Source organism: Notothenia rossii (assembly GCF_949606895.1).
Source record: "Notothenia rossii genome assembly, chromosome: 8".
In the NCBI taxonomy this organism is placed as follows: domain Eukaryota; kingdom Metazoa; phylum Chordata; class Actinopteri; order Perciformes; family Nototheniidae; genus Notothenia; species Notothenia rossii.
In genome coordinates, this window is record NC_136906.1 from 77,073,486 (window position 1) to 77,136,727 (window position 63,242).

Below are 63,242 nucleotides of genomic sequence, written 5' to 3' on the forward strand. Positions count from 1 at the left end.
TGTTTTTAGCAACAGTTAGCTCGTTAGCCGCCGCCGCCGCCGCTCGGCTTTCACTCGGCTTCAAACGTGTTTTTCCTTAAACCAAGGTGGACATTTGTTTTTTTTTTAATCCTGGTTGTGTGACACTTAGCTACAGCCGTGCACTGACATGTTTGTGCTGCTTGTATCCTCTGGTTCTCTATGTGCAGAAAATACCAGAATGTGACCAATGCATTCTGCAGGATTTGTGAAGTTGAAAGCTAAAAAACAAACTAGGAAATTTGACGCATGAGATGTTCGCTTTAATTATCATGAAATCCACATTACTGATGATCACTCATCAAAAATCTTCATTATGTAATCATCGTGTGAAGGCATGGTTAACCTTAGAATATCATCACAGTAGTTCTATTGAGGTGTGAGCCGGATATCATAGCTAAAAAATGAAGTTTGATAATATATATTACAAAAATAAAGGGGTTAAGGCGTGGCAAGATTAGATCAAGTTTTGGATATTGTAATATGGCAAAATTCATGGGTTTTCCTTGCAAATTGAATGTAATTGATTTATTTAAAACAAGGGACAGTGTACATTAATCAACATATTCAAAACATTTAAAAGTACTCAAATTAGCCAAAAGGCTAGTTTTCAACGAACACATTCTGAATTTAAAACATGGTTCCATTTAAAAAAATATTTCGCCTTTTCCCATCTACTCAATAAATCCACTTTCTGATGGTCATTGGTTAAATAATTGTAAAAGCACCCATAGTTAACCCGTCATATTGTCTTTATTGAGATATTTGCTCAAAAATATCATGATATCCAAGCGAAACGTAGAATACATTTCCTTTGTTTTCCTGAAAATCTGAAGAAATCCTCTCCTGTGATTGGTCCAAACTGGTATTTGTGCACCTCTCTCTGCAGTCCTTTAACTCCCACTCATTCCTGGTGCAGGTGTTACAAAGCTAATCTCTTCTCTGTGTGAACAGCATCAAGTTAGTATTGTAAGACTTTATTATTATTAACTCACCAAGTTGTGTTCATTTCTGGGGGTTACAGTAGGTGATGCTTCCTCTGGATAATTTGTGAGGAAAATGACCAAGGTTCCACTTTCTCCCTTGTACAAATTAATATAAATATATATTATACCTTTTACTCATTTCCGTCCGTTTGTTTATATATTACACTCATGTAAAGTTTGTTTTCAAAAGAGGCATCGGAGCAGCTATTACAAGACAATATGAGTGACAATGTTCATCTGGGAGAATCTTATGCATGTTATATTTTCTCTTTCTCTCTCTGTCTCTTTTATTCCCCCCCGACCCCTCTGTTCAGGTGTGTAACGTGAATATAAAGACATCTACCTTTTTCTTTTTGAATGTTGTAGACAATCAGTCTCAGGCCGGGTCCAGTCCTGCGGGCAGTGAGAGTCCTGCGGGCGGACACACAAACAAAAACACTTTTTATTATTTGCATCGGCTGGAAGTCTAATCAAATTGGGAGGTTTTGTTTATCCATATGTTCGTAGCTGCTCAAGTTTACACACACACTTCTCTACTACACTCAAAACACAAACACCTCGTGCATTTGATCCCTCTGCTTTTTCTTTTTTTTTTCCAAGGTGAGGATGCCAACCTTGAGGAAATGATGCTTTGACTAACAAATCTATAACATCCATGAATGTGGGAATGCAACACATTGCAATAAAAGCACCATTTGAAATGCAGCTGTTTGGAAATCTGTCTTTTGAAAAGGTATCTTTGACGGTCAGTGAGGGTGTTTATTTTGGACTGATGCAAAAAACAACCTAATTTTCCAAACATTTAAGAGGCTTTATTTAGTTTTTACGGGTTTTTCCCTTTCCTGTAGTGTGTTATATAGGTTTTAGTGCATGTCAATGGTCTGCAAAGGCTACAATCTATAGTTTCTCTCCCACACACTCCCCCCTGAAAAGCAGTATAAAATGTCCACTTTAAGTTCTGCAAATAAATGTGAAGTAAAATCAAATTACCTTAGTAAATTATGTTAGCAAGTAAAAAGTACAATATCGGCCTCCAAAATGTTTCGAATTATAAAGTAGCATAAAATGGAAATATTCCTTTATTCATTGGTACAGTAATAATAATAATAATAATACATGGGACTTTTATAGCGCTTTTCATGAAACTCAAAGACGCTTTGACAGTACTTGCATAAATATACTTAGTTTATATTCCAACACTGGAATGGGATTGGACATGAGTGTAAAGAATTCAGTAGCCTTTTTACCAGATGCTGAAGCACCCCCCAGGATAGCCATAGCACCCCCAAGAAATGTAGGTATTTTTTTTAATGTAAAATTCATAATTTGAAAAAGGTCTGATTCGAAAATAATATGCTAAAGTACAGGTTGTGTGTGTGTGTGTGTGTGTGTGTGTGTGGGGGGGGGGGGGGGGGTCACGCACGAGCGAGCCATTTTGTGTGCGTCCACGCGCGAGAGATAGCGCGCGCACCTGTACCGGATATAAGATATACAATAGAAGTGCAAGTGTTACATAGTGTAAAAATCTTACCCAGCCCTCAGAAACCTCGCTGTAATCAAAGCGCTCAGACTTCATAGAAAATAACAGAACTCTTACCTTACAGATTAAAAAGGAATCACTGATCGGGCGTTTCAATGTGCTAACTCTCTAAAACCAACAGAGAAAATGTCTTGTTGCTATGGAGATATGTTCCTGGTGTTGCCTTTTTCCTTAATTAATAATTAACTTGTATTAATTAATACAAATACCCATAAAAATACAGAATTTTATGAAGATCTTGTTTTACTACTGTGTCAACATCCATGGTGTTAACACGTTCTCACTCCCAACCCGTCACATGTTGACGGTCGGTCAGGGCCTCTCCCCGTCACTCTATTACGGACAGGGTACCCCTTGAGAGTCAGTTTTCAACGGGCAGGGCTCCCTGAACGTTGGTAACAGACGTGTTGGGATCGCGGTGAAATGCTCTCCGCAGATCCATTCTCACAGCGTTCATCAACCTTTTTCTAACTCAATATCAAGCCACACTTATTGTTTTTACTTCTTTATTTGAATCGAATAATGTAGGACTTTTGTTGCTGTCAGTTATGGGGAGAGTAGGGGCTCAGAAAACTGAAATCTATATTGTTTCATAGTTTTTTCCTTCTAATTTTGTATTCTTTTCTAAACCACACACTGTTATTTACTCAACAATAACTGTTAGAAATTAAAATCAATGTTTTATGGCATAATTTAGTTAGAACATAACGTCAGTTTAAATGCTGTTTTATTCTGAAAAACCAGAGGTTCTCGCGCACAATGTCTGTTAAGCTTTTATTCTGAAAATCCTTCATCTCCGGATAGCATTTAGCATTTGGCTAATATTCCTTTCCCTATAGAGGTGAATTTCGAAGTGAAATGACATGGAGTGATGCACACCGAAACCTACTGATTTTAACACTACAACTATAGACGTCGAGATATTATTATTGCTGAATATTAAAATGAAGGTACAGTTTATTTTCATAAGTTTTGTTTACAGACGTGAGTAGCATATGACAACATCCAGGACTACCGTAAATGATAACTGTCGTAAAGTATTTCCAGTGTTTTTAAAGTATTGAATTACAGCGTTAACATGTATTACATAAAGTTATGAAAGAGATAAGGAGGAGAAAAGGCATGTGGAAGTAAGCAATGAATGTAAAATGTCGAAATCCTCTGTTTAACGCATCCTACGCTCTTCATCTTCATCTTCATCGCATCTCCACGTCCATGATCCTACGTCACCACAGCCCCCAGAGAGGAGGAGCGAACAGCCAGCAATCGGGAAAGGCGAATGTGTGGAGAGACTCTTCTGCCCGGCCGACACTATGAGAGGGAGCTTTTCTCTCCTTCTCACTGAACAATATGCTGCTTGTAACATTACCGCGCCTTTTTTAATTAAAGTACCCATTTGAACCTTCTCAGAGACTCCATTAGTCTCCCTTTTTAAATCTTCTCTCCTGGACGCGAGAATAACGAACAAAGCTAAAATAACACATAATTATCCTTATGTTTCTTTATTTGGTTGATGAATAAACACAAGTTGGAGTCCGTCAGGACCGAGGGTCGGAGCAGCTCAGTTGCTTTAGAGAATTTTACACCCGGAAGTAAGTATTCTCTCCGCTTCGCTTGACAAACCCTGTGATAGTCCTCAAGCTCTGTGATTGGATGTTTGAGTGTGTGCCGAGGGTTACGCCGAGCGTCGAACAACACTTTGAAATGGGATGGAACCACGGCAGACTGTCCAAAACTGGATTTGAACGGGTCCACCCCGCCAAATTTAGCAAATATGGCAGTAGCCGTCCGTCGATCGTCTTAAGATAAGATATACTTTATTGATCCCAAGTTGGAAACATTTGCGTTACAGCAGCATGTGTAACAGTTGTAAATATGCAGTGGTGTTTATTTGTAAATCATTTAGTATAATCACACAAATTCTGTGTTTTATATTTAATAATTCTGTGTTCTTTATTTATTGAATGTTCAATACCTGACAAGGTCGGAGATGAAAAACTTGGGTCGCAGGTTCCTCAACAGTGCATTACAAGACATCTATCAATATTTGTGTATACCTCCACCATTAAACTGTCGTATTCTGCACATTTCTTATACTATCTACCAGAGGTGGGAGTAAGTCCTACATGTGCAAGTCATGAGCAAGTCTCAAGTCTTGACCTACAAGTATCAAGCAAGTCCCAAGTCACTGTGGTGAGAGTCAAGTCAAGTCAAGTCAAGTCAAGTCATACTAAATTCTGATGAATAAATCCAGTTTCCGCATTTAAATCAGTTAAAAGACAGTGGTTATGAAAATGGATTCCACCCACACTATGATCTTCATTACATACACAGTTAATCATTTGAAATCTAATTTAGACCGATGACAATCATATTAGATTCATATTAACCCCAGAACTGCAGACAATATAGCTAGGACTCAAAAAGTCTGTTCAAAAAGGCAGAATTCCAGATAAGAAAATCATACATGGCATTTGCCATTACACATATTTAATTTAAATTTCTGTTAAAACTAGAACCGCCAACAGCGTCAGCACCTACAGAGATATCATTTTCAAATGATTTAATTTGTTCCTCTTCATAATTTCCTGATAAACTAAGCAGGACGATTTAAAACTCACTTAATTGGGTTAATTTAGAAATGGCTTCAGTTTATCATCATAACAGATCCAAAAGTTCAGATTCATTTTACAATAAATCAAAGAAACTGCAAAATGTTGCAAAACTGGAACATGACGCAAACAAGGACCCCGGTGAGGGCGGTGGTTAGAGGGATCTTTAGGGTGGGGGCTGCCGTTGAGAAAGGGTGAGGAAACTCTGGAGAGGGGGAGGCAGAGGCGTCCACATGTGGAAGGGCGTTCAGGAGGTTAGCGCTCGGAGAAACGTCCACAAACAGAGCTATGTTTGCTGGGTCTTCAGGGAGGAGAGGGAGGGGTCTGTGGAGGTCTGAGGGTCCTCTGGTAGGAGAGGAGGGAAGGAGGTGAGGAAGGGAGTGAGGAAGGAGGTGAGGTTTCCTGCATCACGTTATAGGATGGGGTGTCTCTGTGATGGGGTCCTGGGAAGGGGACACAGCGGGGGACGTCTCCTCGGAGGAACTCACCTCGATGGACTCTAAGGAATCTGAGGTTTCTTCTTCTCCATTGAGACACATCTGTTGGAGGGTAAAAAGAAAAGATTTAAAAGAAGATTTCAACCAAAAATCATCATTTTGGTGTCAATTAAAGAGGACGTGTAGTTTTCAGGTTCATATTTAGTTCGAATGCACAGAATAAGGAGTTTTTCCTATATAAAAGCCCCCCCCCCCACACACACACCCCCCCCCCACACACACACACACACACACACACACGCACACACACACACACACGCACACACACACACACACACACACACACACACACACACACCCCCCCCCCACGCACACACACACACACACACACACACACACACGCACACACACACACACACACGCACACACACACACACACACACACCCCCCACGCACACACACACACACACGCACACACACACACACCCTCCCCCCCCCCCACACACACACACACACACACACCACCACACACACACAAACACACACACACACACACACACACACACACACACACACACACTACTAGTACTTACAGTAAAAAACGACTGACTGTACATTCAACTATTAAATCAATCAGCTATTTCAGGACATTGAGGCTATACATTTACACTGGAGGAAACACGTATTTAACCCCCTTCAGATTTTGTAAGTTTACCAACTTATTTTACAACTAAAAGCTCTTTTCAAATGAGGAGCAGGTTGTAACCGAGGCTCTGTGTAGGTCAGAGTCTGAGCGCTGCTCTTCCTCCTGGAATGAATCAGAGTTTGATAAGCCCTCCCTCTTCTTCCTGCTCTCAGACAGAGCCAGCTAAACTCTGTACTTCCTGGTTCCTCCCCTTCAGATCCACACTGAGGAGGAGGGGTGTAACCAACATGTGGATAAAGCACAAGAGCTGATAGGCCACATTCACCGCCCACACACACATGCTGTTCAGATAACCTGTCACATAGTTTCAGCTCTCAGGAAGTGAAACTCACACACTCGCTGCTACTGAGAGGTGAAATGGCGCAGAAAGGAGTTCAGCTGGACCGGGAAATGTTATCTTGTTCCATCTGTCTGGATCTACTGAAGGATCCGGTAACCACTACCTGTGGACACAGCTACTGCATGAAGTGTATTAAAGGCTTCTGGGACGGAGAGGATGAGAAGGAGATCCACAGCTGCCCTCAGTGCAGGCAGAGCTTCACACCGAGGCCTGTCCTGCTGAAGAACACCATGTTAGCAGCTTTAGTGGAGGAGCTGAAGAAGACTGGACCCCCACCTGCTCCTGCTGATCTCTGCTATGCTGGAGCTGGAGATGTGGCCTGTGATTTCTGTACTGGGAGGAAACTGAGAGCCTGTAAGTCCTGCCTCGTGTGTCTGGCCTCTTACTGTGACCAACACCTCCAGCCTCATTATGAATCACCTGTCTTTAAGAAACACAAGCTGGTGGAGCCCTCCAAGAAGCTCCAGGAGAACATCTGCTCTCGTCACGACGAGGTGATGAAGCTGTTCTGCCGCACTGATCAGCAGAGTATCTGTTATATCTGCACTATGGACGAACACAAAGGACACGACACGGTGTCTGCTGCAGCAGAGAGAACTGAGAGGCAGAGAGAGCTGGAGGGGAGTCGACTAAACATCCAGCAGAGAATCCAGGACGGAGAGAAGGAGGTGAAGCTGCTTCAGCAGGAGGTGGAGGCCGTCAATGGCTCTGCTGAGAAAGCAGTGGAGGACAGTGAGAAGATGTTCACTGAGCTGATCCGTCTCATGGAGAAAAGAAGCTCTGATGTGAAGCAGCAGCTCAGATCCCAGCAGGAGAGAGAAGTGAGTGGAGTCAGAGAGCTCCAGGAGAAGCTGGAGCAGGAGATCTCTGAGCTGAAGAGGAGAGACGCTGAGCTGAAGCTGCTGTCTCACACAGAGGATCACAACCACTTTCTGCTCAGCTACCCCTCCTCACTGCCAGCCCTCAGTGAAGCTACACACTCCTCCAGCATCAACATCCGTCCTCTGAGATACTTTGAGGACGTGACGGAGGCCCTGTTAGCAGTCAGAGACAAACTACAGGACGTCCTGAGAGAGGAATGGACAAACGTCTCACCGACTGAAGTGGAAGTTTTACTGCCAGCAGCAGATTCCACCACCAGAGCTGGGTTCTTAACATATTCACAGGAGATCACTCTGGATCCAAACACAGCATACACACAGCTGGTATTATCTGAGGGGAGCAGAAAAGCAACACTTATGAAACAACATCAGTCTTATTCTAGTCATCCAGACAGATTCACTGGATGTTCTCAGGTCCTGAGTAGAGAGAGTCTGACTGGACGTTGTTACTGGGAGGTGGAGTGGAGAGGGGGAGGAGTTTCTGTAGCAGTCACATACAAGAATATCATCAGAGCAGCAGAGCTGGAAAGTGTATTTGGATTCAATGACAAATCTTGGTCCTTAGTTTGTAACCAAAACAGATATACATTTCGTTACAACAGTATCCTCACTCCCGTCTCAGGTCCTCTGTCCTCCAGAGTAGGAGTGTACCTGGATCACAGAGCAGGTGTTCTGTCCTTCTACAGCGTCTCTGAAACCATGACTCTCCTCCACAGAGTGCAGACCACATTCACTCAGCCGCTACATGCTGGAGTTTATCTTGATTATGATGATGGAAACACAGCTGAGTTCTGTAAACTCAAATAGCCTGAAGTCATTGGAGGAACTCTTCTACTTCTTAAACTCACCGTGTGTCCATCAGAGCTGAGTGTTCATGTCTTCACTGCAGAGATCAGCTGTCAATCAAACATGATGGGCGGGGCTTCAACATCTTCTCACGAGTTGTTCTGTAGATGTTGGACTTTCTTCCGGCTCCTTCCTGTGTCTGTGTAGCCATGGAGGCTGCTCAGGAGGATCCTTGTTCACCTGAACTGATTTGTAAACTTTGCTCTAAATATGTGTTGGATATTTCTTTTGATTCTTGTTGTTGTTTCCCTTGTAATGCACAAGTCTTCAGAGAGAAAGCAGCAGAGCTTCTTTTATTGTACACATTTTATTCTGGTTCTAAAACAACAGAGACATTTATAATCACATGTATTATTTTGACAGATTAAATGTTATTGTTGCCCAAATTAAATAACACATGAGTTCCCAGATGGTTATTTCACTTATTTCATTTAAAATGATATTACTTACTGTCATGATCATAATCAATAAGGACATCATTTATTATTCTCCTGTAAATAGCTGAGAGTCTTTGCTTGGGAAATACATTGTTATTGTTTTGCAGACTAATTGTTTTTGTTGTTGTTGTTGTTGTTGTTGTTATCCAAATAGAAATTGGGTACTCTGATGTTTTATAGAACATAACTTATCATGATAATAATCAATAAGGAAATCATGTCTGATTCTGTTTGAAATAGCTGAGATGAAACACATTCATGGTGTGGAGAAAGTGAAACTGGTCATGAAATCATTGAACAGACTTTACTGATGGGATGTGTGATCAAATGAAATGTTTGGATCATTAATAAAGGTTTGTCTTTCAAAAACAAAAAAAGGATGTTCTTCTTGTGTTATGTCCAAGGTGCCATACGAAGCTGATGGAGAACATGTGGAAGTGATCTGAGACTAAATGAAGTTCAAGTTCAACCAGGAAGACCGTCTTTACTCATTCATTTACTATTTCCATGTAACTACTCTCTCTCCTCTCAATAATTGATCGGGGGCGTCACTCCCCAGCTTAACCAATCACTTCGCTCTATTCTCACAAGCCTATCATAGCGCTCCGCTAACAATCCTTTTAAATCTACTCTCCCCCCTCTGACAGCTGTCATTTCAGGTGACTCGACGCAACCCTCCTCCACCCCTTTTGACCTCCTGACCCTCTGAATCCAGGGTCAAGCTAAGCCCCTCCCCTTCAGACCGACCCCAACTATCCATTCACCACCACCAGGGTCAAGCTAAGCCACTCCCCTTCAGACCAACCTCAACTATCCATTCACCACCACCAGGGTCAAGCTAAGCCCCTCCCCTTCAGACTGACCCCAACCATCCATTCACCACCACAAGGGTCAAGCTAAGCCCCTCCCCTTCAGACCCAACCCAACTATCCATTCACCACCACCAGTGTCTAGAACCCGGGGGGTTTCATCGGATCGGTTCTCCCCTCCCGAATGAAACTCCTGCACAACGGGGCCTAATCGCCAAAACTCCATTTCATTCATTTGTGTATTCCTGGCAATAAATATGTATTCTTTCATCAAAACCGTCTCTCCTGATTGGATAACTGAGTTTCCTCCTGAAACAAAGCACAGTGTTCATCATCACTCAGTCTGTCCCCTCCCTCATGCTAGTGGAGCCGCGCCACACTAATTGCGCTCCAACAGTATGGAAGGAATTGCCCCTCCAGGTTAGACTTGCTCCAACTCTGCCTGTTTTTAAATCTCGTTTAAAAACCCACTTCTTCTCCCTGGCTTTTACAGACCAGGTGACACTTGTGCTTTTAAATGTGGGTTTTTATCTTGCCAGTGTTTTGTATTGTTTGTACGTCGTGTAGGAGAGTTTCTCAGTCTGTGGCTTCTGATCTGGTTTCATTGTCCTGTCTGTTTTTTATGTATTTATGCTATGTTTTTATACAGTTGTTGAGGTACAGCACTTTGTTCAACTCTGTTGTTTGCTATTGTAGTGCCGAAAGAAGGGAGTCGGAGGCGGTGCATCGAAGGAACAAAGTTGGATTTATTGAGCAGCAGAAAAGCACATGTTGTCGGCTTGAAGTCCGGGCAGAGAAGGGAAGAAGAGAAATGAGGGCACACAGTGGGCACACAGTAGGTACAGTCAACATATGTGTCCGTGCGGAACAATACCCCCAACCTGTAGTTCCATGAGTGAATTATGTAAATCAGTGATCACTACACTATAGAAATAAAGTGGATTGGATAATGATCAACGACAATTATAGGGAAATAGAAAATAAAACTGATGATATAACAAAAAAACTTTATTAATCTGTGTTTGACGACCAATTGACAAACATGAGGATGTTAGAAAGTGGTAACATTTTGAAAATGAAACTAATAAAAGTCATAATAAACAACATTTAAGTGAAAATACAGTGAATTAAAAATTATGATTAAATAAATGAGTAAATCTTAATAATAGAAATAGGTAGAATAAAGGAAGTAAAGTAAAAATATCGATAAAATTATCACCAATTATCAAATTGAAAACAATGAGCACCTTTCAGAGCTCCTCTGATACACTTCAAAGGGTTTGACAAGCAATTGATACAAATGTGAAAATAAAATAGATTAAAACAATAAAAAAAGTCATTCAAAAATACAATGAAATGGAAAATAAAGATGATAGAGTTATAAAGTATAATAACCGGACCGCTACGATGTATTTCATTTAAAATCAGATTACGTTCAGACCCTCACAGATCCTCTGTCAGAAAGCAGCACGGCCAAAACACTTCACTTAGTCTCTTTGGATCACTTGCTGTCTCCTCTGGGTTCTGGTTCTGGTTCGGGGGTGTAGAACTGGAACGTGACGCAAACAAGGACCCCGGTGAGGGCGGTGGTTAGAGGGATCTTTAGGGTGGGGGCTGCCGTGGAGAAAGGGTGAGGAAACTCTGGAGAGGGGGAGGCAGAGGCGTCCACATGTGGAAGGGCGTTCAGGAGGTCAGCGCTCGGAGAAACGTCCACAAACAGAGCTATGTTTGCTGGGTCTTCAGGGAGGAGGTCTGAGGGTCCTTTGATAGGAGAGGAGGGAAGGAGATGAGGAGGTGAGGAAGGGAGTGAGGAAGGAGGTGAGGTTTCCTGCATCACGTTATAGCAGGGTTGGGGAACCTCCGGCCCCCGGGCCGTATACGGCCCGAGAGACCATTTGCTACGGCCCTCGAGGTAATTTATAAACACACGCAAAAAAGAAAAAAATTAAAGAAATCTAGACTGCAAAAAAATTAAACAAGCGAGTGCCTGTTTTTCCTGGCCAAGGTCAGGGTCCTTGAACACAACACGAGCCTAACCTGTCATCACGTGGTATGTCTCGTCTGACAGGGGTGCAGTTCTTCTGACGGAGAGCACCAGAGCGTCGTACCCATAAGGAGCCGGACACATGCCGCAGTATTTTCGTGGCTGTGTCTTTAGTTGTAAGCCCAGTGGCGATCTGTCCATCTGTCACAATGATCATACAGTCAATAACTTTGTTGTTATTAGCATCTGGTTAGCTAGCTATGCTAACGAATAGAAGAAGCTTTTTCTACAACCAGTGAGGTAAAGGCACATCTTTATATGATCATTATAGTTATAAAAAAACAAGATAATAAAGTAAACAGGTATAAAATACTATATGACAGTAAAAACATTTTTTTATTAATAAACAAGAATACAGTTTGAAAGGGAAGTGATTTGTAAAATATCCATAAAGAAAAATAAATCTGCTTCCAGTTCTGTTTCATATTGATGTTGAGAGATCTATCCATAGATCTCCTAATGTTGCTCTCAAAGTGCACCAGATTGATGCTTTTAACTTCAACATTTAAAAAAAAATCTCGGGGGAGCATGGTCCACGGACCCCACTGTAGGAGGTGAGGACCCCCCTAGAGGAGGTTAGGTCCCCCCCACTTAAATCAGTCCACATGGATAGGAAACTAAATACTTTTGCACACATCTTGTGTCCAATATGCTTTCTGTTTTGGTGGTCATGCCACAACCGTGCACGTGAATGCATGCACGAGTCAAGGTAGAAATCTGGATTAAGAGGTTGCTTTTTCTTTGCACGGCATGAAAGAAAGGCGAAATGAATGGGCTGTGATTTTAGTATTTTTAAGCAGAGGTCAATAATTTGTAAGGCCTTCGGAGGATGTTGAAAAAATTGAAATGGCCCTTGAGAGGAAAAAGGTTCCCCACCCCTGCGTTATAGGATGGGGTGTCTCTGTGATGGGGTCCTGGGAAGGGGACACAGCGGGGGACGTCTCCTCGGAGGAACTCACCTCGATGGACTCTAAGGAATCTGAGGTTTCTTCTTCTCCATTGAGACACATCTGTTGGAGGGTAAAAAGAAAAGATTTAAAAGAAGATTTCAACCACAAATCATCATTTTGGTGTCAATTAAAGAGGACGTGTAGTTTTCAGGTTCATATTTAGTGCGAATGCACAGGATAAGGAGTTTTTCCTATCTAAAAGCCCCCCCCCCCCCCACACACACACACAAACACACACACACCCCACACACACACACACACACACACACACACACACACACACACACACACACACACACACACACACACACACACACACACACACACACATACCCCACACACACACACACACCCACACACACCCACACACACACACACACACACACACACACACACACACACACACACACACACACACACACACACACACACACACACACACACACACACCCACACACACACACACACACACACACACACACACACACACACACACACACACACACACATACCCCACACACACACACACACACACACACACACCCCCCACACACACACACCCCCCCCCCCCCCCCACACACACACACACACACACACACACACACACACACATACCCCACACACACACACACACACACACACACACACACACACACATACCCCACACACACACACACACACACACACACACACACACACACACACACACACACACACACCCCCACACACACACACACACACACACACACACACACACACACACACACACACACACACATACCCCACACACACACACACACACACACACACACGCACACACACACACCCCCCCCCCACACACACACACACACACACACACACACACACACACACACACACACACATACCCCACACACACACACACACACACACACACACACACACACACACACACACACACACACACACACACACACACACACACACACACACACACACACACATACTATACTACTACTAGTACTTACAGTAAAAAAACGACTGACTGTACATTCAACTATTAAATCAATCAGCTATTTCAGGACATTGAAGCTATACATTTACACTGGAGGAAACACGTATTTAACCCCCTTCAGATTTTGTAAGTTTACCAACTTATTTTACAACTAAAAGCTCTTTTCAAATGAGGAGGAGGTTGATAAGCCCTCCCTCTTCTTCCTGCTCTCAGACAGAGCCAGCTCCACTCTGTACTTCCTGGTTCCTCCCCTTCAGATCCACACTGAGGAGGAGGGGTGTAACCATGGGTGTAACCAACACGTGGGTAAAGCACAAGAGCTGATAAGCCACATTCACCGCCCACACACATGCTGTTCAGATAACCTGTCACATAGTTTCAGCTCTCAGGAAGTGAAACTCACACACTCGCTGCTACTGAGAGGTGAAATGGCGCAGAAAGGAGTTCAGCTGGACCGGGAAATGTTATCTTGTTCCATCTGTCTGGATCTACTGAAGGATCCGGTGACCACTACCTGTGGACACAGCTACTGCATGAAGTGTATTAAAGGCTTCTGGGACGGAGAGGATGAGAAGGAGATCCACAGCTGCCCTCAGTGCAGGCAGAGCTTCACACCGAGGCCTGTCCTGCTGAAGAACACCATGTTAGCAGCTTTAGTGGAGGAGCTGAAGAAGACTGGACCCCCACCTGCTCCTGCTGATCTCTGCTATGCTGGAGCTGGAGATGTGGCCTGTGATTTCTGCACTGGGAGGAAACTGAGAGCCTGTAAGTCCTGCCTCGTGTGTCTGGCCTCTTACTGTGACCAACACCTCCAGCCTCATTATGAATCACCTGTCTTTAAGAAACACAAGCTGGTGGAGCCCTCCAAGAAGCTCCAGGAGAACATCTGCTCTCGTCACGACGAGGTGATGAAGCTGTTCTGCCGCACTGATCAGCAGAGTATCTGTTCTCTCTGCTCTGTGGACGAACACAAAGGCCACGACACGGTGTCTGCTGCAGCAGAGAGGACTGAGAGGCAGAGAGAGCTGGAGGGGAGTCGACTAAACATCCAGCAGAGAATCCAGGACGGAGAGAAGGAGGTGAAGCTGCTTCAGCAGGAGGTGGAGGCCGTCAATGGCTCTGCTGAGAAAGCAGTGGAGGACAGTGAGAAGATGTTCACTGAGCTGATCCGTCTCATGGAGAAAAGAAGCTCTGATGTGAAGCAGCAGCTCAGATCCCAGCAGGAGAGAGAAGTGAGTGGAGTCAGAGAGCTCCAGGAGAAGCTGGAGCAGGAGATCTCTGAGCTGAAGAGGAGAGACGCTGAGCTGAAGCTGCTGTCTCACACAGAGGATCACAACCACTTTCTGCTCAGCTACCCCTCCTCACTGCCAGCCCTCAGTGAAGCTACACACTCCTCCAGCATCAACATCCGTCCTCTGAGCTACTTTGAGGAGGTGACGGCGGCCCTGTCAGCAGTCAGAGACAAACTACAGGACGTCCTGAGAGAGGAATGGACAAACGTCTCACCGACTGAAGTGGATGTTTTACTGCCAGCAGCAGAGCCCACCACCAGAGCTGGGTTCTTAACATATTCACAGGAGATCACTCTGGATCCAAACACAGCAGAGACACAGCTGGTATTATCTGAGGGGAACAGAAAAGCAACAGTCATGAAACAACAACAGTCTTATTCTCGTCATCCAGACAGATTCACTGGTTATCCTCAGGTCCTGAGTAGAGAGAGTCTGACTGGACGTTGTTACTGGGAGGTGGAGTGGAGAGGGAGAGGGGGAGGAGTTTTAGTAGCAGTCTCATACAAGAATATCAGCAGAGCAGGGGGGATGGAAAGTATATTTGGATTCAATGACAAATCTTGGTCCTTAGTTTGTAACCAAAACAGTTATTCATTTCGTTACAACAGTATCCTCACTCCCGTCTCAGGTCCTCTGTCCTCCAGAGTAGGAGTGTACCTGGATCACAGAGCAGGTGTTCTGTCCTTCTACAGCGTCTCTGAAACCATGACTCTCCTCCACAGAGTCCAGACCACATTCACTCAGCCGCTACATGCTGGAGTTTGGCTTTATTATGGTGATGGAGACACAGCTGAGTTCTGTAAACTCAAATAGCCTGAAGTCATTGGAGGAACTCTTCTACTTCTTAAACTCACCGTGAGTCCATCAGAGCTGAGTGTTCATGTCTTCACTGCAGAGATCAGCTGTCAATCAAACATGATGGGCGGGGCTTCAACATCTTCTCACGAGTTGTTCTGTAGATGTTGGACTTTCTTCCGGCTCCTTCCTGTGTCTGTGTAGCCATGGAGGCTGCTCAGGAGGATCCTTGTTCACCTGAACTGATTTGTAAACTCTGCTCTAAATATGTGTTGGATATTTCTTTTGATTCTTGTTGTTGTTTCTCTTGTAGTGCACAAGTCTTCAGAGAGAAAGCAGCAGAGCTTCTTTTATTCTACACATTTTATTCTGGTTCTAAAACAATAGAGACATTTATAATCACATGTATTATTCTGACAGATTAAATGTTATTGTTGCCCAAATTAAATAACACATGAGTTCCCAGATGGTTATTTCACTTATTTCATTTAAAATGATATTACTTACTGTCATGATCATAATCAATAAGGACATCATTTATTATTCTCCTGTAAATAGCTTAGAGTCTTTGCTTGGGAAATACATTGTTATTGTTTTGCAGACTAATTGTTGTTGTTGTTGTTGTTGTTGTTGTTGTTGTTGTTATCCAAATAGAAGGTGTGTACTCTGATGTTTTATAGAACATAACTTATCATGATAATAATCAATAAGGAAATCATGTCTGATTCTGTTTGAAATAGCTGAGATGAAACACATTCATGGTGTGGAGAAAGTGAAACTGATCATGAAATCATTGAACAGACTTTACTGATGGGATGTGTGATCAAATGAAATGTTTGGATCATTAATAAAGGTTTGTCTTTCAAAAACAAAAAAAGGATGTTCTTCTTGTGTTATGTCCAAGGTGCCATACGAAGCTGATGGAGAACATGTGGAAGTGATCTGAGACTAAATGAAGTTCAAGTTCAACGAGGAAGACCGTCTTTACTCATTCATTTACTATTTCCATGTAACTACTCTCTCTCCTCTCAATAAGTGATCGGGGGCGTCACTCCCCAGCTTAACCAATCACTTCGCTCTATTCTCACAAGTCTATCATAGCGCTCCGCTAACCTTTTTAAATCTGCTCTCCCCCCTCTGACAGCTGTCATTTCAGGGGTGACTCGACGCAACCCTCCTCCACCCCTTTTCACCTCCTGTCCCTCTGAATCCAGGGTCAAGCTAAGCCCCTCCCCTTCAGACCGACCCCAACCATCCATTCACCACCACCAGGGTCAAGCTCAGCCCCTCCCCTTCAGACCCAACCCAACTATCCATTCACCACCACCAGGGTCAAGCTAAGCCACTCCCCTTCAGACCGACCCCAACTATCCATTCACCACCACCAGGGTCAAAGTCAAGCTAAGCCCCTCCCCTTTAGATCGACCCCAACTATCCATTCACCACCACCAGGGTCAAGCTAAGCTACTCCCCTTCAGACCGACCCCAACTATCCATTCACCACCACCAGGGTCAAGCTAAGCCACTCCCCTTCAGACCGACCCCAACTATCCATTCACCACCACCAGGGTCAAGCTCAGCCCCTCCCCTTTAGATCGACCCCAACTATCCATTCACCACCACCAGGGTCAAGCTCAGCCCCTCCCCTTCATATATATAGCTCCCTTCTGCATCACATTCAGCGCGATACAAGACGCCACAGTACAAAATAAAGAAGGTTTGATTGCTTTGCTTTCTCTCGTGGTAAACAGGGAGCTAGACGTAGGGCTGCTCAATTAATCGTATTTTAATCGCGATTACAACTATGGCTTGCAACGATTACGAAAACATCGTAATCGAAATAAAACGATTATTTTTGAATTATTATTATTACTTTTTTTTTTATCTATATATATATATATATATATATACATTTTTTCAGTTGAATTATACTTTAAGTTCAGGGTGAACAACTGTTAAAATCATACTGTTCAAATTTTTTTTCAAAGTCAATGAATAATCACATTTAATAATCGCAATTACAATTATTGACCCAAATAATCGAGATTATGATTTTTGCCATAATCGAGCAGCCCTAGCTAGACGGCCATCTTCTCTTACTTTCTCTCGTGGTAAACAGGGAGCTAGTAGACGGCCATCTTCTCTTGCTTTCTCCTCTTTTTTTATTCTTATGTATGTACAATACTTTCAAGAGAACTTGTCAGACAGTACATGTGTTTGTAACCATTGTATAAAAGAAATAATAATATCTTAAAATGCGTTTTTTTGCTGGTGATGCTAACGGTACCTAGCCGCAGCCACATGTAATCACAGCAAAAACCATTTTGGATATTGTTCCTATATAATGACATTTAAGTAGAGGCGTTAGTAATAGAAGTTCCTAACAAAGATGTGATGGATCATTTAAAAGCTGTCATGAAATCAAATCGAAACAGGATGGGTTGAGTCGCCAAAAAAAACCTTTGATTTTCTCCTGTTTTGTTATTTTTTTGGGATTCAACCCTCTTCTCCCTCCACCTCTGGTTCCCTGATGAAGACTTCACTCCACTGGCTAAACACACACACAGTTTTCTGTTGACTACTGTTGCTCAGTCAGACACTGGCCCAATCCCAAACCACGCCCTACACACTACCCCTCCTAGTGAACTCCGTGGAGTGACACTCGCAAACTCCCCTCTCACCGGCAGAAACAGGAAATGCCGTAACTGTAGGTTTCAAATCAGCGTCTCTTAGACAACAAATACAAATTAATAACTAAAATAAAACTCCAAACATCTTTAATTGTGTTTAGGTTATCATGAGGTTGTTAACATCGCAGTTTATCAGTGGATGTTTGCTGGAACTACTTGTAAACAGCTTGTTTCCTGACGGACACACACAACGTAGAGTCCGGTCAGGTGGAGCAACACGTGAAGTCAGCACAGACGCAGACTCGCTGTTTGAGGGCTTGATAACCCACTCCCCCTCCACACTCGTTGGTTTGGAACAGCACTTAATGTGGTGGACCCTCCGCGCAAACGGAGGGGTAGGGCGTAGGGCGTGGTTTGGGATTGGGCCACTGTCTCTCTCAGCGATAACAGACCTCTGTTGACAAAGAAAACATCGGAAAAGATGTGTGGATTATAATGCACACTGACAGGAAGTTGAGAAGAAAAAGGTCAAACCTTCCCGAGATGTTGCCTCTAAATTATAACAGAATGATCTGGATATTAGAAATAAGAAAAGTCTGATATATTAAAGGGGCCATATATTATGAACTTTGTGGCGTTCCCTATCCTGTAGTTTTAGTGTATGTAAATGTTCTGCAAAGGCTAAAATCCCTGTGTCAATGTGTTCCCTTCCAGTTTACTTCAGGAACATAGTGACATCACTATTGAACACTCACGCTCCTATTGGCTGGCGCTCAAACACATTGTACTAGAAGGGGCGGGACATCTCTTAGCGGTTGACATGTCACTGTAGAGACACAAAATATGAACCTGAAAAGAAGCATATGTCCTCTTTAAACCAAAATATTAGAAGTGTGCAATTCTTAAAAATTGAAGTCTGTCTTTTGAGTAGTTTTAACACAACATCATTTGAATTAGAGGAGATTTAGTGATTTAAAACAACCGCAAAAGCCCTTTTTCGGTGAAAAATGCCTCAACATCCCTGGTCTTGGTTTGTCTGTTCCCTAGAGACAGTAGTGGATTCTGTGGAGAGGTTTTTTTTTTTCTTTTGCACACAGCGCAGACCTCACATTCAAGATTTTGGGATGTTTCTGTAAAAAAAGAAAAAAATGCAACTACCTAACTCCTCACTCTCATTACAGTCTGATGCTCCCTTCAGTGGAATAGGGCTCTCCTGTGTACTGAGATACTTCAACGTATGCAACAGATAAAAGAGGGATAGTATGCAAAAGGTCGACATTCCACACACACTCCTCCGATGTCGTACGATGTGAGAAAACCACTTTGTGCTCAGCTGTGTCCCAACAGAGGGCTCACACCTTTTAAAGTGTTTCTCTAACAAGTCTGCAGAAACACATGATTTACAGAGACTTTCTGAGATTTTATTTTTCTATTTTTCTTTGTTTATATTTATTAGAAACCATCAGTAGTGCACCTTTTTATTACCTCATTATTATTGGGGTTTTTTTTATATCAGAGAGTCTGATATTCTTTCCTTGTTGCCGTGAGTTCACACTGTGAGTTTTGTTTGATCAGATGTTTCTGCTTTACTCTTTGGCAATGTTGCATACTTGTATTCAACAAGGCTACCAAGCACTTCTAAGGAGGACAAATATGTATTCTGAGGTTTAGGGTGCCAATAACAATTCATTTAATTAACTGTTATGTCTGTAAAATGACGAGAAACGGTCCATCACAGTTCCCCGGGTGCATCGACACACTTTCCTTCGACCATATCTAAAACATATTCAATTTAAAATCGTATATAGAAGAAGTCAAGCATCAAGTCCTCACAGGAAAATCTGGAAACAGCCGATATTGGTCAACACCAAATAAAGCGTGATTTCCAGCTCTCATGAGATTAGATTAAATATGTCTCAGATGAAACTGTCCGTCTCCCTCCAAACTGAGACGTTGCTTGTCCAAGTCCATTTAGACGCTTTTAATCGACCAGCAGTACGAAACATATTCAATTTGAACTCTTATATAAAAGAGGAAAGCATTAGGAACACAGGACATTCTGGAAACAGTAGCTGATGCCATTTTTAAAAGCCAAAATAAACCTCACAATACAAAACTTAGATACAGCTCACCTGAGATCAGCATCAGTAGATAATGTCAAAAAAGATTTTATTAAGATCGACCTGCAGCAGTTTAATTCGGTCTCTGATGATATGCACTTGTACTTCCCCTTGTTTATTTTAAAAGCAATGAAACATTTTAGGGTGCGAACTGGGGGGGCAAAAATGTTAAATCCTGTATTTTTTTCAAACAAATTTTTATTTATTTTTATGCCTGCACTTCGATGTGTTCCCATGTTGCACTTATTATACGCAGCACTTGGTAAAGAAAGCTTCTCACGCAACCGAACCTCCTCCATGTTGCCTCTCTTTTATTATTTTACGAGTGAAGCAACCCCTGACGGTGTCTCTCACAGTGTGAACTCAGCAGCCGGACAGTCCTGCGCGCCACTGTTTGGTCGATGTACAAACTCAGAAGAGACAGAAGCTGCACAAAGTGGAAGAATGTATTTGTTTTGTATGGGAAGGATTCTGCCAGTGTCTGCCTCCTCTTGTTTCACACACACAGTATTGATAACCTCCATCCTTCCTGTCACTCCTGCGTGGAATAGGCATTCCTCTACAAACAGCAGCTTATGAAAAACATGCCAAATACAACCAATGTTTGTTTGTTTGTTTATTTGTATGGAAAAGAAAACAGCAGTCCCTCCATTTTTTTTTTTTTCTCACTACAGCAACAGGTACAAGGCTCTTTTATAACGTTCAAGATGTTAACATAATGTATATAACAGAGAAATGTGAATATGTATTTGTTCAGAATCAAACAAAAAAGTAGTGCTCCGAGTTTGTGGTAAGAGAAAAAAAACTACTCGCCTCGTCATGATTTATGTTTTCTACTTTTTTTTTTTTTTTTTTCTGATGATGTGTATGTTATATGACTATCAGTGAGTGTGTGAGTGTAAGTGATTCACACTGTATATCTGGTGTTCTCTAAGATGGAAAGGTGGAAGATGTCCTGCTTTGATTCTGTTCTTCTTTCCACTCTTTAGACCCTGCACAGCGGGTGTTTCAGATTTTAAAACAACACAAAACGTTTGCCAGAGAATGGTTTCTAGCGACTGCTGAATGTGATTTTACTGAGAGAGAGAGAAGCAGCGTGGACTGGCTTTTTTTTTTTTTTTTTTTTTTACGGGTTAATTTAAAAAAACAAAACAAAAAAAGGCCATATTTAATTTTCTCTGTCAAAAGTTTTTAGCAGATCTGGGAGAGTGGAGCCTTGGTTTCACGGAGAAGCATTGCCTGGTCGTCGTGTAAAAACTGTGGGTTCTTCTCGTCATTTCTCGAAGCCTTTCTTCGCATTAGTACACGACCAAAGCTTGGAGATGTTTTGATGGATATCATATGCAAACCTCGCCATCACTGGACGTTATGTAGCGGCTTTTTTCCTTTCTCTTTGTCCCACACACGGCTGCATGTTCCTCGCTTATTCTCAACGCCCAATCTGTCCTCTGGAGACGCCTCCTTTTTCCGCCAATGAGGTCTTTTTTTGTGCCTGAAGTGTTATTTCCGTTTACAGGAATTGAATTGCTATGCACCTTACTGAAACAAGCATTTCCTAACGATGTAGATGTAACACTGGAGCAACACTAAGTCATTGATTTCATAGGCAGAGTATTTGTAGAGATGAATGATAAAAAGCCCCCGTCTTTAGTTGACTCTCTTTTCTCCATGTCCTGAATCCTTTATACCAAACTAAGGTGCCTCGTGTATATACTTTCTGCAGTGGAGATTTCTCCTTTGCTGTTTAACAATAGTAACCTTGTTAACCAGTGTTTTTTTTAAAACCTTTTTTCACCTTTGTAAAAAAAAGAAACTGTATAATAAACTGACTTTTTTACACACGTAGATTAATCAAATTATTCCAGGAAATATTTGCAAATACAATCTAATTTTGCACTTTATATATATATCAGATTTACTTGGAAGTGAAAAGGCCATCATGCAATCAGACATAGAAATAAAAAGTCCCCTGAATGTAAAAATTAAACGAGTAGCTCAGGTTCTTCACGAAGAACTCGACTGTAAGGATACCCATTATCCGAACGGCTTCAAAATGGTACACCTTCTTCGTAACGCCTCTCTTTGTCTGATCCTCAGTATAAATACTATGCCAATCTTCTTCAGGTGACACCCTCTTTTCTCCTCTTCCTCTCTGCAAACTGTAAAAAAAAAAACTGCCGCTTGAACTCTCAGAACATTCCTGTTTTTAGCAACAGTTAGCTCGTTAGCCGCCGCCGCCGCCGCTCGGCTTTCACTCGGCTTCAAACGTGTTTTTCCTTAAACCAAGGTGGACACTTTTTTTTTTTTTAATCCTGGTTGTGTGACACTTAGCTACAGCCGTGCACTGACATGTTTGTGCTGCTTGTATCCTCTGGTTCTCTATGTGCAGAAAATACCAGAATGTGACCAATGCATTCTGCAGGATTTGTGAAGTTGAAAGCTAAAAAACAAACTAGGAAATTTGACGCATGAGATGTTCGCTTTAATTATCATTAAATCCACATTACTGATGATCACTCATCAAACATCTTCATTATGTAATCATCGTGTGAAGGCATAGTTAACCTTAGAATACCATCACAGTAGTTCTATTGAGGTGTGAGCCGGATATCATAGCTAAAAAATGAAGTTTGATAATATATATTCCAAAAATAAAGGGGTTAAGGCGTGGCAAGATTAGATCAAGTTTTGGATATTGTAATATGGCAAAATTCATGGGTTTTCCTTGCAAATTGAATGTAATTGATTTATTTAAAACAAGGGACAGTGTACATTAATCAACATATTCAAAACATTTAAAAGTACTCAAATTAGCCAAAAGGCTAGTTTTCATCGAACACATTCTGAATTTAAAACATGGTTCTATTTTTTAAAATATTTCGCCTTTCCCCATCTACTCAATAAATCCACTTTCTGAAGGTCATTGGTTAAATAATTGTAAAAGCACCCATAGTTAACCCGTCATATTGTCTTTATTGAGATATTTGCTCAAACATATCATGATATCCAAGCGAAACGTAGAATACATTTCCTTTGTTTTCCTGAAAATCTGAAGAAATCCTCTCCTGTGATTGGTCCAAACTGGTATTTGTGCACCTCTCTCTGCAGTCCTTTAACTCCCACTCACTCCTGGTGCAGGTGTTACAAAGCTAATCTCTTCTCTGTGTGAACAGCATCAAGTTAGTATCGTAAGACTTTATTATTATTAACTCACCAAGTTGTGTTCATTTCTGGGGGTTACAGTAGGTGATGCTTCCTCTGGATAATTTGTGAGGAAAATGACCAAGGTTCCACTTTCTCCCTTGTACAAATTAATATAAATATATATTATACATTTTACTCATTTCCGTCCGTTTGTTTATATATTACACTCATGTAAAGTTTGTTTTCAAAAGAGGCATCGGAGCAGCTATTACAAGACAATATGAGTGACAATGTTCATCTGGGAGAATCTTATGCATGTTATATTTTCTCTTTCTCTCTCTGTCTCTTTTATTCCCCCCCGACCCCTCTGTTCAGGTGTGTAACGTGAATATAAAGACATCTACCTTTTTCTTTTTGAATGTTGTAGACAATCAGTCTCAGGCCGGGTCCAGTCCTGCGGGCAGTGAGAGTCCTGCGGGCGGACACACAAACAAAAACACTTTTTATTATTTACATCGACTGGAAGTCTAATCAAATTGGGAGGTTTTGTTTATCCATATGTTCGTAGCTGCTCAAGTTTACACACACACTTCTCTACTACACTCAAAACACAAACACCTCGTGCATTTGATCCCTCTGCTTTTTCTTTTTTTTTTCCAAGGTGAGGATGCCAACCTTGAGGAAATGATGCTTTGACTAACAAATCTATAACATCCATGAATGTGGGAATGCAACACATTGCAATAAAAGCACCATTTGAAATGCAGCTGTTTGGAAATCTTTCTTTTGAAAAGATATCTTTGACGGTCAGTGAGGGTGTTTATTTTGGACTGATGCAAAAAACAACCTAATTTTCCAAACATTTAAGAGGCTTTATTTAGTTTTTGTGGATTTTTCCTTTCCTGTAGTGTGTTATATAGGTTTTAGTGCATGTCAATGGTCTGCAAAGGCTACAATCTATAGTTTCTCTCCCACACACTCCACCCTGAAATCCAGTATAAAATGTCCACTTTAAGTTCTGCAAATAAATGTGAAGTAAAATCAAATTACCTTAGTAAATTATGTTAGCAAGTAAAAAGTACAATATCGGCCTCCAAAATGTTTCGAATGATAAAGTAGCATAAAATGGAAATATTCATTTATTCATTGGTACAGTAATAATAGTAATAATACATGGGACTTTTATAGCGCTTTTCATGAAACTCAAAGACGCTTTGACAGTACTTGCATAAATATACTTAGTTTATATTCCAACACTGGAATGGGATTGGACATGAGTGTAAAGAATTCAGTAGCCTTTTGACCAGATGCTGAAGCACCCCCCAGGATAGCCATAGCACCCCCAATAAATGTAGGTATTTTTTTTAATGTAAAATTCATAATTTGAAAAAGGTCTGATTCGAAAATAATATGCTAAAGTACAGGTTGTGTGTGTGTGTGTGTGTGTGTGTGTGTGTGTGTGTGTGTGTGTGTGTGTGTGTGTGTGTGTGTGTGGGGTGGGGGGGGGGGGGGGGGGTCACGCACGAGCGAGCCATTTTGTGTGCGTCCACGCGCGAGAGAGAGCGCGCGCACCTGTACCGGATATAAGATATACAATAAAAGTGCAAGTGTTACATCGTGTAAACATCTTACCCAGCCCTCAGAAACCTCGCTCTAATCAAAGCGCTCAGACTTCATAGAAAATAACAGAACTCTTACCTTCCAGATTAAAAAGGAATCACTGATCGGGCGTTTCAATGTGCTAACTCTCTAAAACCAACAGAGAAAATGTCTTGTTGCTATAGAGATATGTTCCTGGTGTTGCCTTTTTCCTTAATTAATAATTAACTTGTATTAATTAATACAAATACCCATAAAAATACAGAATTTTATGAAGATCTTGTTTTACTACTGTGTCAACATCCATGGTGTTAACACGTTCTCACTCCCAACCCGTCACATGTTAACGGTCGGTCAGGGCCTCTCCCCGTCACTCTATTACGGACAGGGTACCCCTTGAGAGTCAGTTTTCAACGGGCAGGGCTCCCTGAACGTTGGTAATAGACGAGTTGGGATCGCGGTGAAATGCTCCCCGCAGATCCATTCTCACAGCGTTCATCAACCTTTTTCTAACTCAATATCAAGCCACACTTATTGTTTTTACTTCTTTATTTGAATCGAATAATGTAGGACTTTTGTTGCCGTCAGTTATGGGGAGAGTAGGGGCTCAGAAAACTGAAATCTGTATTGTTTCATAGTTTTTTCCTTCTAACTTTGTATTCTTTTCTAAACCACACACTGTTATTTATTCAACAATAACTGTTAGGAATTAAAATCAATGTTTTATGGCATAATTTAGTTAGAACATAACGTCAGTTTAAATGCTGTTTTATTCTGAAAAACCAGAGGTTCTCACGCACAATGTCTGTTAAGCTTTTATTCTGAAAATCCTTCATCTCCGGATAGCATTTAGCATGTGGCTAATATTCCTTTCCCTATAGAGGTGAATTTCGAAGTGAAATGACATGGAGTGATGCACACCGAAACCTACTGATTTTAACACTACAACTATAGACGTCGAGATATTATTATTGCTGAATATTAAAATGAAGGTACAGTTTATTTTCATAAGTTTTGTTTACAGACGTGGGTAGCATATGACAACATCCAAGACTACCGTAAATGATAACTGTCGTAAAGTATTTCCAGTGTTTTTAAAGTATTGAATTACAGCGTTAACATGTATTACATAAAGTTATGAAAGAGATAAGGAGGAGAAAAGGCATGTGGAAGTAAGCAATGAATGTAAAATGTCGAAATCCTCTGTTTAACGCATCCTACGCTCTTCATCTTCATCTTCATCGCATCTCCACGTCCATGATCCTACGTCACCACAGCCCCCAGAGAGGAGGAGCGAACAGCCAGCAATTGGGAAAGGCGAATGTGTGGAGAGACTCTTCTGCCCGGCCGACACGATGAGAGGGAGCTTTTCTCTCCTTCTCACTGAACAATATGCTGCTTGTAACATTACCGCGCCTTTTTTAATTAAAGTACCCATTTGAACCTTCTCAGAGACTCCATTAGTCTCCCTTTTTAAATCTTCTCTCCTGGACGCGAGAAGAACGAACAAAGCTAAAATAACACATAATTATCCTTGTGTTTCTTTATTTGGTTGATGAATAAACACAAGTTAGAGTCCGTCAGGACCGAGGGTCGGAGCAGCTCAGTTGCTTTAGAGAATTTTACACCCGGAAGTAAGTATTCTCTCCGCTTCGCTTGATAAACCCTGTGATAGTCCTCAAGCTCTGTGATTGGATGTTTGAGTGTGTGCCGAGGGTTACGCCGAGCGTCGAACAACACTTTGAAATGGGATGGAACCACGGCAGACTGTCCAAAACTGGATTTGAACGGGTCCACCCCGCCAAATTGTGCAAATATGGCAGTAGCCGTCCGTCGATCGTCTTAAGATAAGATATACTTTATTGATCCCAAGTTGGAAACATTTGCGTTACAGCAGCATGTGTAACAGTTGTAAATATGCAGTGGTGTTTATTTGTAAATCATTTAGTATAATCACACAAATTCTGTGTTTTATATTTAATAATTCTGTGTTCTTTATTTATTGAATGTTCAATACCTGACAAGGTCGGAGATGAAAAACTTGGGTCGCAGGTTCCTCAACAGTGCATTACAAGACATCTATCAATATTTGTGTATACCTCCACCATTAAACTGTCGTATTCTGCACATTTCTTATACTATCTACCAGAGGTGGGAGTAAGTCCTACATGTGCAAGTCATGAGCAAGTCTCAAGTCTTGACCTACAAGTATCAAGCAAGTCCCAAGTCACTGTGGTGAGAGTCAAGTCAAGTCAAGTCAAGTCAAGTCAAGTCAAGTCAAGTCAAGTCATACTAAATTCTGATGAATAAATCCAGTTTCCGCATTTAAATCAGTTAAAAGACAGTGGTTATGAAAATGGATTCCACCCACACTATGATCTTCATTACATACACAGTTAATCATTTGAAATCTAATTTAGACCGATGACAATCATATTAGATTCATATTAACCCCAGAACTGCAGACAATATAGCTAGGACTCAAAAAGTCTGTTCAAAAAGGCAGAATTCCAGGTAAGAAAATCATACATGGCATTTGCCATTACACATATTTAATTTAAATTTCTGTTAAAACTAGAACCGCCAACAGCGTCAGCTCCTACAGAGATATCATTTTCAAATGATTTAATTTGTTCCTCTTCATAATTTCCTGATAAACTAAGCAGGACGATTTCAAACTCACTTAATTGGGTTAATTTAGAAATGGCTTCAGTTTATCATCATAACAGATCAAAAAGTTCAGATTCATTTTACAATAAATCAAAGAAACTGCAAAATGTTGCAAAACTGGAACATGACGCAAACAAGGACCCCGGGGAGGGCGGTGGTTAGAGGGATCTTTAGGGTGGGGGCTGCCGTGGAGAAAGGGTGAGGAAACTCTGGAGAGGGGGAGGCAGAGGCGTCCACATGTGGAAGGGCGTTCAGGAGGTCAGCGCTCGGAGAAACGTCCACAAACAGAGCTATGTTTGCTGGGTCTTCAGGGAGGAGGTCTGAGGGTCCTCTGATAGGAGAGGAGGGAAGGAGATGAGGAGGTGAGGATGGGAGTGAGGAAGGAGGTGAGGTTTCCTGCATCACGTTATAGGATGGGGTGTCTCTGTGATGGGGTCCTGGGAAGGGGACACAGCGGGGGACGTCTCCTCGGAGGAACTCACCTCGATGGACTCTAAGGAATCTGAGGTTTCTTCTTCTCCATTGAGACACATCTGTTGGAGGGTAAAAAGAAAAGATTTAAAAGAAGATTTCAACCAAAAATCATCATTTTGGTGTCAATTAAAGAGGACGTGTAGTTTTCAGGTTCATATTTAGTGCGAATGCACAGGATAAGGAGTTTTTCCTATATAAAAGCCCCCCCCCCCACACACACACACACACACACACACACACACACACACGCACGCACGCACGCACGCACGCACGCACGCACACACACACACACACACACGCACGCACACACACACACACACACAATACTACAGGTTTCAGACAGAGGGTGAAAAGAGGTGCTGCAGCACAGGCAGTATGAGAAAAATAAAGAGCTTTTTGAACATTAAAGCATGGAGACATGTCCCAGAAGAGACACTACATACTGATATGAAGCTGAAAATGAGCAGAATAGGGCCCCTTTAACTTTAAGTTCTTTAAGTTCTTTAACGTCAACTAAAATAAATCAAAGATTAAACATTTGAACTTGTGATCACAACAGTGTGTTACTTTGTTCAAACAACAGGTTAGAGTTAGAAACTTTAACATTACAATGTGCTGAAAGAGTGCGGTGGTTTTTCACCCAGCTGCCTGTAATGTGTTTCTGAAATATGTAAACAAGAGACAGAACATAAAGAAATCTGCAGTCGATTTTAGTCAGACTCCTTCTTACGAGAAGTCTTTCAGACTCTGAGTTACAGCGAGGTATGGGGTAAACATGAGAAACAGGAATGTGTGTATGGCAGTGTGTGTGTGCGACGACAACAGCAGAAGTAGGTCAGTGCATTTGCCGCCAGAACACACAGGCGTGTGAATGCGCAGGTCTGAAGCTGTGTGTGTTTGCTGCAGAAATGCTAGTACTACAACTACTACTAGAACTTACAGTAAAAAACGACTGACTGTACATTCAACTATTAAATCAATCAGCTATTTCAGGACATTGAGGCTATACATTTACACTGGAGGAAACACGTATTTAACCCCCTTCAGATTTTGTAAGTTTACCAACTTATTTTACAACTAAAAGCTCTTTTCAAATGAGGAGGAGGTTGATGAGCCCTTCCTCTTCTTCCTGCTCTCAGACAGAGCCAGCTCCACTCTGTACTTCCTGGTTCCTCCCCTTCAGATCCACACTGAGGAGGAGGGGTGTAACCATGGGTGTAACCAACATGTGGGTAAAGCACAAGAGCTGATAGGCCACATTCACCGCCCCCACACACATGCTGTTCAGATAACCTGTCACATAGTTTCAGCTCTCAGGAAGTGAAACTCACACACTCGCTGCTACTGAGAGGTGAAATGGCGCAGAAAGGAGTTCAGCTGGACCGGGAAATGTTATCTTGTTCCATCTGTCTGGATCTACTGAAGGATCCGGTGACCACTACCTGTGGACACAGCTACTGCATGAAGTGTATTAAAGGCTTCTGGGACGGAGAGGATGAGAAGGAGATCCACAGCTGCCCTCAGTGCAGGCAGAGCTTCACACCGAGGCCTGTCCTGCTGAAGAACACCATGTTAGCAGCTTTAGTGGAGGAGCTGAAGAAGACTGGACCCCCACCTGCTCCTGCTGATCTCTGCTATGCTGGAGCTGGAGATGTGGCCTGTGATTTCTGCACTGGGAGGAAACTGAGAGCCTGTAAGTCCTGCCTCGTGTGTCTGGCCTCTTACTGTGACCAACACCTCCAGCCTCATTATGAATTACCTGTCTTTAAGAAACACAAGCTGGTGGAGCCCTCCAAGAAGCTCCAGGAGAACATCTGCTCTCGTCACGACGAGGTGATGAAGCTGTTCTGCCGCACTGATCAGCAGAGTATCTGTTATCTCTGCTCTGTGGACGAACACAAAGGACACGACACGGTGTCTGCTGCAGCAGAGAGGACTGAGAGGCAGAGAGAGCTGGAGGGGAGTCGACTAAACATCCAGCAGAGAATCCAGGACGGAGAGAAGGAGGTGAAGCTGCTTCAGCAGGAGGTGGAGGCCGTCAATGGCTCTGCTGAGAAAGCAGTGGAGGACAGTGAGAAGATGTTCACTGAGCTGATCCGTCTCATGGAGAAAAGAAGCTCTGATGTGAAGCAGCAGCTCAGATCCCAGCAGGAGAGAGAAGTGAGTGGAGTCAGAGAGCTCCAGGAGAAGCTGGAGCAGGAGATCTCTGAGCTGAAGAGGAGAGACGCTGAGCTGAAGCTGCTGTCTCACACAGAGGACCACAACCACTTTCTGCTCAGCTACCCCTCCTCACTGCCAGCCCTCAGTGAAGCTACACACTCCTCCAGCATCAACATCCGTCCTCTGAGATACTTTGAGGACGTGACGGAGGCCCTGTCAGCAGTCAGAGACAAACTACAGGACGTCCTGAGAGAGGAATGGACAAACGTCTCACCGACTGAAGTGGATGTTTTACTGTCAGCAGCAGAGCCCACCACTAGAGCTGGGTTCTTAACATATTCACAGGAGATCACTCTGGATCCAAACACAGCAGAGACACGGCTGGTATTATCTGAGGGGAGCAGAAAAGCAACATACATGAAACAACATCAGTCTTATTCTAGTCATCCAGACAGATTCACTGGTTATCCTCAGGTCCTGAGTAGAGAGAGTCTGACTGGACGTTGTTACTGGGAGGTGGAGTGGAGAGGGACAGGAGTTTATGTAGCAGTCTCATACAAGAATATCAGCAGAGCAGCAGAGATGGGAAGTGTATTTGGATACAATGACAAATCTTGGTCCTTAGAGTGTTACCAAAACAGATATTCATTTCGTTACAACAGTATCCTCACTCCCGTCTCAGGTCCTCCGTCCTCCAGAGTAGGAGTTTACCTGGATCATAGAGCAGGTGTTCTGTCCTTCTACAGCGTCTCTGAAACCATGACTCTCCTCCACAGAGTGCAGACCACATTCACTCAGCCGCTACATGCTGGAGTTTCTCTTTATTCTAGTTATGGAGACACAGCTGAGTTCTGTAAACTCAAATAGCCTGAAGTCATTGGAGGAACTCTTCTACTTCTTAAACTCACCGTGAGTCCATCAGAGCTGAGTGTTCATGTCTTCACTGCAGAGATCAGCTGTCAATCAAACATAATGGGCGGGGCTTCAACATCTTCTCACGAGTTGTTCTGTAGATGTTGGACTTTCTTCCGGCTCCTTCGTGTGTCTGTGTAGCCATGGAGGCTGCTCAGGAGGATCCTTGTTCACCTGAACTGATTTGTAAACTTTGCTCTAAATATGTGTTGGATATTTCTTTTGATTCTTGTTGTTGTTTCTCTCGTAGTGCACGAGTCTTCAGAGAGAAAGCAGCAGAGCTTCTTTTATTCTACACATTTTATTGTGGTTCTAAAACAATAGAGACATTTATAATCACATGTATTATTTTTGACAGATTAAATGTTATTGTTGCCCAAATTAAATAACACATGAGTTCCCAGATGGTTATTTCACTTATTTCATTTAAAATGATATTACTTACTGTCATGATCATAATCAATAAGGACATCATTTATTATTCTCCTGTAAATAGCTTAGAGTCTTTGCTTGGGAAATACATTGTTATTGTTTTGCAGACTAATTGTTGTTGTTGTTGTTGTTGTTGTTGTTGTTGTTATCCAAATAGAAATTGGGTACTCTGATGTTTTATAGAACATAACTTATCATCATAATAATCAATAAGGAAATCATGTCTGATTCTGTTTGAAATAGCTGAGATGAAACACATTCATGGTGTGGAGAAAGTGAAACTGGTCATGAAATCATTGAACAGACTTTACTGATGGGATGTGTGATCAAATGAAATGTTTGGATCATTAATAAAGGTTTGTCTTTCAAAAACAAAAAAAGGATGTTCTTCTTGTGTTATGTCCAAGGTGCCATATGAAGCTGATGGAGAACATGTGGAAGTGATCTGAGACTAAATGAAGTTCAAGTTCAACCAGGAAGACCGTCTTTACTCATTAATGTACTATTTCCATGTAACTACTCTCTCTCCTCTCAATAATTGATCGGGGGCGTCACTCCCCAGCTTAACCAATCACTTCGCTCTATTCTCACAAGCCTATCATAGCGCTCCGCTAACCTTTTTAAATCTACTGTCCCCTCTGACAGCTGTCATTTCAGGTGACTCGACGCAACCCTCCTCCACCCCTTTTCACCTCCTGACCCTCTGAATCCAGGGTCAAGCTAAGCCCCTCCCCTTCAGACCGACCCCAACCATCCATTCACCACCACCAGGGTCAAGCTAAGCCACTCCCCTTCAGACCGACCCCAACTATCCATTCACCACCACCAGGGTCAAGCTAAGCCACTCCCCTTCAGACCGACCCCAACTATCCATTCACCACCACCAGGGTCAAGCTAAGCCACTCCCCTTCAGACCGACCCCAACTATCCATTCACCACCACCAGGGTCAAAGTCAAGCTAAGCCCCTCCCCTTTAGATCGACCCCAACTATCCATTCACCACCACCAGGGTCAAGCTAAGCCACTCCCCTTCAGACCGACCCCAACTATCCATTCACCACCACCAGGGTCAAGCTAAGCCACTCCCCTTCAGACCGACCCCAACTATCCATTCACCACCACCAGGGTCAAGGTCAAGCTAAGCACCTCCCCTTTAGATCGACCCCAACTATCCATTCACCACCACCAGGGTCAAGCTCAGCCCCTCCCCTTCATATATATAGCTCCCTTCTGCATCACATTCAGCGCTATACAAGACGCCACAGTACAAAAAAAAGAAGGTTTGATTGCTTTGCTTTCTCTCGTGGTAAACAGGGAGCTAGTCGACGGCCATCTTCTCTTGCTTTCTCCTCTTTTTTTATTCTTATGTATGTACAATACTTTCAAGAGAACTTGTCAGACAGTACATGTGTTTGTAACCATTGTATAAAAGAAATAATAATATCTTAAAATGCGTTTTTTTGCTGGTGATGCTAACGGTACCTAGCCGCAGCCACATGTAATCACAGCAAAAACCATTTGGGATATTGTTCCTATATAATGACATTTAAGTAGAGGCGTTAGTAATTGAAGTTCCTAACAAAGATGTGATGGATCATTTAAAAGCTGTCATGAAATCAAATCGAAACAGGATGGGTTGAGTCGCCAAAAACACACTTTGATTTTCTCCTGTTTTGTTATTCTTTTGGGATTCAACCCTCTTCTCCCTCCACCTCTGGTTCCCTGATGAAGACTTCACTCCAATGGCTAAAGACACACACACAGCTTTCTGTTGACTACTGTTGCTCAGTCAGACACTGGCCCAATCCCAAACCACGCCCTACACACTACCCCTACACACTACCCCTCCTAGTGAACTCCGTGGAGTGACAGTCGCAAACTCCCCTCTCACCGGCAGAAACAGGAAATGCCGTAACTGTAGGTTTCAAATCAGCGTCTCTTAGACAACAAATACAAATTAATAACTAAAATAAAACTCCAAACATCTTTAATTGTGTTTAGGTTATCATGAGGTTGTTAACATCGCAGTTTATGAGTGGATGTTTGCTGGAACTACTTAAAACAGCTTGTTTCCTGACGGACACATACAGCGTTGAGTCCGGTCAGGTGGAGCAACACGTGAAGTCAGCACAGACGCAGACTCGCTGTTTGAGGGCTTGATAACCCACTCCCCCTCCACACTCGTTGGTTTGGAACAGCACTTAATGTGGTGGACCCTCCGCGCAAACGGAGGGGTAGGGCGTAGGCAGTGTTTGGGATTGGGCCACTGTCTCTCTCAGCGATAACAGACCTCTGTTCACAAAGAAAACATCGGAAAAGATGTGCGGATTATAATGCACACTGACAGGAAGTTGAGAAGAAAAAGGACAAACCTTCCCGAGATGTTGCCTCTAAATTATAACAGAATGATCTGGATTTTAGAAATAAGAAAAGTCTGATATATTAAAGGGCCCATATATTATGAACTTTGTGGCGTTCCCTATCCTGTAGTTTTAGTGTATGTAAATGTTCTGCAAAGGCTAAAATCCCTGTGTCAATGTGTTCCCTTCCAGTTTACTTCAGGAACATAGTGACATCACTATTGAACACTCACGCTCCTATTGGCTGGCGCTCAAACACATTGTACTAGAAGGGGCGGGACATCTCTTAGCGGTTGACATGTCACTGTAGAGACACAAAATATGAACCTGAAAATAAGCATATGTCCTCTTTAAACCAAAATATTAGAAGTGTGCAATTCTTACAAATTGAAGTCTGTCTTTTGAGTAGTTTTAACACAACATCATTTGAATTAGAGGAGATTTAGTGATTTAAAACAACTGCAAAAGCCCTTTTTCGGTCAAAAATGCCTCAACATCCCTGGTCTTGGTTTGTCTGTTCCCTAGAGACAGTAGTGGATTCTGTGGAGAGGGTTTTTTTTTTCTTTTGCACACAGCGCAGACCTCACATTCAACATTTTGGGATGTTTCTGTAAAAAAAGAAAAAAATGCAACTACCTAACTCCTCACTCTCATTGCAGTCTGATGCTCCCTTCAGTGGAATAGGGCTCTCCTGTGTACTGAGATACTTCAACGTATGCAACAGATAAAAGAGGGATAGTATGCAAAAGGTCGACATTCCACACACACTCCTCCGATGTCGTACGATGTGAGAAAACCACTTTGTGCTCAGCTGTGTCCCAACAGAGGGCTCACACCTTTTAAAGTGTTTCTCTAACAAGTCTGCAGAAACACATGATTTACAGAGACTTTCTGAGATTTTATTTTTCTATTTTTCTTTGTGTATATTTATTAGAAACCATCAGTAGTGCACCTTTTTATTACCTCATTATTATTGGTTTTTTTTTTTTTTTATCAGAGAGTCTGATATTCTTTCCTTTTTGCCGTGAGTTCACACTGTGAGTTTTGTTTGATCAGATGTTTCTGCTTTACTCTTTGGCAATGTAGCATACTTGTATTCAACAAGGCTACCAAGCACTTCTAAGGAGGACAAATATGTATTCTGAGGTTTAGGGTGCCAATAACAATTCATTTAATTAACTGTTATGTCTGTAAAATGACGAGAAACGGTCCATCACAGTTCCCCGGGTGCATCGACACACTTTCGTTCGACCATATCTAAAACATATTCAATTTAAAATCGTATATAGAAGAAGTCAAGCATCAAGTCCTCACAGGAAAATCTGGAAACAGCCGATATTGGTCAACACCAAATAAAGCGTGATTTCCAGCTCTCATGAGATTAGATTAAATATGTCTCAGATGAAACTGTCCGTCTCCCTCCAAACTGAGACGTTGCTTGTCCAAGTCCATTTATTTAGACGCTTTTAATCGACCAGCAGTACGAAACATATTCAATTTGAACTCTTATATAAAAGAGGAAAGCATTAGGAACACAGGAAATTCTGGAAACAGTAGCTGATGCCATTTTTAAAAGCCAAAATAAACCTCACAATACAAAACTTAGATACAGCTCACCTGAGATCAGCATCAGTAGATAATGTCAAAAAAGGTTTTACTAAGATCGACCTGCAGCAGTTTAATTCGTTCTCTGATGATATGCACTTGTACTTCCCCTTGTTTATTTTAAAAGCAATGAAACATTTTAGGGTGCGAACCGGGGGGCAAAAATGTTAAATCATGTATTTTTTTCAAACAAATTTTTATTTATTTTTATGCCTGCACTTCGATGTGTTCCCATGTTGCACTTATTATACGCAGCACTTGGTAAAGACAGCTTCTCATGCAACCCCTGACGGTGTCTCTCACAGTGTGAACTCAGCAGCCGGACAGTCCTGCGCGCCACTGTTTGGTCGATGTACAAACTCAGAAGAGACAGAAGCTGCACAAAGTGGAAGAATGTATTTGTTTTGTATGGGAAGGATTCTGCCAGTGTCTGCCTCCTCTTGTTTCACACACACAGTATTGATAACCTCCATCCTTCCTGTCACTCCTGCGTGGAATAGGCATTCCTCTACAAACAGCAGCTTATGAAAAACATGCCAAATACAACCAATGTTTGTTTGTTTGTTTATTTGTATGGAAAAGAAAACAGCAGTCCCTCCATTTTTTTTTTTCTCACTACAGCAACAGGTACAAGGCTCTTTTATAACGTTCAAGATGTTAACATAATGTATATAACAGAGAAATGTGAATATGTATTTGTTCAGAATCAAACAAAAAAGTAGTGCTCCGAGTTTGTGGTAAGAGAAAAAAAAACTACTCGCCTCGTCATGATTTATGTTTTCTACTTTTTTTTTTTTTTTTTTCTGATGATGTGTATGTTATATGACTATCAGTGAGTGTGTGAGTGTAAGTGATTCACACTGTATATCTGGTGTTCTCTAAGATGGAAAGGTGGAAGATGTCCTGCTTTGATTCTGTTCTTCTTTCCACTCTTTAGACCCTGCACAGCGGGTGTTTCAGATTTTAAAACAACACAAAACGTTTGCCAGAGAATGGTTTCTAGCGACTGCTGAATGTGATTTTACTGAGAGAGAGAGAAGCAGCGTGGACTGGCTTTTTTTTTTTTTTTTTTTTTTACGGGTTAATTTAAAAAAACAAAACAAAAAAAGGCCATATTTAATTTTCTCTGTCAAAAGTTTTTAGCAGATCTGGGAGAGTGGAGCCTTGGTTTCACGGAAAAGCATTGCCTGGTCGTCGTGTAAAAACTGTGGGTTCTTCTCGTCATTTCTCGAAGCCTTTCTTCGCATTAGTACACGACCAAAGCTTGGAGATGTTTTGATGGATATCATATGCAAACCTCGCCATCACTGGACGTTATGTAGCGGCTTTTTTCCTTTCTCTTTGTCCCACACACGGCTGCATGTTCCTCGCTTATTCTCAACGCCCAATCTGTCCTCTGGAGACGCCTCCTTTTTCCACCAATGAGGTCTTTTTTTGTGCCTGAAGTGTTATTTCCGTTTACAGGAATTGAATTGCTATGCACCTTACTGAAACAAGCATTTCCTAACGATGTAGATGTAACACTGGAGCAACACTAAGTCATTGATTTCATAGGCAGAGTATTTGTAGAGATGAATGATAAAAAGCCCCCGTCTTTAGTTGACTCTCTTTTCTCCATGTCCTGAATCCTTTATACCAAACTAAGGTGCCTCGTGTATATACTTTCTGCAGTGGAGATTTCTCCTTTGCTGTTTAACAATAGTAACCTTGTTAACCAGTGTTTTTTTTAAAACCTTTTTTCACCTTTGTAAAAAAAAGAAACTGTATAATAAACTGACTTTTTTACACACGTAGATTAATCAAATTATTCCAGGAAATATTTGCAAATACAATCTAATTTTGCACTTTATATATATATATCAGATTTACTTGGAAGTGAAAAGGCCATCATGCAATCAGACATAGAAATAAAAAGTCCCCTGAATGTAAAAATTAAACGAGTAGCTCAGGTTCTTCACGAAGAACTCGACTGTAAGGATACCCATTATCCGAACGGCTTCAAAATGGCACACCTTCTTCGTAACGCCTCTCTTTGTCTGATCCTCAGTATAAATACTATGCCAATCTTCTTCAGGTGACACCCTCTTTTCTCCTCTTCCTCTCTGCAAACTGTAAAAAAAAAAACCTGCCGCTTGAACTCTCAGAACATTCCTGTTTTTAGCAACAGTTAGCTCGTTAGCCGCCGCCGCCGCTCGGCTTTCACTCGGCTTCAAACGTGTTTTTCCTTAAACCAAGGTGGACACTTTTTTTTTTTTAATCCTGGTTGTGTGAGATTTAGCTACAGCCGTGCACTGACATGTTTGTGCTGCTTGTATCCTCTGGTTCTCTATGTGCAGAAAATACCAGAATGTGACCAATGCATTCTGCAGGATTTGTGAAGTTGAAAGCTAAAAAACAAACTAGGAAATTTGACGCATGAGATGTTCGCTTTAATTATCATGAAATCCACATTACTGATGATCACTCATCAAAAATCTTCATTATGTAATCATCGTGTGAAGGCATAGTTAACCTTAGAATATCATCACAGTAGTTCTATTGAGGTGTGAGCCGGATATCACAGCTAAAAAACGAAGTTTGATAATATATATTCCAAAAATAAAGGGGTTAAGGCTTGGCAAGATTAGATCAAGTTTTGGATATTGTAATATGGCAAAATTCATGGGTTTTCTTTGCAAATTGAATGTAATTGATTTATTTAAAACAAGGGACAGTGTACATTAATCAACATATTCAAAACATTTAAAAGTACTCAAATTAGCCAAAAGGCTAGTTTTCATCGAACACATTCTGAATTTAAAACATGGTTCTATTTTTAAAAATATTTTGCCTTTCCCCATCTACTCAATAAATCCACTTTCTGATGGTCATTGGTTAAATAATTGTAAAAGCACCCATAGTTAACCCGTCATATTGTCTTTATTGAGATATTTGCTCAAACATATCATGATATCCAAGCGAAACGTAGAATACATTTCCTTTGTTTTCCTGAAAATCTGAAGAAATCCTCTCCTGTGATTGGTCCAAACTGGTATTTGTGCACCTCTCTCTGCAGTCCTTTAACTCCCACTCATTCCTGGTGCAGGTGTTACAAAGCTAATCTCTTCTCTGTGTGAACAGCATCAAGTTAGTATTGTAAGACTTTATTATTATTAACTCACCAAGTTGTGTTCATTTCTGGGGGTTACAGTAGGTGATGCTTCCTCTGGATAATTTGTGAGGAAAATGACCAAGGTTCCACTTTCTCCTTGTACAATTAATATAAATATATATTATACCTTTTACTCATTTCCGTCCGTTTGTTTATATATTACACTCATGTAAAGTTTGTTTTCAAAAGAGGCATCGGAGCAGCTATTACAAGACAATATGAGTGACAATGTTCATCTGGGAGAATCTTATGCATGTTATATTTTCTCTTTCTCTCTCTCTGTCTCTTTTTATTCCCCCCCCCCCCCGACCCCTCTGTTCAGGTGTGTAACGTGAATATAAAGACATCTACCTTTTTCTTTTTGAATGTTGTAGACAATCAGTCTCAGGCCGGGTCCAGTCCTGCGGGCAGTGAGAGTCCTGCGGGCGGACACACAAACAAAAACACTTTTTATTATTTGCATCGACTGGAAGTCTAATCAAATTGGGAGGTTTTGTTATCCATATGTTCGTAGCTGCTCAAGTTTACACACACACTTCTCTACTACACTCAAAACACAAACACCTCGTGCATTTCATCCCTCTGCTTTTTTTCTTTTTTTTTTTCCAAGGTGAGGATGCCAACCTTGAGGAAATGATGCTTTGACTAACAAATCTATAACATCCATGAATGTGGGAATGCAACACATTGCAATAAAAGCACCATTTGAAATGCAGCTGTTTGGAAATCTTTCTTTGAAAAGGTATCTTTGACGGTCAGTGAGGGTGTTTATTTTGGACTGATGCAAAAAAACAACCTAATTTTCCAAACATTAAGAGGCTTTATTTAGTTTTGCGGGTTTTTCCCTTTCCTGTAGTGTGTTATGTAGGTTTTAGTGCATGTCAATGGTCTGCAAAGGCTACAATCTATAGTTTCTCTCCCACACACTCCCCCCTGAAAAGCAGTATTAAAATGTCCACTTTAAGTTCTGCAAATAAATGTGAAGTAAAATCAAATTACCTTAGTAAATTATGTTAGCAAGTAAAAAGTACAATATCGGCCTCCAAAATGTTTCGAATTATAAAGTAGCATAAAATGGAAATATTCATTTATTCATTGGTACAGTAATAATAATAATAATACATGGGACTTTTATAGCGCTTTTCATGAAACTCAAAGACGCTTTGACAGGACTTGCATAAATATACTTAGTTTATATTCCAACACTGGAATGGGATTGGACATGAGTGTAAAGAATTCAGTAGCCTTTTTACCAGATGCTGAAGCACCCCCCAGGATAGCCATAGCACCCCCAAGAAATGTAGGTATTTTTTTTATGTGAAATTCATAATTTGAAAAAGGTCTGATTCGAAAATAATATGCTACAGTACAGGTAGCCAGTGTGTGTGTGTGTGTGTGTGTGTGTGTGTGTGTGTGTGTGTGTGTGTGTGTGTGTGTGTGGGGGGGGGGGGGGGGGGGGGGGGGGGTCACGCACGAGCGAGCCATTTTGTGTGCGTCCACGCGCGAGAGAGAGCGCGCGCACCTGTACCGGATATAAGATATACAATAGAAGTGCAAGTGTTACATAGTGTAAACATCTTACCCAGCCCTCAGAAACCTCGCTGTAATCAAAGCACTCAGACTTCATAGAAAATAACAGAACTCTTACCTTCCAGATTAAAAAGGAATCACTGATCGGGTGTTTCAATGTGCTAACTCTCTAAAACCAACAGAGAAAATGTCTTGTTGCTATGGAGATATGTTCCTGGTGTTGCCTTTTTCCTTAATTAATAATTAACTTGTATTAATTAATACAAATACCCATAAAAATACAGAATTTTATGAAGATCTTGTTTTACTACTGTGTCAACATCCATGGTGTTAACACGTTCTCACTCCCAACCCGTCACATGTTGACGGTCGGTCAGGGCCTCTCCCCGTCACTCTATTACGGACAGGGTACCCCTTGAGAGTCAGTTTTCAACGGGCAGGGCTCCCTGAACGTTGGTAACAGACGTGTTGGGATCGCGGTGAAATGCTCTCCGCAGATCCATTCTCACAGCGTTCATCAACCTTTTTCTAACTCAATATCAAGCCACACTTATTGTTTTTACTTCTTTATTTGAATCGAATAATGTAGGACTTTTGTTGCTGTCAGTTATGGGGAGAGTAGGGGCTCAGAAAACTGAAATCTATATTGTTTCATAGTTTTTTCCTTCTAATTTTGTATTCTTTTCTAAACCACACACTGTTATTTACTCAACAATAACTGTTAGAAATTAAAATCAATGTTTTATGGCATAATTTAGTTAGAACATAACGTCAGTTTAAACGCTGTTTTATTCTGAAAAACCAGAGGTTCTCGCGCACAATGTCTGTTAAGCTTTTATTCTGAAAATCCTTCATCTCCGGATAGCATTTAGCATTTGGCTAATATTCCTTTCCCTATAGAGGTGAATTTCGAAGTGAAATGACATGGAGTGATGCACACCGAAACCTACTGATTTTAACACTACAACTATAGACGTCGAGATATTATTATTGCTGAATATTAAAATGAAGGTACAGTTTATTTTCATAAGTTTTGTTTACAGACGTGAGTAGCATATGACAACATCCAGGACTACCGTAAATGATAACTGTCGTAAAGTATTTCCAGTGTTTTTAAAGTATTGAATTACAGCGTTAACATGTATTACATAAAGTTATGAAAGAGATAAGGAGGAGAAAAGGCATGTGGAAGTAAGCAATGAATGTAAAATGTCGAAATCCTCTGTTTAACGCATCCTACGCTCTTCATCTTCATCTTCATCGCATCTCCACGTCCATGATCCTACGTCACCACAGCCCCCAGAGAGGAGGAGCGAACAGCCAGCAATTGGGAAAGGCGAATGTGTGGACAGACTCTTCTGCCCGGCCGACACGATGAGAGGGAGCTTTTCTCTCCTTCTCACTGAACAATATGCTGCTTGTAACATTACCGCGCCTTTTTTAATTAAAGTACCCATTTGAACCTTCTCAGAGACTCCATTAGTCTCCCTTTTTAAATCTTCTCTCCTGGACGCGAGAAGAACGAACAAAGCTAAAATAACACATAATTATCCTTGTGTTTCTTTATTTGGTTGATGAATAAACACAAGTTAGAGTCCGTCAGGACCGAGGGTCGGAGCAGCTCAGTTGCTTTAGAGAATTTTACACCCGGAAGTAAGTATTCTCTCCGCTTCGCTTGATAAACCCTGTGATAGTCCTCAAGCTCTGTGATTGGATGTTTGAGTGTGTGCCGAGGGTTACGCCGAGCGTCGAACAACACTTTGAAATGGGATGGAACCACGGCAGACTGTCCAAAACTGGATTTGAACGGGTCCACCCCGCCAAATTGTGCAAATATGGCAGTAGCCGTCCGTCGATCGTCTTAAGATAAGATATACTTTATTGATCCCAAGTTGGAAACATTTGCGTTACAGCAGCATGTGTAACAGTTGTAAATATGCAGTGGTGTTTATTTGTAAATCATTTAGTATAATCACACAAATTCTGTGTTTTATATTTAATAATTCTGTGTTCTTTATTTATTGAATGTTCAATACCTGACAAGGTCGGAGATGAAAAACTTGGGTCGCAGGTTCCTCAACAGTGCATTACAAGACATCTATCAATATTTGTGTATACCTCCACCATTAAACTGTCGTATTCTGCACATTTCTTATACTATCTACCAGAGGTGGGAGTAAGTCCTACATGTGCAAGTCATGAGCAAGTCTCAAGTCTTGACCTACAAGTATCAAGCAAGTCCCAAGTCACTGTGGTGAGAGTCGAGTCAAGTCAAGTCAAGTCAAGTCAAGTCAAGTCATACTAAATTCTGATGAATAAATCCAGTTTCCGCATTTAAATCAGTTAAAAGACAGTGGTTATGAAAATGGATTCCACCCACACTATGATCTTCATTACATACACAGTTAATCATTTGAAATCTAATTTAGACCGATGACAATCATATTAGATTCATATTAACCCCAGAACTGCAGACAATATAGCTAGGACTCAAAAAGTCTGTTCAAAAAGGCAGAATTCCAGATAAGAAAATCATACATGGCATTTGCCATTACACATATTTAATTTAAATTTCTGTTAAAACTAGAACCGCCAACAGCGTCAGCACCTACAGAGATATCATTTTCAAATGATTTAATTTGTTCCTCTTCATAATTTCCTGATAAACTAAGCAGGACGATTTAAAACTCACTTAATTGGGTTAATTTAGAAATGGCTTCAGTTTATCATCATAACAGATCAAAAAGTTCAGATTCATTTTACAATAAATCAAAGAAACTGCAAAATGTTGCAAAACTGGAACATGACGCAAACAAGGACCTCGGTGAGGGCGGTGGTTAGAGGGATCTTTAGGGTGGGGGCTGCCGTGGAGAAAGGGTGAGGAAACTCTGGAGAGGGGGAGGCAGAGGCGTCCACATGTGGAAGGGCGTTCAGGAGGTTAGCGCTCGGAGAAACGTCCACAAACAGAGCTATGTTTGCTGGGTCTTCAGGGAGGAGGTCTGAGGGTCCTCTGATAGGAGAGGAGGGAAGGAGATGAGGAGGTGAGGATGGGAGTGAGGAAGGAGGTGAGGTTTCCTGCATCACGTTATAGGATGGGGTGTCTCTGTGATGGGGTCCTGGGAAGGGGACACAGCGGGGGACGTCTCCTCGGAGGAACTCACCTCGATGGACTCTAAGGAATCTGAGGTTTCTTCTTCTCCATTGAGACACATCTGTTGGAGGGTAAAAAGAAAATATTTAAAAGAAGATTTCAACCAAAAATCATCATTTTGGTGTCAATTAAAGAGGACGTGTAGTTTTCAGGTTCATATTTAGTGCGAATGCACAGAATAAGGAGTTTTTCCTATATAAAAGCCCCCCCCCACACACACACACACACACACACACACGCACGCACGCACGCACGCACACACACACACACACACACACACGCACACACACACACACACACCCCCCCCCACACACACACACACACACAATACTACAGGTTTCAGACAGAGGGTGAAAAGAGGTGCTGCAGAACAGGCAGTATGAGAAAAATAAAGAGGTTTTTGAACATTAAAGCATGGAGACATGTCACAGTAGAGACACTACATACTGATATGAAGCTGAAAATGAGCAGAATAGGGCCCCTTTAACTTTAAGTTCTTTAAGTTCTTTAACGTCAACTAAAATAAATCAAAGATTAAACATTTGAACTTGTGATCACAACAGTGTGTTACTTTGTTCAAACAACAGGTTAGAGTTAGAAACTTTAACATTACAATGTGCTGAAAGAGTGCGGTGGTTTTTCACCCAGCTGCCTGTAATGTGTTTCTGAAATATGTAGACAAGAGACAGAACATAAAGAAATCTGCAGTCGATTTTAGTCAGACTCCTTCTTACGAGAAGTCTTTCAGACTCTGAGTTACAGTAAGGTATGTGGTAAACATGAGAAACAGGAATGTGTGTATGGCAGTGTGTGTGTGCGACGACAACAGCAGAAGTAGGTCAGTGCATTTGCCGCCAGAACACACAGGCGTGTGAATGCGCAGGTCTGAAGCTGTGTGTGTTTGCTGCAGAAATGCTAGTACTACAACTACTACTAGAACTTACAGTAAAAAACGACTGACTGTACATTCAACTATTAAATCAATCAGCTATTTCAGGACATTGAGGCTATACATTTACACTGGAGGAAGCACGTATTTAACCCCCTTCAGATTTTGTAAGTTTACCAACTTATTTTACAACTAAAAGCTCTTTTCAAATGAGTCAGAGTTTGATGAGCCCTCCCTCTTCTTCCTGCTCTCAGACAGAGCCAGCTCCACTCTGTACTTCCTGGTTCCTCCCCTTCAGATCCACACTGAGGAGGAGGGGTGTAACCATGGGTGTAACCAACATGTGGGTAAAGCACAAGAGCTGATAGGCCACATTCACCGCCCCCACACACATGCTGTTCAGATAACCTGTCACATAGTTTCAGCTCTCAGGAAGTGAAACTCACACACTTGCTGCTACTGAGAGGTGAAATGGCGCAGAAAGGAGTTCAGCTGGACCGGGAAATGTTATCTTGTTCCATCTGTCTGGATCTACTGAAGGATCCGGTAACCACTACCTGTGGACACAGCTACTGCATGAAGTGTATTAAAGGCTTCTGGGACGGAGAGGATGAGAAGGAGATCCACAGCTGCCCTCAGTGCAGGCAGAGCTTCACACCGAGGCCTGTCCTGCTGAAGAACACCATGTTAGCAGCTTTAGTGGAGGAGCTGAAGAAGACTGGACCCCCACCTGCTCCTGCTGATCTCTGCTATGCTGGAGCTGGAGATGTGGCCTGTGATGTCTGTACTGGGAGGAAACTGAGAGCCTGTAAGTCCTGCCTCGTGTGTCTGGCCTCTTACTGTGACCAACACCTCCAGCCTCATTATGAATCACCTGTCTTTAAGAAACACAAGCTGGTGGAGCCCTCCAAGAAGCTCCAGGAGAACATCTGCTCTCGTCACGACGAGGTGATGAAGCTGTTCTGCCGCACTGATCAGCAGAGTATCTGTTCTCTCTGCTCTGTGGACGAACACAAAGGCCACGACACGGTGTCTGCTGCAGCAGAGAGGACTGAGAGGCAGAGAGAGCTGGAGGGGAGTCGACTAAACATCCAGCAGAGAATCCAGGACGGAGAGAAGGAGGTGAAGCTGCTTCAGCAGGAGGTGGAGGCCGTCAATGGCTCTGCTGAGAAAGCAGTGGAGGACAGTGAGAAGATGTTCACTGAGCTGATCCGTCTCATGGAGAAAAGAAGCTCTGATGTGAAGCAGCAGCTCAGATCCCAGCAGGAGAGAGAAGTGAGTGGAGTCAGAGAGCTCCAGGAGAAGCTGGAGCAGGAGATCTCTGAGCTGAAGAGGAGAGACGCTGAGCTGAAGCTGCTGTCTCACACAGAGGACCACAACCACTTTCTGCTCAGCTACCCCTCCTCACTGCCAGCCCTCAGTGAAGCTACACACTCCTCCAGCATCAACATCCGTCCTCTGAGATACTTTGAGGAGGTGACGGCGGCCCTGTCAGCAGTCAGAGACAAACTACAGGACGTCCTGAGAGAGGAATGGACAAACGTCTCACCGACTGAAGTGGATGTTTTACTGCCAGCAGCAGAGCCCACCACCAGAGCTGGGTTCTTAACATATTCACAGGAGATCACTCTGGATCCAAACACAGCAGAGACACTGCTGGTATTATCTGAGGGGAGCAGAAAAGCAACAGTCATGAGACAACAACAGTCTTATTCTAGTCACCCAGACAGATTCACTGGTTATCCTCAGGTCCTGAGTAGAGAGAGTCTGACTGGACGTTGTTACTGGGAGGTGAAGTGGAGAGGGAGAGGAGTTTATGAAGCAGTCGCATACAAGAATATCATCAGAGCAGCAGAGATGGAAAGTATATTTGGATACAATGACAAATCTTGGTCCTTAGAGTGTGACCAAAACAGTTATACATTTCGTTACAACAGTATCAGCACTCCCGTCTCAGGTCCTCAGTCCTCCAGAGTAGGAGTGTACCTGGATCACAGAGCAGGTGTTCTGTCCTTCTACAGCGTCTCTGAAACCATGACTCTCCTCCACAGAGTGCAGACCACATTCACTCAGCCGCTACATGCTGGAGTTTTTCTTTATCAGAATTATGGAAACACTGCTGAGTTCTGTAAACTCAAATAGCCTGAAGTCCTTGGAGGAACTCTTCTACTTCTTAAACTCACCGTGAGTCCATCAGAGCTGAGTGTTCATGTCTTCACTGCAGAGATCAGCTGTCAATCAAACATGATGGGCGGGGCTTCAACATCTTCTCACGAGTTGTTCTGTAGATGTTGGACTTTCTTCCGGCTCCTTCCTGTGTCTGTGTAGCCATGGAGGCTGCTCAGGAGGATCCTTGTTCACCTGAACTGATTTGTAAACTTTGCTCTAAATATGTGTTGGATATTTCTTTTGATTCTTGTTGTTGTTTCTCTTGTAGTGCACGAGTCTTCAGAGAGAAAGCAGCAGAGCTTCTTTTATTCTAAACATTTTATTCTGGTTGTAAAACAATAGAGACATTTATAATCACATGTATTATTTTTGACAGATTAAATGTTATTGTTGCCCAAATTAAATAACACATGGGTTCCCAGATGGTTATTTCACTTATTTCATTTAAAGTGATATTACTTACTGTCATGATCATAATCAATAAGGACATCATTTAATATTCTCCTGTAAATAGCTTAGAGTCTTTGCTTGGGAAATACATTGTTATTGTTTTGCAGACTAATTGTTTTTGTTTTTGTTGTTGTTGTTGTTGTTGTTGTTATCCAAATAGAAATTGGGTACTCTGATGTTTTATAGAACTTAACTTATCATGATAATAATCAATAAGGAAATCATGTCTGATTCTGTTTGAAATAGCTGAGATGAAACACATTCATGGTGTGGAGAAAGTGAAACTGATCATGAAATCATTGAACAGACTTTACTGATGGGATGTGTGATCAAATGAAATGTTTGGATCATTAATAAAGGTTTGTCTTTCAAAAACAAAAAAAGGATGTTCTTCTTGTGTTATGTCCAAGGTGCCATACGAAGCTGATGGAGAACATGTGGAAGTGATCTGAGACTAAATGAAGTTCAAGTTCAACGAGGAAGACCGTCTTTACTCATTCATTTACTATTTCCATGTAACTACTCTCTCTCCTCTCAATAATTGATCGGGGGCGTCACTCCCCAGCTTAACCAATCACTTCGCTCTATTCTCACAAGCCTATCATAGCGCTCCGCTAACCTTTTTAAATCTGCTCTCCCCTCTGACAGCTGTCATTTCAGGTGACTCGACGCAACCCTCCTCCACCCCTTTTCACCTCCTGTCCCTCTGAATCCAGGGTCAAGCTAAGCCCCTCCCCTTCAGACCGACCCCAACCATCCATTCACCACCACCAGGGTCAAGCTAAGCCCCTCCCCTTCAGACCAACCCCAAGCATCCATTCACCACCACCAGGGTCAAGCTAAGCCCCTCCCCTTCAGACCGACCCCAACCATCCATTCACCACCACCAGGGTCAAGCTAAGCCCCTCCCCTTCAGACCGACCCAACTATCCATTCACCACCACCAGGGTCAAGCTAAGCCCCTCCCCTTCAGACCGACCCCAACCATCCATTCACCACCACCAGGGTCAAGCTAAGCCCCTCCCCTTCAGACCGACCCCAACTATCCATTCACCACCACCAGGGTCAAGCTAAGCCACTCCCCTTCAGACCGACCCCAACTATCCATTCACCACCACCAGGGTCAAGGTCAAGCTAAGCCCCTCCCCTTTAGATCGACCCCAACTATCCATTCACCACCACCAGGGTCAAGCTCAGCCCCTCCCCTTCATATATATAGCTCCCTTCTGCATCACATTCAGCGCTATACAAGACGCCACAGTACAAAAAAAAGAAGGTTTGATTGCTTTGCTTTCTCTCGTGGTAAACAGGGAGCTAGTAGACGGCCATCTTCTCTTGCTTTCTCCTCTTTTTTGATTCTTATGTATGTACAATACTTTCAAGAGAACTTGTCAGACAGTACATGTGTTTGTAACCATTGTATAAAAGAAATAATAATATCTTAAAATGCGTTTTTTTGCTGGTGATGCTAACGGTACCTAGCCGCAGCCACATGTAATCACAGCAAAAACCATTTGGGATATTGTTCCTATATAATGACATTTAAGTAGAGGCGTTAGTAATAGAAGTTCCTAACAAAGATGTGATGGATCATTTAAAAGCTGTCATGAAATCAAATCGAAACAGGATGGGTTGAGTCGCCAAAAAAACACTTTGATTTTTCTCCTGTTTTGTTATTTTTGGGGATTCAACCCTCTTCTCCCTCCACCTCTGGTTCCCTGATGAAGACTTCACTCCACTGGCTAAACACACACACAGTTTTCTGTTGACTACTGTTGCTCAGTCAGACACTGGCCCAATCCCAAACCACGCCCTACACACTACCCCTACACACTACCCCTCCTAGTGAACTCCGTGGAGTGACACTCGCAAACTCCCCTCTCACCGGCAGAAACAGGAAATGCCGTAACTGTAGGTTTCAAATCAGCGTCTCTTAGACAACAAATACAAATTAATAACTAAAATAAAACTCCAAACATCTTTAATTGTGTTTAGGTTATCATGAGGTTGTTAACATCGCAGTTTATGAGTGGATGTTTGCTGGAACTACTTGTAAACAGCTTGTTTCCTGACGGACGCACACAGCGTAGAGTCCGGTCAGGTGGAGCAACACGTGAAGTCAGCACAGACGCAAACTCGCTGTTTGAGGGCTTGATAACCCACTCCCCCTCCACACTCGTTGGTTTGGAACAGCACTTAATTTGGTGGACCCTCCGCGCAAACGGAGGGGTAGGGTGTAGGGCGTGGTTTGGGATTGGGCCACTGTCTCTCTCAGCGATAACAGACCTCTGTTGACAAAGAAAACATCGGAAAAGATGTGCGGATTATAATGCACACTGACAGGAAGTTGAGAAGAAAAAGGTCAAACCTTCCCGAGATGTTGCCTCTAAATTATAACAGAATGATCCGGATATTAGAAATAAGAAAAGTCTGATATATTAAAGGGGCCATATATTATGAACTTTGTGGCGTTCCCTATCCTGTAGTTTTAGTGTATGTAAATGTTCTGCAAAGGCTAAAATCCCTGTGTCAATGTGTTCCCTTCCAGTTTACTTCAGGAACATAGTGACATCACAATTGAACACTCACGCTCCTATTGGCTGGCGCTCAAACACATTGTACGAGAAGGGGCGGGACATCTCTTAGCGGTTGACATGTCACTGTAGAGACACAAAATATGAACCTGAAAAGAAGCATATGTCCTCTTTAAACCAAAATATTAGAAGTGTGCAATTCTTAAAAATTGAAGTCTGTCTTTTGAGTAGTTTTAACACAACATCATTTGAATTAGAGGAGATGTAGTGATTTAAAACAACCACAAAAGCCCTTTTTCGGTCAAAAATGCCTCAACATCCCTGGTCTTGGTTTGTCTGTTCCCTAGAGACAGTAGTGGATTCTGTGGAGAGGGTTTTTTTTTTCTTTTGCACACAGCGCAGACCTCACATTCAAGATTTTGGGACGTTTCTGTAAAAAAAGAAAAAAATGCAACTACCTAACTCCTCACTCTCATTGCAGTCTGATGCTCCCTTCAGTGGAAATAGGGCTCTCCTGTGTACTGAGATACTTCAACGTATGCAACAGGTAAAAGAGGGATAGTATGCAAAAGGTCGACATTCCACACACACTCCTCCGATGTCGTACGATGTGAGAAAACCACTTTGTGCTCAGCTGTGTCCCAACAGAGGGCTCACACCTTTTAAAGTGTTTCTCTAACAAGTCTGCAGAAACACATGATTTACAGAGACTTTCTGAGATTTTATTTTTCTATTTTTCTTTGTGTATATTTATTAGAAACCATCAGTAGTGCACCTTTTTATTACCTCATTATTATTGGTTGTTTTTTTTTATATCAGAGAGTCTGATATTCTTTCCTTTTTGCCGTGAGTTCACACTGTGAGTTTTGTTTGATCAGATGTTTCTGCTTTATTCTTTGGCAATGTTGCATACTTGTATTCAACAAGGCTAACAAGCACTTCTAAGGAGGACAAATATGTATTCTGAGGTTTAGGGTGCCAATAACAATTCATTTAATTAACTGTTATGTCTGTAAAATGACGAGAAACGGTCCATCACAGTTCCCCGGGTGCATCGACACACTTTCGTTCGACCATATCTAAAACATATTCAATTTAAAATCGTATATAGAAGAAGTCAAGCATCAAGTCCTCACAGGAAAATCTGGAAACAGCCGATATTGGTCAACACCAAATAAAGCGTGATTTCCAGCTCTCATGAGATTAGATTAAATATGTCTCAGATGAAACTGTCCGTCTGACTCCAAACTGAGACGTTGCTTTTCCAAGTCCATTTAGACGCTTTTAATCGACCAGCAGTACGAAACATATTCAATTTGAACTCTTATATAAAAGAGGAAAGCATTAGGAACACAGGACATTCTGGAAACAGTAGCTGATGCCATTTTTAAAAGCCAAAATAAACCTCACAATACAAAACTTAGATACAGCTCACCTGAGATCAGCATCAGTAGATAATGTCAAAAAAGGTTTTATTAAGATCAACCTGCAGCAGTTTAATTCGTTCTCTGATGATATGCACTTGTACTTCCCCTTGTTTATTTTAAAAGCAATGAAACATTTTAGGGTGCGAACTGGGGGGGCAAAAATGTTAAATCCTGTATTTTTTTCAAACACATTTTTATTTATTTTTATGCCTGCACTTCGATGTGTTCCCATGTTGCACTTATTATACGCAGCACTTGGTAAAGACAGCTTCTCACGCAACCGAACCTCCTCCTTGTTGCCTCTCTTTTATTATTTTACGAGTGAAGCAACCCCTGACGGTGTCTCTCACAGTGTGAACTCAGCAGCCGGACAGTCCTGCGCGCCACTGTTTGGTCGATGTACAAACTCAGAAGAGACAGAAGCTGCACAAAGTGGAAGAATGTATTTGTTTTGTATGGGAAGGATTCTGCCAGTGTCTGCCTCCTCTTGTTTCACACACACAGTATTGATAACCTCCATCCTTCCTGTCACTCCTGCGTGGAATAGGCATTCCTCTACAAACAGCAGCTTATGAAAAACATGCCAAATACAACCAATGTTTGTTTGTTTGTTTATTTGTATGGAAAAGAAAACAGCAGTCCCTCCATTTTTTTTTTTTTCTCACTACAGCAACAGGTACAAGGCTCTTTTATAACGTTCAAGATGTTAACATAATGTATATAACAGAGAAATGTGAATATGTATTTGTTCAGAATCAAACAAAAAAGTAGTGCTCCGAGTTTGTGGTAAGAGAAAAGAAAACTACTCGCCTCGTCATGATTTATGTTTTCTACTTTTTTTTTTTTTTTTTTCTGATGATGTTATATGACTATCAGTGAGTGTGTGAGTGTAAGTGATTCACACTGTATATCTGGTGTTCTCTAAGATGGAAAGGTGGAAGATGTCCTGCTTTGATTCTGTTCTTCTTTCCACTCTTTAGACCCTGCACAGCGGGTGTTTCAGATTTTAAAACAACACAAAACGTTTGCCAGAGAATGGTTTCTAGCGACTGCTGAATGTGATTTTACTGAGAGAGAGAGAAGCAGCGTGGACTGGCTTTTTTTTTTTTTTTTTTTTTTACGGGTTAATTTAAAAAAACAAAACAAAAAAAGGCCATATTTAATTTTCTCTGTCAAAAGTTTTTAGCAGATCTGGAAGAGTGGAGCCTTGGTTTCACGGAGAAGCATTGTCTGGTCGTCGTGTAAAAACTGTGGGTTCTTCTCGTCATTTCTCGAAACCTTTCTTCGCATTAGTACACGACCAAAGCTTGGAGATGTTTTGATGGATATCATATGCAAACCTCGCCATCACTGGACGTTATGTAGCGGCTTTTTCCCTTTCTCTTTGTCCCACACACGGCTGCATGTTCCTCGCTTATTCTCAACGCCCAATCTGTCCTCTGGAGACGCCTCCTTTTTCCGCCAATGAGGTCTTTTTTTGTGCCTGAAGTGTTATTTCCGTTTACAGGAATTGAATTGCTATGCACCTTACTGAAACAAGCATTTCCTAACGATGTAGCAAACTAAGGTGCCTCGTGTATATACTTTCTGCAGTGGAGATTTCTCCTTTGCTGTTTAACAATAGTAACCTTGTTAACCAGTGTTTTTTTTAAAACCTTTTTTCACCTTTGTAAAAAAAAGAAACTGTATAATAAACTGACTTTTTTACACACGTAGATTAATCAAATTATTCCAGGAAATATTTGCAAATACAATCTAATTTTGCACTTTATATATATATCAGATTTACTTGGAAGTGAAAAGGCCATCATGCAATCAGACATAGAAATAAAAAGTCCCCTGAATGTAAAAATTAAACGAGTAGCTCAGGTTCTTCACGAAGAACTCGACTGTAAGGATACCCATTATCCGAACGGCTTCGAAATGGCACACCTTCTTCGTAACGCCTCTCTTTGTCTGATCCTCAGTATAAATACTATGCCAATCTTCTTCAGGTGACACCCTCTTTTCTCCTCTTCCTCTCTGCAAACTGTAAAAAAAAAACCTGCCGCTTGAACTCTCAGAACATTCCTGTTTTTAGCAACAGTTAGCTCGTTAGCCGCCGCCGCCGCCGCTCGGCTTTCACTCGGCTTCAAACGTGTTTTTCCTTAAACCAAGGTGGACATTTGTTTTTTTTTTAATCCTGGTTGTGTGACACTTAGCTTCAGCCGTGCACTGACATGTTTGTGCTGCTTGTATCCTCTGGTTCTCTATGTGCAGAAAATACCAGAATGTGACCAATGCATTCTGCAGGATTTGTGAAGTTGAAAGCTAAAAAACAAACTAGGAAATTTGACGCATGAGATGTTCGCTTTAATTATCATGAAATCCACATTACTGATGATCACTCATCAAAAATCTCCATTATGTAATCATCGTGTGAAGGCATAGTTAACCTTAGAATACCATCACAGTAGTTCTATTGAGGTGTGAGCCGGATATCATAGCTAAAAAACGAAGTTTGATAATATATATTCCAAAAATAAAGGGGTTAAGGCGTGGCAAGATTAGATCAAGTTTTGGATATTGTAATATGGCAAAATTCATGGGTTTTCCTTGCAAATTGAATGTAATTGATTTATTTAAAACAAGGGACAGTGTACATTAATCAACATATTCAAAACATTTAAAAGTACTCAAATTAGCCAAAAGGCTAGTTTTCATCGAACACATTCTGAATTTAAAACATGGTTCTATTTTTTAAAATATTTCGCCTTTTCCCATCTACTCAATAAATCCACTTTCTGATGGTCATTGGTCAAATAATTGTAAAAGCACCCATAGTTAACCCGTCATATTGTCTTTATTGAGATATTTGCTCAAACATATCATGATATCCAAGCGAAACGTAGAATACATTTCCTTTGTTTTCCTGAAAATCTGAAGAAATCCTCTCCTGTGATTGGTCCAAACTGGTATTTGTGCACCTCTCTCTGCAGTCCTTTAACTCCCACTCACTCCTGGTGCAGGTGTTACAAAGCTAATCTCTTCTCTGTGTGAACAGCATCAAGTTAGTATTGTAAGACTTTATTATTATTAACTCACCAAGTTGTGTTCATTTCTGGGGGTTACAGTAGGTGATGCTTCCTCTGGATAATTTGTGAGGAAAATGACCAAGGTTCCACTTTCTCCCTTGTACAAATTAATATAAATATATATTATACATTTTACTCATTTCCGTCCGTTTGTTTATATATTACACTCATGTAAAGTTTGTTTTCAAAAGAGGCATCAGAGCAGCTATTACAAGACAATATGAGTGACAATGTTCATCTGGGAGAATCTTATGCATGTTATATTTTCTCTTTCTCTCTCTCTGTCTCTTTTATTCCCCCCCGACCCCTCTGTTCAGGTGTGTAACGTGAATATAAAGACATCTACCTTTTTCTTTTTGAATGTTGTAGACAATCAGTCTCAGGCCGGGTCCAGTCCTGCGGGCAGTGAGAGTCCTGCGGGCGGACACACAAACAAAAACACTTTTTATTATTTGCATCTACTGGAAGTCTAATCAAATTGGGAGGTTTTGTTTATCCATATGTTCGTAGCTGCTCAAGTTTACACACACACTTCTCTACTACACTCAAAACACAAACACCTCGTGCATTTGATCCCTCTGCTTTTTCTTTTTTTTTTCCAAGGTGAGGATGCCAACCTTGAGGAAATGATGCTTTGACTAACAAATCTATAACATCCATGAATGTGGGAATGCAACACATTGCAATAAAAGCACCATTTGAAATGCAGCTGTTTGGAAATCTGTCTTTTGAAAAGGTATCTTTGACGGTCAGTGAGGGTGTTTATTTTGGACTGATGCAAAAAACAACCTAATTTTCCAAACATTTAAGAGGCTTTATTTAGTTTTTGCGGGTTTTTCCCTTTCCTGTAGTGTGTTATATAGGTTTTAGTGCATGTCAATGGTCTGCAAAGGCTACAATCTATAGTTTCTCTCCCACACACTCCCCCCTGAAAAGCAGTATAAAATGTCCACTTTAAGTTCTGCAAATAAATGTGAAGTAAAATCAAATTACCTTAGTAAATTATGTTAGCAAGTAAAAAGTACAATATCGGCCTCCAAAATGTTTCGAATTATAAAGTAGCATAAAATGGAAATATTCCTTTATTCATTGGTACAGTAATAATAATAATAATACATGGGACTTTTATAGCGCTTTTCATGAAACTCAAAGACGCTTTGACAGTACTTGCATAAATATACTTAGTTTATATTCCAACACTGGAATGGGATTGGACATGACTGTAAAGAATTCAGTAGCCTTTTTACCAGATGCTGAAGCACCCCCCAGGATAGCCATAGCACCCCCAAGAAATGTAGGTATTTTTTTTAATGTAAAATTCATAATTTGAAAAAGGTCTCATTCCAAAATAATATGCTAAAGTACAGGTAGCGTGTGTGTGTGTGTGTGTGTGTGTGTGTGTGTGTGTGTGTGTGTGTGTGTGTGTGTGTGTGGGTGTGGGTGTGGGTGTGTGGGGCACGCACGAGCCAGCCATTTTGTGTGCGTGCACGCGCGAGAGAGAGCGCGCGCGCACCTGTACCGGAGATCGTTGTGGTTAGCATCTGGTGCTAGCTACTAGCTAGCTACGCTAACGGATATAAGGAGCTTTTTCAACAACAAGGTGGAGGGAGAACTCTCTCCTGTCAGACTGAGAGTCTCAGAGATACCGACAGGAGGGTTGCTCTAATACACATTTACTGTAGTTGTTTATACATTTTCAACTTTTCTTTGAAATATTAAGCTTCATCACTATTTGTCCTACTCTTCCAGCTTAACATTTAACTTTCAAGCTTTCAACAAAGTCAGTGCATTTGAGCTGTAACAATTTTGATTTAAATCATTTCACTTTTCTGCATTTATCTGCTAAGTTCAGCAGTTTGTAGCTAAAAGCAGCGACAGTCACCATTCAACTATTACAATATTCAGCTTTTTCTGCATTTTCAGCTAAATTCAGCAACAAATGTGCGCAGCTTACAGCATTTGCACGCATTTTAAGCAGGAAATGAATTTCCTAGTTGTATCTTGTGCCTCTACTGTGACATGTTTCACAAAACACGTTACTTACAGATAAACAAATATAGCTGGCAGCTTTAAAAGATAACTAGAATGTCAGGAGTCTCTCAGTTTCAGGCAGGTTAGGCTCTGTTGTGATTGGTCAACCACTTAGAGATGTCCCGCCCCTTAACCTATCACGTAGAACTGTGTTGGAGCGCTAGCCAATAGAAGTGCAAGTGTTACATAGTGTAAACATCTTACCCAGCCCTCAGAAACCTCGCTGTAATCAAAGCGCTCAGACTTCATAGAAAATAACAGAACTCTTACCTTCCAGATTAAAAAGGAATCACTGATCGGGCGTTTCAATGTGCTAACTCTCTAAAACCAACAGAGAAAATGTCTTGTTGCTATGGAGATATGTTCCTGGTGTTGCCTTTTTCCTTAAAGAGCATCTTGCAGGTTTTTATTTTTTCTACATTTATGCTTAAACTTGCTTGAAAATTACAATTAAAAAAGTGGATGCAGGATTTGATATGTTTTACGAGACATAAGGGCAGGAATTCAGAGGGAAAGGAGCAATTTTGAGCTCTGCTCTTAAAAACGGCTTTTTTTTAAGGTCATACGTCAAACGCGTCATATTACATCACACAGGGGACACATCTCCGCTCTCTGACCGCGGGTATAGTAGAGTTGCGTTGAGTAGAGCGGTTGTGTTTTAAGGAGCTGGTATTGTTCGGTAGTTTTACATTGTATTTCACCATTTGTAATCATGGTGCAGTATTGTTTTTGTGCAGGTTGCACAAATACCAACCTGTCAGGACATCGAGTCCACAGTAAAAAGGACCGGAGCTAGCGTTCGTTCCTGGGTGCGTTGTGCATCCACCTCCCTGCAGCACGTACTCTCCACAGCTTTATCAGGAAACCGTATTACTTCTCCCCCCCCCCCCCCCTTCCCTGCTCTCTCTCTCTCTCTCCCCTCCGGTACACGGCACCGTAAGACATAGTGTGGAGTTGCATTAGGTAACGCTGTGGTGGCTGTATGCTCCAGCCGTCTCCTTTGTGTTTGTTTGTTTCCCCCTGTCTGTGTTGTTTGTGTGTGCATGGTGGCTGTCACTCCTGGCTCCCGGCTCAACCTCCACTCACCTGCTGCAATCAGCTGTGCACCCTCCCCGACTACACACCTGCTTTCCATCAAGCCATTTACAACGGAATATCAACAGAGGCTCCACAACCTTTCTCCGCCAGATCGTCAAGTATCAGCCGTATCTCGCGTCTCACACACACACACACACACACACACACACACACACACACACACACACACACACACACACACACACACACACACACACACACACACACTACTAGTACTTACAGTAAAAAAACGACTGACTGTACATTCAACTATTAAATCAATCAGCTATTTCAGGACATTGAGGCTATACATTTACACTGGAGGAAACACGTATTTAACCCCCTTCAGATTTTGTAAGTTTACCAACTTATTTTACAACTAAAAGCTCTTTTCAAATGAGGAGGAGGTTGTAACCGAGGCTCTGTGTGGGTCAGAGTCTGAGCGCTGCTCTTCCTCCTGGAATGAATCAGAGTTTGATGAGCCCTCCCTCTTCTTCCTGCTCTCAGACAGAGCCAGCTCCACTCTGTACTTCCTGGTTCCTCCCCTTCAGATCTACACTGAGGAGGAGGGGTGTAACCAACATGTGGATAAAGCACAAGAGCTGATAGGCCACATTCACCGCCCACACACACACATGCTGTTCAGATAACCTGTCACATAGTTTCAGCTCTCAGGAAGTGAAACTCACACACTCGCTGCTACTGAGAGGTGAAATGGCGCAGAAAGGAGTTCAGCTGGACCGGGAAATGTTATCTTGTTCCATCTGTCTGGATCTACTGAAGGATCCGGTGACCACTACCTGTGGACACAGCTACTGCATGAAGTGTATTAAAGGCTTCTGGGACGGAGAGGATGAGAAGGAGATCCACAGCTGCCCTCAGTGCAGGCAGAGCTTCACACCGAGGCCTGTCCTGCTGAAGAACACCATGTTAGGAGCTTTAGTGGAGGAGCTGAAGAAGACTGGACCCCCACCTGCTCCTGCTGATCTCTGCTATGCTGGAGCTGGAGATGTGGCCTGTGATGTCTGTACTGGGAGGAAACTGAGAGCCTGTAAGTCCTGCCTCGTGTGTCTGGCCTCTTACTGTGACCAACACCTCCAGCCTCATTATGAATCACCTGTCTTTAAAAAACACAAGCTGGTGGAGCCCTCCAAGAAGCTCCAGGAGAACATCTGCTCTCGTCACGACGAGGTGATGAAGCTGTTCTGCCGCACTGATCAGCAGAGTATCTGTTCTCTCTGCTCTGTGGACGAACACAAAGGACACGACACGGTGTCTGCTGCAGCAGAGAGGACTGAGAGGCAGAGAGAGCTGGAGGGGAGTCGACTAAACATCCAGCAGAGAATCCAGGACGGAGAGAAGGAGGTGAAGCTGCTTCAGCAGGAGGTGGAGGCCGTCAATGGCTCTGCTGAGAAAGCAGTGGAGGACAGTGAGGAGATGTTCACTGAGCTGATCCGTCTCATGGAGAAAAGAAGCTCTGATGTGAAGCAGCAGCTCAGATCCCAGCAGGAGAGAGAAGTGAGTCGAGTCAGAGAGCTCCAGGAGAAGCTGGAGCAGGAGATCTCTGAGCTGAAGAGGAGAGACGCGGAGCTGAAGCTGCTGTCTCACACAGAGGACCACAACCAGTTTCTGCTCAGCTACCCCTCCTCACTGCCAGCCCTCAGTGAAGCTACACACTCCTCCAGCATCAGCATCCGTCCTCTGAGATACTTTGAGGACGTGACGGAGGCCCTGTCAGCAGTCAGAGACAAACTACAGGACGTCCTGAGAGAGGAATGGACAAACGTCTCACCGACTGAAGTGGATGTTTTACTGTCAGCAGCAGAGCCCACCACCAGAGCTGGGTTCTTAACATATTCACAGGAGATCACTCTGGATCCAAACACAGCACACACACTGCTGCTATTATCTGAGGGGAACAGAAAAGCAACATACATGACACAACCACAGTCTTATTCTAGTCATCCAGACAGATTCACTTATTGTCCTCAGGTCCTGAGTAGAGAGAGTCTGACTGGACGTTGTTACTGGGAGGTGGAGTGGAGAGGGGGAGGGAGAGCAGTTTTTGTAGCAGTCTCATACAAGAATATCAGCAGAGCAGCAGAGTTGGGAAGTATATTTGGATACAATGACAAATCTTGGTCCTTAATTTGTTTCCAAAACAGTTATTCATTTCGTTACAACAGTATCAGCACTCCCGTCTCAGGTCCTCTGTCCTCCAGAGTAGGAGTGTACCTGGATCACAGAGCAGGTGTTCTGTCCTTCTACAGCGTCTCTGAAACCATGACTCTCCTCCACAGAGTCCAGACCACATTCACTCAGCCGCTACATGCTGGAGTTTGTCTTTATTATGATGATGGAGACACAGCTGAGTTCTGTAAACTCAAATAGCCTGAAGTCATTGGAGGAACTCTTCTACTTCTTAAACTCACCGTGTGTCCATCAGAGCTGAGTGTTCATGTCTTCACTGCAGAGATCAGCTGTCAATCAAACATTATGGGCGGGGCTTCAACATCTTCTCACGAGTTGTTCTGTAGATGTTGGACTTTCTTCCGGCTCCTTCCTGTGTCTGTGTAGCCATGGAGGCTGCTCAGGAGGATCCTTGTTCACCTGAACTGATTTGTAAACTTTGCTCTAAATATGTGTTGGATATTTCTTTTGATTCTTGTTGTTGTTTCTCTTGTAGTGCACGAGTCTTCAGAGAGAAAGCAGCAGAGCTTCTTTTATTGTACACATTTTATTCTGGTTTTAAAACAATAGAGACATTTATAATCACATGTATTATTTTTGACAGATTAAATGTTATTGTTGCCCAAATTAAATAACACATGAGTTCCCAGATGGTTATTTCACTTATTTCATTTAAAATGATATTACTTACTGTCATGATCATAATCAATAAGGACATCATTTATTATTCTCCTGTAAATAGCTGAGAGTCTTTGCTTGGGAAATACATTGTTATTGTTTTGCAGACTAATTGTTGTTGTTGTTGTTGTTGTTGTTGTTTTCCAAATAGAAATTGGGTACTCTGATGTTTTATAGAACATAACTTATCATCATAATAATCAATAAGGAAATCATGTCTGATTCTGTTTGAAATAGCTGAGACACATTCATGGTGTGGAGAAAGTGAAACTGATCATGAAATCATTGAACAGACTTTACTGATGGGATGTGTGATCAAATGAAATGTTTGGATCCTTAATAAAGGTTTGTCTTTCAAAAACAAAAAAAGGATGTTCTTCTTGTGTTATGTCCAAGGTGCCATACGAAGCTGATGGAGAACATGTGGAAGTGATCTGAGACTAAATGAAGTTCAGGTTCAACCAGGAAGACCGTCTTTACTCATTCATTTACTATTTCCATGTAACTACTCTCTCTCCTCTCAATAAGTGATCGGGGGCGTCACTCCCCAGCTTAACCAATCACTTCGCTCTATTCTCACAAGCCTATCACAGCGCTCCGCTAACAATCCTTTTAAATCTACTCTCCCCCCTCTGACAGCTGTCATTTCAGGTGACTCGACGCAACCCTCCTCCACCCTTTTTCACCTCCTGTCCCCCTCACACACACACACACACACACACACACACACACACACACACACACACACACACACACACACACACACACACACACACACACACACACACACACACACACACACACACACACACACATCCACACAGTCCATCCAGCTATTAAATCAATCAGCTATTTCAGGACATTGAGGCTATACATTTACACTGGAGGAAACACGTATTTAACCCCCTTCAGATTTTGTAAGTTTACCAACTTATTTTACAACTAAAAGCTCTTTTCAAATGAGGAGGAGGTTGTAACCGAGGCTCTGTGTGGGTCAGAGTCTGAGGGCTGCTCTTCCTCCTGGAATGAATCAGAGGTTGCTTTCGGATAATCCAAAAATCAGCTCCTAAATTCTAACCCTATCTCCTATTCCTTGACCTCTGAGTGAAACAACACGGGGTTAAGGGATAGTGGATAGGAGAATTCAAAAGGACTTAGGAGAGAATCCGAATGCACTTTCACTATCTGACGTGTTTATGATGCGCCAGCGGACGTCATTGTGTGCGTCTGCTGCTGTGGTGAAACTATGGAAACTACAGTTTTCTATACAACGGACTACATGGATGTTTAATAAGAACGAGGGACTCATCTAGAGACTCTGCACCGTGCTCTGATGCTGTTGCTCAGGGCCGTGGGAAGTAGGGGTGCTGAGGGTGCTGCAGCACCCCCTGGTGGATGACAGGGGATCTGCACTTCTACAAGATATAATACTAATATAATACCAAAAAAATGAATTTTCAGCCTTGATGTAACAACATTCATAATTAAGTAAAGATAACACCCTTTTCACCCTGGTTACATTTGCCATTTGTCCTGTACGATGGGCGCTGTAGTGATGAAAGTGGGGGCTGTTGGCTTATCAGGCGCCCGCAGCTCACATTCAAAGTGAGAGAGATAAAGAGAGGGGGTGCATCGGTACCGGCGGGGATTGTTGTTAGCTTCTGCTGCGCTAACGGATATAAGAAGCTGTATACAATAATGTGGAGGGAGAGTTCTGTCCTGTCAGACTGAGAGGTTCAGTGAGGTAAAGGACTCTGAGGGTTTAGATAGTTCACTTTAGTCTAAATTATCTCAGTGAGTCTCAAACGTATTGATCACAATTATGTAAACAAATATTTCCAAGGCACACCTTTATAATTATTAGGATAAATAAAAACAGGTTTGAAATCATTCCAATGTATACTATAGGACAGTAAACCAAAAATATTGTTTAAAGTTGGAGAGATTTAAAAATATGCATAAATAAATAAATGTTAACTGGTAAAATAAGATATGAATGAACAACAAAAATAAAATAAGTTACATTTATTTGTTATTGGCTATGGTAGGTTATTGAAAATGGTCACATACTTATTTGATTAATAAAATGCAAACCGATCTTTTTCATATGGGTGTTTTGAGTTGTACCCCCTAGATCAGTCTCTAGTAATTTGGCGCTCAAAGTGCACCAGATTGAAGCATTTTACTTTAAAATGTTAAAAAAAAATCTTCCCGGGGGGGCACCCCCGGACCCCCTGGCCTAGAGGATGTGAAGTCCACCCCCCCCAATTAAAACATGTTTATAATACTAAATACATTTGAAGCCTTTTTATATAAGCTGTCCACCATGTCAATATGTTTCTCTTTTCATAGTGTATTGGTCTTTTGTAGAGGTTTTTTCATTGCCAGCTAAAATATTGCCTATAGGGCAGCACATTGGTCAGAACCAGCCCTGGTGTCATCCCCCAAAGCACCCCCCATTTGAAACATGTTCCCACGGCTATGCTGTTGCTTTATGCTTTATGAACGGGGACAACAGAGAAACATATTCTTCATGACCAAAAGTTGTAATTAAAAATAAAAAAGGAAAGTGAAATGTATGCTCGTCAGCCTCTCCCTCCGGTCCACATTAATACAAATGATCCCAATACGTAAGATTGTATGAAAATATCTTAAAATCAATACAAATGTATTTATTATAAACGTTAGTCCTTAACACCTATCACTGTGTACATCATTCAAACATCTTTTAAAAGTTGAACAAACCCCACACAGCTCAGTGAAATGTCGACTTCATTTGATCATTTCAGTAAAAACTAACGTTCATATTTCTCTTTTTGATTATAATACTGATGAACGTTCAAAATAAAGCACTTTGGGCAACTTACCAGATACGTTTTAAAATGCTTAATAAGCACCGTAACGTTCATGATATCATTTCTCTCCGTCATAATTGTTTGTTTCTTGAACGGCCGACTGTTGTGTGACGCAAATGCTTCGGCTGCAAGTTATTGTGGGGCAGCATTTTCTCCTCTCCTTTCGGTAAGGGGAGGTCCAGTGGTTCCTAAGCTAAAGGAGGTTATAAAGGAAGTTTGAAACCTCCTTTCCTTTCATTTGGA

The 63,242-nt window shown here is 41.9% G+C and overlaps 4 protein-coding genes and 3 long non-coding RNA genes across 7 annotated transcripts; 5 read left to right on the top strand and 2 right to left on the bottom strand.

Annotated features, from left to right (window-relative positions):
* Nucleotides 1–6,536: 6,536 nt before the first annotated feature.
* LOC307016286 (uncharacterized protein) lies at nucleotides 6,537–16,569 on the top strand. The gene is made up of 3 exons (XM_079645324.1): nucleotides 6,537–8,326; nucleotides 10,309–10,447; nucleotides 13,759–16,569. Exons 1-3 carry the CDS (start codon nucleotides 6,657–6,659, stop codon nucleotides 15,703–15,705), a joined length of 3,756 nt encoding a protein of 1,251 aa, XP_079501450.1. The 5' UTR covers nucleotides 6,537–6,656; the 3' UTR covers nucleotides 15,706–16,569.
* Nucleotides 16,570–21,935: 5,366 nt separating this feature from the next.
* LOC307014737 lies at nucleotides 21,936–24,051 on the bottom strand. The gene is made up of 2 exons (XR_013801306.1): nucleotides 23,986–24,051; nucleotides 21,936–23,598 (listed from the first exon to the last, which is right to left on the bottom strand). It is a non-coding gene; the product is annotated as an uncharacterized lncRNA (long non-coding RNA).
* Nucleotides 24,052–28,006: 3,955 nt separating this feature from the next.
* LOC307014734 lies at nucleotides 28,007–54,586 on the bottom strand. The gene is made up of 3 exons (XR_013801303.1): nucleotides 54,515–54,586; nucleotides 39,296–39,363; nucleotides 28,007–28,383 (listed from the first exon to the last, which is right to left on the bottom strand). It is a non-coding gene; the product is annotated as an uncharacterized lncRNA (long non-coding RNA).
* On the top strand, nucleotides 29,603–32,202 carry LOC307014731 (tripartite motif-containing protein 16-like). Its single transcript, XM_079642841.1, has one exon. It carries the CDS (start codon nucleotides 29,681–29,683, stop codon nucleotides 31,349–31,351), a length of 1,671 nt encoding a protein of 556 aa, XP_079498967.1. The 5' UTR covers nucleotides 29,603–29,680; the 3' UTR covers nucleotides 31,352–32,202.
* LOC307014736 lies at nucleotides 37,650–54,876 on the top strand. The gene is made up of 2 exons (XR_013801305.1): nucleotides 37,650–38,028; nucleotides 53,252–54,876. It is a non-coding gene; the product is annotated as an uncharacterized lncRNA (long non-coding RNA).
* On the top strand, nucleotides 44,974–47,991 carry LOC307014730 (tripartite motif-containing protein 16-like). Its single transcript, XM_079642840.1, has one exon. The coding sequence runs from the start codon at nucleotides 44,986–44,988 to the stop codon at nucleotides 46,654–46,656; it is 1,671 nt and encodes a 556-aa protein (XP_079498966.1). The 5' UTR covers nucleotides 44,974–44,985; the 3' UTR covers nucleotides 46,657–47,991.
* Nucleotides 54,877–57,527: 2,651 nt separating the features above from the next.
* LOC307014728 (tripartite motif-containing protein 16-like) lies at nucleotides 57,528–60,467 on the top strand. The gene has a single exon (XM_079642838.1). It carries the CDS (start codon nucleotides 57,991–57,993, stop codon nucleotides 59,665–59,667), a length of 1,677 nt encoding a protein of 558 aa, XP_079498964.1. The 5' UTR covers nucleotides 57,528–57,990; the 3' UTR covers nucleotides 59,668–60,467.
* Nucleotides 60,468–63,242: the final 2,775 nt, after the last annotated feature.

What these genes read in the sequence shown, in the direction of transcription:
- LOC307014728 (XM_079642838.1), top strand. Translation starts at nt 57,991, where the DNA reads ATGGCGCAGAAAGGAGTTCAGCTGGACCGGGAAATGTTATCTTGTTCC.
- LOC307014731 (XM_079642841.1), top strand. Translation starts at nt 29,681, where the DNA reads ATGGCGCAGAAAGGAGTTCAGCTGGACCGGGAAATGTTATCTTGTTCC.
- LOC307016286 (XM_079645324.1), top strand. Translation starts at nt 6,657, where the DNA reads ATGGCGCAGAAAGGAGTTCAGCTGGACCGGGAAATGTTATCTTGTTCC. An exon ending in GAGTTCTGTAAACTCAAATA is followed by an intron (nt 8,327 to 10,308) that starts GCCTGAAGTCAT and finishes TTGCTATTGTAG; the next exon opens with TGCCGAAAGAAGGGAGTCGG. An exon ending in GGGCACACAGTGGGCACACA is followed by an intron (nt 10,448 to 13,758) that starts GTAGGTACAGTC and finishes TACAACTAAAAG; the next exon opens with CTCTTTTCAAATGAGGAGGA.
- LOC307014730 (XM_079642840.1), top strand. Translation starts at nt 44,986, where the DNA reads ATGGCGCAGAAAGGAGTTCAGCTGGACCGGGAAATGTTATCTTGTTCC.